The sequence below is a fragment of the Magnolia sinica genome, chromosome 4, assembly GCF_029962835.1.
Source record: "Magnolia sinica isolate HGM2019 chromosome 4, MsV1, whole genome shotgun sequence".
Lineage (NCBI taxonomy): Eukaryota > Viridiplantae > Streptophyta > Magnoliopsida > Magnoliales > Magnoliaceae > Magnolia > Magnolia sinica.
In genome coordinates, this window is record NC_080576.1 from 17,602,427 (window position 1) to 17,674,515 (window position 72,089).

General features: G+C 41.6%; 2 protein-coding genes and 1 non-coding gene across 5 annotated transcripts; 2 read left to right on the plus strand and 1 right to left on the minus strand.

The window, feature by feature from the left end:
• Window positions 1-2,920: 2,920 nt before the first annotated feature.
• LOC131242632 (SAL1 phosphatase-like) lies at window positions 2,921-27,760 on the plus strand. Its single transcript, XM_058241393.1, has 8 exons — window positions 2,921-3,287; window positions 6,740-6,815; window positions 21,151-21,218; window positions 21,353-21,558; window positions 22,499-22,712; window positions 22,802-22,900; window positions 22,974-23,127; window positions 27,309-27,760. The coding sequence occupies exons 1-8, from the start codon at window positions 2,979-2,981 to the stop codon at window positions 27,479-27,481; spliced, it is 1,299 nt and encodes a 432-aa protein (XP_058097376.1). The 5' UTR covers window positions 2,921-2,978; the 3' UTR covers window positions 27,482-27,760.
• A 1,907-nt stretch (window positions 27,761-29,667) lies between these two features.
• Window positions 29,668-41,521, minus strand: LOC131242633 (2-oxoisovalerate dehydrogenase subunit alpha 2, mitochondrial-like). Of its 3 annotated transcripts, XM_058241395.1 has the most exons (10): window positions 41,422-41,521; window positions 41,044-41,339; window positions 32,912-33,049; window positions 32,463-32,645; window positions 31,850-32,007; window positions 31,275-31,374; window positions 31,081-31,192; window positions 30,850-30,989; window positions 30,252-30,437; window positions 29,668-30,010 (listed from the first exon to the last, which is right to left on the minus strand). In XM_058241395.1, the coding sequence occupies exons 2-10, from the start codon at window positions 41,305-41,307 to the stop codon at window positions 29,843-29,845; spliced, it is 1,449 nt and encodes a 482-aa protein (XP_058097378.1). In that variant the 5' UTR covers window positions 41,308-41,339; window positions 41,422-41,521; the 3' UTR covers window positions 29,668-29,842. The 3 variants fall into 3 exon arrangements, with proteins under 3 accessions (XP_058097378.1, XP_058097377.1, XP_058097379.1); XM_058241394.1 differs by lacking the exon at window positions 41,422-41,521 and having other exon boundaries at window positions 41,044-41,405; XM_058241396.1 differs by lacking the exons at window positions 32,463-32,645; window positions 41,422-41,521 and having other exon boundaries at window positions 41,044-41,405.
• Window positions 41,522-67,191: 25,670 nt separating this feature from the next.
• On the plus strand, window positions 67,192-67,298 carry LOC131244692 (small nucleolar RNA R71). The gene has a single exon (XR_009170470.1). It is a non-coding gene; the product is annotated as a small nucleolar RNA R71 (small nucleolar RNA).
• The last annotated feature ends 4,791 nt before the right edge of the window (window positions 67,299-72,089 follow it).

Here is a 72,089-nt window from a genome sequence, read left to right on the forward strand (position 1 = left end):
GCCATCACATTACAACTATCAAATATTTTAATTCAAGTTTTAAATATCGATTCTATTCATGTAAAGATCTGATCAACTTTGAGTCAACCCAGCCTGAATAGACATTGAGTCGAGTTTTTGGGCTTTGTACTATGGCACAGTAGCCCCATCTTTTCTCTTTCCCCATGTTGCTAGCACCCTTTTATACTCTCTATCTCCTTTGTTGTGGGCAAATTGTTTTCCCTCCTGCTCTCTTTCTCCCAAATTGTACCATTCATTACATTCCCCTCTCGTGTATGTTGCATTCCATCAATTGGGCATCTAAGCGGAGCTCAAACCGAGCCTAAAGCAGGCCAATCCCGAAAGGTTTTCCGCAGCATGGTGCAGTTTAAGGTTTACAAAGTCAGTGCTCCACACCCCCTAGTATTAATTAACTGCTACATATCTATGTAGGAAGAGAACTTAAATGCACTTGACAAAAACATTAAGTTTTTATGAAAAAAAAACATGTTAGTCTATTCTCATTCTATTTGTGAGCCACTGAAATGTACAAAATGTGGGCACTGAACTGCTATTTTCAGTATATTACATTGTCCATTTGCAAAACATCAGACAATCAATTTTCAAACAATTAAATTGTTCATTTTTGTTCTATTTTCAGTGCAGAAAACTGTCTATTTTCAAGCTACTAACCTATTCGTTTCCATTCTGATTGTAGGTCATTGGAATAATCATGCATGTAGGGTAATGGACTATTCATTTGAATCCATTAAATGGTCTATTTGTAGGCAGATTCAGCTATGCATTTTCAAAACTATTGAATTGTCTACTAAAATCTGCATGTCATAGCTGCTCCAATATACATTTTCGGGCCAAAAGATTGTCTCCTTTTAAATTCATTAACCATTCATTTGCCACTTTCAGGCCACTGAAATGTTCGTCTAGAGTCTAGTGACCTATATATACATTTTCAAGCCATTAAACTCCCCAGGTGTGGACCACTTAATGATCTATTTTCAAACCACTAAACTGTCAATTTCTATTTCTAGTTGCAAGCCACTGAAATATATAACTTTAGGATCCTAATCTGTCCATATTCGAGGCAATGGACGGTTCATTCTATTCTTTGGATAGGTTATAGCTAGAGCCGTACACCATTTGAACCGAGTCGAGCTTGGCACGGCTCGGCTTGGCTCGGCTCAACCAGCAGCTAACCTTAGCTTAAACTTGGCTTGGTCCTTGAACCCGATTAGTCAGTTTAGCTCAGTTCGGCCAGCAACTCGGGCCAACTAAAGTTGAGTTTCTCAAATACATAAATTGTATCTTCAATCTTTCACACTTGGAATGAAAATCGATAAGGATACTTTGCATGCATTTTATCAAATACTTGACGAGCCTAATCAAGATCAAGATATGAGAATAGTTTTATAATGTAGAGCTCTTTTTTTTTTTTTTTTTTTTATAGGGATTTAGTTTTTTAATCTTCCCTTGAATACCTGATATCAGAGTAGTCCAAGAAACAACACCTCGTTGAGGCATTTCATCAAGCACTTGGCAAGCAACATCAAGGTCAAAATGACCAAGTCATCAAACCAAATCAAATCGAATTAAGCTTCAAGTCAAGTCGAGCTCGAGCAAGCTCAAACTAAGCTCTAAATTTTTTTCAAGCTTCAAAATTCAGTTCAAGCCGGTCCGAATCTAGTTTGAAGCCAAGCGAGTCAAGCTTTTCCAAATTGGGTCGAGCTACTGACCGAGCTAACTTGATTCACGTACAGCTCTACTCGTAGCCATTTGTAAATCATCTGTAGTCAGTAGTCAGGCTTTACAACTGGAACTTCTCCTTAGTTGATTCAAACGATTGAAATGGTAGCCCCAACATGAATGGGGAACGGTCATTACCTATTTACATTATTAGAACGTGGCACTTGATTAGCTAACATTTTCTCGAGGACATTGGTTTATTCGTTTTCTTTACTGATAATCCATGGTCCGTGGGAGATGATACCCATATCGCCAAAAAAAAAGAAAAAAGAGAGGGGTAAAAAAGTACCATTTTACATGAAAAATGTTAGTAATCACCAAACAAAAGAAATGGTTTTCGGTTCCTTTCCCGTCCAACCTGTTGATTAGATCAGACAGACCTAGACGAAGGGAAAACACAAATAACGGCTTGATGCAAAACTTTTGTGGGCCTCCAGAAGTTTTTAATGGTGTGGATTGAACCCCTACTGTGTGGTTCGCCTCATATTTGGATCTGACTCATTTTTGGGACCATGCCCTTAGATCAAATGATCTGGGAAAGCGGACGGTATGGATATACAGCACATACATTAAGTGGGCCCATGGTCAGGCCCTCACCTGCTAAGCCGTTTCCTTACCTCACCTAATCCCCGATTCGGTGGATCCCTGAATGTGGAGCCTACATTGATGTACATGCCTTACATCCACGCCGTGCATCCGTTTTTAAAGCTCATTTTAGAACATGACCTCGAAAATGAAGCAGATCCAAATATCTGGTGGACCACACCACAAGAAACAGTGATATGATCAACCAATTAAAACTCCTTGCGAGCCAAAAAGTTTTGGATAAGCTGATATTTGTGGTCCTTCATCCTGGGCCATGTGATCTCATCAACAGGTTATCCATAGGTTAGATAGCAAATAAACATTCCGGTGGGCCCAAAGAAATTTTTAATGATGGATATTCAATCACCACTGTTTCATGTGGTATGGCCCACCTAAGATTTGGAGCTGCTTCATTTTTGGGATCATGCCCTGAAATGAGCTGTGAAAACGGAGGGACGGCGTTGACGTACATATCACGGTGGACTCCACGTAATCCGCGCCCGTTCTTTTCAATGGCCCACCGGCCCAACAGATCAGATGCCCAATCACGTGTGCCACGCGTACGGTGTACACCGGGCTTCAAGAAAACGCGCAGCACGAGAGCAGCGCTCCGTTCCCGCGGGATAGAAGAAAGGCAAGGCCTTGGGACTGCTATGGCAACAGCAGGGGTTGCCTCGTCAGCCTCTATAAACGCTCTCAGAATCCGGCCCTGCTTCCAACCCTCCTCAAAACCCAAATCCCTCTTATCCTTTTCCATTTCTACCCCTTCCTTTCTTCTCCTCCGCTCTTCTTCCCAATCTACCTCTCTCTCCCACCCTCCATCTCTTCTTTTCCATCGCTCTTCCGATCTCAGAACAAAAGCAGCAGCAGCTGCAGCGCCCATGGCTTCTTCTTCATTGCCTTATGAAAGAGAGCTTGCCGTTGCCAAGAAAGCAGCTTCTCTTGCAGCTCGTCTCTGCCAGGCATCCGCTCCACCCTCTCTCCTGATTTCTCGGCATTCTGATTTTTGAACTGTTTGGCTTTGGTGATTTTCATTGTATTTGTTCATTCGACTTGGATACTGTCAGATGCCTTTTCAATAATCTCTGGCAGTCGACTGTGGTGACCAGACTCCTGGAGACCCCAAATTACGAGTGGGTTGAATCTTTCAGCAGAAATGATGACATTGTCATGGATATTGATTTGGGGCTGAAAATTGGGAAGATGGATTTCTCCTCTCTAGGTTCCGATTGCCATGCTACCCAAATGCGCAACGGGATGGGTAATCAACTCTCTCTTCTGCCTAAATGTTAAAGCCATTTGCAATTTGGGGTGCACCCAATTTAGGAGATTTGAATGCATATAAATGGATAGGTTTATTACAATTGTAGATTTCAGGCTTATTCATTTAGGTTTGGTAACTCTAAGACACTCGTTTAAGATATGATTCTTTTGGTCAAATCCTAATCCATTTAATTTTGATTTTGTAAGGCCCCAATTTTTTCCTTCCCTAAAGAAAATAAGGTGGTAGGTTTTTTCTTCTGTTTCTCAAGTTTTGTGCATCACATTGACATTGGAATATCTATAGCATTTGTTTTCATGAACGGATGGGGAATGCAAATGATTCTTGTATTATTGAGAGATAATGTGGGAAGGAGGAAGTGATGGGAGGGCCACTCATTTGTTGCTTCTGCTTTCCCCCCCTCACCTAAGTTATATCTTGTTCCTCTTTTCAATAAAGTTTAGTTCATTCAGCCAACCCATCAACCCCACACCCACATCCAACTATGCATGCGTGCACCACCTCACACGCACACACACATGATAATGATGTTAACAATAGGGATTTTACTAGAAAGAGAAGTAAAATCACAAAAAGAAGAAGATGACAAAGACTTTAAAAGACATGGCTATACAGTAGCCAACAAGATACTCAATCAGGTAGGAGATCCCAATTGACAGCAAATACCCAACAGCACCACTTTTTAGCTAAGTTGTCCTCTCCACCATCCGCTTCTCCATGAATATGGTTTAAAGAAACTCGAAGATACTTACAAAAGGTATCCATGACTTTGATAGAGGTTTATATCATGTTAGTGGAATGCTGTGGTTCAACCAAGGTGATATGCTGGTGAACATGACTAGGGTTGTGTAAGACGCTAGTCAATTTACCCTTTTGATGTGTTACTTGTAAAGGTTATGTTGGTCATTTGGCCTTTAGGCTTGTATATACAGCTGATTTATGCTGGTGTACATGACTAGGGTAGTGTAAGACCATTTTGATCCGCGACGTGTAAAGGGTTCATTGGTCATTTGGCCTTTAATATGACTTGCACATACAACACTTGTTAATTAGTCATTATTTATAAAGCCATGGTTGGCATTCCAAATCATATATTTGATGGTTTGTCTACTTATATTTGACTTTAACTTCTACTAATGACATTGATTTCTTGGGGGGTTTGGAAAGCAGTGGCGTCAGTAGAACAATTGTTCCAGAGGGGAATTGTTTTCACTCTGGGCAATGGGTGTCATATTCGCTTATGGTTAGATGTTTGGTGTGGGGACAGAGCGTTGCAAGAGATCTTCCCAACTTTGGTCATGTTGGCTCCCGATTGTTTTGTCCTAGTGGTTGGCTGCTTCTCGACTAGTGGGGGATCCTGGTTTCTTCAGTGCTAGAGGAATATGACGAAGGATGAGATTGTTGAGTTTATGAGACTTCTTCAGTTTCTTTAGAAATTTACGTTGCATGCTCGGGAGTGTGATTCGATGATTTGGGTGAGACGCCGATCTAGCAAGTTTTCCGTCAAATCGTTCTTCAGCTTGATTGTGGAATCGCCTTGCCCGGTCGGGTTGTCTCATCCTTTCCACTATTGGTTCTATGGAGCTCCCACATGTGGCTGGCTTTGTTTGACTCATGGCCTGAAAGAGGATTCTTACGGTCAATAACCTTCAGAGAAGGTCGCTAATCCTCCTCAACATCTGTTTGATGTGTATGGGGAATGAGGAATCAATTGATCACCTTTTCATTCATTGCCTTGTTGCTACTCAAATGTATGATCATATTATGGGTTTCCTTCAAATTGATTGAATGATGCCGAAGAAAGTGGAGATCTTCTCTAGGCTTGGCACAGGGGAGGGATAGGGAAGAGTGGAAAAGCCTATTGGAGATTGTTCATTATGGCTATGCTTTGGGCCATATGGGGGATTAGGAATGGGAGATGTTTTAGGAACGAATGTGCGGGAGTTAGTGTTGTCATGTGCGATTGCATATGCGCATATGCACATGTGAGCATGGCATATGCGATCATGACACATATGCGATTGCATATGCGGCATATGCGAAAATATGCGATGTATGCTGTTGCATACGGCATATGCGATCGCATATTGGCCGTGACACATTGAATTTTTTATTTTTTGCAAAAAAAAAAAACAACATTTTGCCTATAAAAAGACTTCCAAATCTCCTCCATTTGCAATATTCTCACTCCAAAACTCTCGTACTCTCTTCTTCTCTTACATTTCCTGATTAGAAGTGGTTTTAATCTCTCTCTCTCTCTCTCTCTTGTATTTCCTACTTCCAAATGATCTTAATCTCTCTCTCTCTCTCTCTCCCCTACATTCCCTCTCTCTGGGAAGTTGGAAGATCAAGATTCAAGCACTTTCAAGTTTCAAGGAAGATAGCTTGTTTATTTTCTACAATAATAAATAAATAGCTTGTTGATTTTGTTGTTACTTCTTGTTAACTATATTGTCGAATGTCGATGACTTGATGTTTAATTCATTGTTGAATTGATTTTATCTCTCTCAAATGTATTTTAAATATATAAAATTATGTATCTATTAACTTAGAAAAGTTCCCCTTAGTTTCTTATATATATTTTTTTACTTTTTAATTTTTTCCCCCTACTATATATATATATATATATATATATATATATATATATATATATATATATATATATATATATATATATATATATAAATTTTTGAGAAATATCTATAATTTTTTGAGAAATTAAAAAAAAAATGTGGTCGCATATGCCTATGCGCATATGCGATCGCACATGATCGTATATATGATTTGACAACATTGGTGGGAGTCTTTGAGGCCATTGGGAAAGTTAAAGGTCTTGTAAGGGATTGGGCGGTTTATTTCAAAGCCATATCGGCGGGCGCTAGCTGTTAAGGGGCCTTTGGGTTGCAGTTTTTCTGTTTTTTTTTTTTTTTCTTCTTCTTTTTGTTGTATTCTTTTCTCGCTTTGTTGCAAGTTTCTCAATAAATTTTGTTATCTTTTTTTTTTTTTTAAAGAAAGAAAAAGAGTTAGATATACTTTCCTACATTTATTTTATCACACACATCTATGTTTGTTTCAGCCATGTAATTGCTAACAATGGATAGAATCATGTTCTGGTTGCTTTGTATTTTTCAGACGGTCCAAAAGGCACTTCTGCAATCAGATGTCCAATCAAAGTCAGATAAAAGTCCTGTGACTGTAGCGGATTATGGTATGCATCCTCTCATTGTGTCCGATCTCATGAATGATACTAATGTTCTTGTTGATATTTCTGATCAGTCCAATGCGTATCCCGACTGAGAAAAAGGTAAGCACAACTTGTTTTCTTTTGAATACTGACAGCATTTCATTGAAAGCAAACAGATACAGGCAAACTAGCACATCAGTGGCCATCTCATGTGTTTTTTTTTTTTTGGGGGGGGGTACAAAATTACAGCAAGAAGCAAAATAGCCCCAAACTGACTTTGTTTTCAGAGATCCTTCTATTCCTAGCTTCAGAACACACATCTCAGTGGTAGAAAGAGTGTGTTTCAACATTGAGGCCTCATGTTCGAGCTCAGCTTATCCATTAAAAAAAAAAAATCCTACTCTTTTCCGCCACGAGCTCCACGAAAAAATATTGAAGGGGGCTTCTTCCACACAATCCTTCTCCCAGGTTGGAGCAATCCCATGTTCCAACTAGAAATCACCTCTAAGAGGGAGCTGCTGAGGGTCCAGGCAAAATAAAACGCTGAGGCAATGACTCTACAGGCCTCTCGCCACATTGCAATGGAGGAAACGATGGTCAACACTCTCTTCATAAAACGCATGTTCGGTAAACCCTGGCTATGCTTTTTCAAATTATCAACCGTGAGAATATTGTTTGCAGCAGCCAACCAAGCAAAGGTTGCACTCATGATGGAATAGAGGGGCGCCAAACTTTAGTGCAGTACAACTTCTAGTCATATCATGGTTTTAACTACCATCCAAAACTGAGTCAACTTGGTATCAGTGGAGAATGAAAAATGTCATTGAGCGATTTGCAACCTAAAATCAGAATGAATCAGTACGAGTCTGATCGAGTCAGAATGAGCCAGGGCTAGATGTACCGGTTTCGGTCTCCCAGCAAGTCACACTTCAAGTGTCTCTTTATGAAAACCATGAGTTGAATTTTTCAGAAAGTGTTTCATAATTCAGAATTTAGATTATTGCATAGAAATTGGTGCATCTTATGCATGTTGTTTATGTTGATTGTAATGTTTTAAAGGCTGTGCATTTCAATGATGATGATCATCTTTACCTTGTCAAAAGCTTGCATGAGGGTTATGATAAGTCTTTTTGTAGAAATTTTGTAAACACTGATAGTTTCATTACTCATAATGCTGGAAGACTAGAAAACAATACCTCAAAAAGGTCAAATGTTTGGGTGAAAATCCTAAAACTGAAGAACAAAATGCTATGGATGTTGTCAAATTGCATGCGACCCAAGGGGGTTGTGCACATATGCAATCGCAATATGATTGCACAACCTCCAAATTTATTTATTTTTTTGTTGAAAAAAATTGGAAAAATCAAGGAAAAATGGAAAAGATCATAAAAAGACTATTATGAAAAAACACTAGAAGTGTAGGGAATCTATAAAGAGACTAAGAGAATTAACTAGTTAAGAGAAAATGAGAATATTATAGTAGAGAGAGAGAGAGAGAGAGAGAGAGAGAGAGAGAGAGAGAGAGATGCCAAAAAATTATGCATTATAGAAATGAAATGGCCATTACAGAAAATAATGGCCCTATAATGGGTCTGAAATAGTTATTTATTCATTTTCCTTCAAGAAAATAAAGAAATAAAAAGGCCGTAGTGGGCCATATTATAATGGTAACGGTGGTGACACTTATGCTGCCGTTATTGTTATGGAATACTTTGGGGGGTTGGAGTGCCTATTTATAGGCAAAAAGGGAGAGAAAAGGAAGGGGAGATAAAGTAGTCCCAACTGTTAGAAATCTGACTGTTGGGACAATATGACATCGCATATGACGACATAGCCACATAATTGTGGCTTATGCATTCACATAAATTTTTTGTGAAGGCTTTATTCACTAACAGAGGATAAGGCCTTAGATAGTGATGATTGGCAAAACAAATATTCATGAAGCCAATCTTAAGTAGCTGGGATAATGATGCAGGACATGAAAATTAAATATGATATGCGAGATTTCAGGCTTAAGATCACGTTAGTTCAGAAACAATTACACAAATTCCATATCCCACATGAAAGTCCAAACATTCAATTAAGGGGAATCTATGCGGGTCCAGGCCTACACATGATAGGGCTGGATCAATAAAAATTATGAACCAAACGATACTCAAAGATAAGAAATAATCATTCACACATGCATACTAATCAGTTCCTAATCCAAGGGATTCACCAATTTCAAATCAAGGAACCCTAGGGTAAGAAAAGGGGCATAAAATTGGAGATTTGAGTAATTTAGGGTTAGGTTTAGGGATTTTGGGTGAAAGCGGAGTGAAAGAGAGGAGAGAGACGAACCAGAGAAGTACCGGACGCGTGGACAACAACAATGGCCCAGACGCACATTCGTGTGATTTCAGCCGCACGTGTGTGGGGCCCACTATTCAGAAAAAGGCCACCTTGGCCCTGGTCGGCCAGGGATGGACTCCAAAACTCCCAAATCTCAGCTCGATCCGATGTATGGTTTGTGCGTGGTGCTCCGCCAAAGTTTCAGCCCTCCTGTAGGGCCAGATTCTGAAATTCTGCTGTGGGGAGGAGAATTGCTGCAATAGATGATTGATTCGAAGTGTAGATGATGGGTGAGATGAGAAGAAGAGATGATAGAAGATGGGTAGTAGAGATGGCGATGGATGGGGGTGAATTGGGATAGATGTGGCTTCGCACCACGGTAGTTAACCCTTCAATGAAGGGAGGGCTTCGCACCCAATTAGGCTTCATAACTCAGAGAGTAGGAAACCGCAGAATTTTTATTAATCTTCAATCAATTTAAAAAAAGCTACAAGGGGTGCCTATTTATAAGAAAACCCTATACCCCACCACTCGCGCCATGTGCGCAACCTATTACTTGGTGATGAAGTAAACCAAAATAAAAACTAATCAAAGAAATCTAAAGCGTCTATGACGTTCTAAATAACATTAATAAGTAAAATCTAAAATATGAAATCAATCTGACCAGTGGGCCACGATCATGAGATCTCATGATGGGCTTTTCTTGACTAACGGGCCCACTCTTTTGAATCAAAACTTCGTCTTCTAGGTAGGAGGCCCTCCCTGGACGTCGTCATCGATCCAGATCGACGGTGGGGCCCTCCTTCTGGCGTACGTGCATAGGGGGGCGGCGTGAGTGCGCGTGATGTCCCCATCAGATAAACTATGGTGATGATGATAGTGATGAGAATAGAAAACATTATTTGAGTATCCAAGCATTTGCTTTCTATCCTCTAGTTTTTTTTTTTTTTTTTTGAAGGGTTTGGGTATAATAGGTTTTCCGTTTCTTTTCTTTTTAAGGTATGTCTAGATATTGTATGTTAACAGTGTAGAATGGAAATGATTGCAGACTCACGGGATTTTTAGTATTTCTTTTTAAAGATAATGCGAACAAAAAGAAAGCAACAAGAAAATGGAAAGCAAAGGCGCCGAGAGGGTGACCCAATTACATCTTAAGAAAGAAACGATTACATCCCTTAAGCATAGGCACGCAAGAAGCCCATTCAATCACAAGAGATCTGGCCTTTTGAGATGTTCCCAGCGACGATTTCCTTTCATTTTTTGAAGCACCTTGTGTTTCTTTCCTCTCAGATAGCACACCAAATTTCCAGTAAAGTCATTCTCGACTTTCGCATCTTTCCAATGCCTGCACCGTGCTAAGCTAGCAAGAGCACAACCATCCACAATGGGAAGGACCGAAGGACCAAGACACCTGAAAGCTCCCCAAAATATCCGCCTAGGTCTTCCCCACAGAGGGATAATGGATGAAGAGATGGTCGACCATATCCTCGTTGCCCATATAGAGAAGGCATACATTCGGGAAAACCATTGGCCTTTTGCTGAGATTGTTAATAGTTAAGACTTTTTTTTCTTACAAACCAGCTATCCAAAGGTGCCTATTCTTGGGATGGACATTAGATGATGTAGGACATGGAAATTAAATATGATATGCAAAATTTCAGGCTTTAGATCATACTAATTTAGAAGCAATCACAAAAATTCCACATCCCACATAATGTTAAGCATTCAACAGGGGGGATCTACAAGGGTCCAAGCCTACACATGCTAGGGCTGGATCAATTAAATTTATAGGCTAAACAATGATTAAAGGAGAGTAGATTCATCCACACATGCAAAAGATTATTTCCCCAATCTAAGGGATTAACATGTTTCAATTCGGGAAACCCTAGGGTTGTAAAAAGGGAATAGAACTTGGGATTTAGGGTAATTTAGGGTTAGGGTTAGGGAAATAAGGTGAGAAAGGAGTGAAATAGATGAAATAGACGAACCTGAGGTGATCCACACGTGTGGACAATGTCTGAGGCCTGATGCACGTGCGTGGGATCCTGCCCGCACATGTGTGGGGCCCATGAATTTGAAATCAGCTAGTTAGGTGCTGGTTGGCCAGAGGAGGTTCACCTTCATGCTAAGTTTCACGCCAATCGGATGTCTGGTTTGTGCACAGTGCTCCGTCGAAGTTTCAGCCCTCCTGCAGGGAATGATTCTGCAAATCTGCTGTAGAAGGAAGAATGACTGCAAAAAGGGATGAATTTGGAGATGGGATGGCTGTGAGAGATGATGAATATTGAGGGTAGGAGGTGAGGGCGATTTGAGATAGATGTGGCTTCGCACTACGGTAGTTAGCCCTTCGAAGAAGGGAGGGTTTCGTACCTAATTGAATTTTCACAACTTAGAAAATTAGAAAAGCAGGAAAACGCATAATTTTATTCATAATCTTCAATGAGAAAAAACCTACAAGGGGTTACCTATTTATAAGAAAACCCTATACCCTAAAAGCCGTGCCATGTGCGCATACTATTACTTAGAGATGAAGTAACAAAAATAACAACTAATCAAAGCAATCTAAATCGTTCATGATGTTCCTAATAACGATAATAAGCAAAAATCAAAGTCCCCAGATCATCTAAGGTAGTGGGCCACGATCATGAGATCTAATGGTGGGATCCACATGATGATCGGGTCCACTCCAAGGAACCAAAACACAATCCTCTAACTAGGAGCCCCTCCCTGTACGTCGTCATCGATCCAGATCGATGGTGGGGCCCTCCTCCTACTTGCGTACGTGGGGGGAGGGGGTGCGCGTGCGTGAGATGTCCCCATCATTAGAACACCAAAGGAATTTGGTATGCCTCCACCTCTTTTTGGTGATTGATGGCTCAGATGAGGGAGTAAAATGAGCAGACCGTGAAAGATATGGATTTGTCTGCCTCCAAAACATCTTATCCAAATAAAAGGAAGCCGAGGAGCAAAGGTGAATGTGGTCCAAAAGCGCCACGTATTCAGCACTTCATCGTGAAAGAATCTCCTATAAGGGGGATCCCAAACGACCATATCCCAATGTGAGAGAGGCAACCAACCACTTATTGTAATGGGATCCGGTGCTAAGCGATAGATTCTAGGGAAGTCAACTTTGAGGGTAGAGGATCCTACTCAAATATCGTCCCAAAACTGGATCCTCTCTCTGTTGCCCAAAGAGACGCCGACCCCTTCCATAAAGGCTTGCTTCATGGAGGAGACCCCTTTCCACATGGCCGTTGATCTATATTGAGATGAATCCCTCGTCCACCAACCTCCAATCGAGCACTTATACTTGTTCTTAATGACTTTCTTTCATAAAGCTCTATCTTCCTCTCCAAATCTCCAAAGCCATTTGCTGAGCAACGCCTCGTTCATGGATTTGAGGTCTTTCATGCCTGCGCCTCCTACATAGGCTTTGCAAACTTGATTCCACCCCATTAAGTGGAATTTCTTTTTGTCTTCAACCCAATGCCATAAGAAGTCACAACTACTTTTCTCTAGTACTAAAAGCACTGAGACTAGACATTTGAAGATAGACATGAAGTAAAGAGGAACGTTTGATAGAGCTGCTTTGATAAGAGTGATGCCAAGAGAGAGGTAGCAACATTTTCATCTTGCCAGTTTCTTCTTAAATCTCTCCACCACCTTGTCCAAAAGGTGCTTTGCCGATTTTCCCACGTAAATAGGGATGCCCACAAATGTAGCAAGGAGTGCTCCGGCTATACAACTGAGGGATTTAGCTAAAAGTTCCACCTCCCTCGCTTCTATCTGCACACCTAACAACTTGCTTTTTGAAGTATTAACCTTTAAGCTAGAGACTGCTTCAAAGGAACGAATGATAGTTTGTAGCTTGTCCACCATATCCATAGAAGCATCGCAAAAAAGAAGCACGTCGTTTGTGAATTGGAGATGAGAGATGGGAGATGACATCCCCTCCACCTTGAATCCGCAAATGAAGCCCTCATCTTGCCCCTTAGCGAGCTTTCTCCCCAAGGCCTTAACCATAATAATAAAGAGGAAGGTTGATATGGGATCACCTTGCTGAAGACCTCTTGAGCTTTTGAAGAATCCTTTGGGGGATCCATTAGGAAGCACCAAGACATGGGTAAATCTAACGCATTCATGGATCCAAGGGCGCCATTTGTCACCACACCCAATCTGGTACAACATGTAGTCAAGGAAGTCCCAATCAACGTGATCAAAGGCCTTCTCCAAGTCCCACTTGCAAACGACGCTTTTAGTCTCCTCCCCCTTTGCGTCTAGAATCAACGCACTTGTGTGTGATTAAGGCACTATCGAGGATCTGTTGGCTTGGGACGAAAGCATTTTAGTTTTCTAAAATGACACTTCCAATCACACCTCGTAGGTGAGTTGCCAGAACATTTGCTAGAATTTTGTAGGGCCCACCAATCGGACTTATTGGTCTAAAGTCCTTAAACGATTCCACACCCAAAGTTTTTGGGATAATGGCTATAAAGGAAGCACCTATATTGCTCAACAACGATACCCTGGCAAAGAATTTTGACATTAAACCTATAACATCATCCTTGATGACCTCACAAAAGACTATAAAAAGCCATGGGGAAGCCATCTGGCATTGAGGCTTTATTGCTCCCCAAGGAGTCCACTTTTTTCACCTCATCCTCTGAGAACAAGGTTTTAAGAGGAGTTTGCCTCCTTGGCCAAGAAGCGATCGAAGGTCAAATTGTCTAATTTTGGATATCTCTAGCCCTCCCCCTTAAGCAAATGCTTGTAGAATTGAATTACCTCTTCAGTAGGTGGCCCATTTCTTCTACGCGGTTGCCATTTATAACAAGGCCACTGATTTTATTGATCCTTGCTCGCAAGTTAGTGATATTGTGGAAGAAGTTTGTGTTCTTGTCACCTTCTTTGATCCATCGGTATCTGGAGCATTGCCTCCATTTAATTTCTTCTTTTACCTTGGCTGTGTAATCTTAGTTGAGCTTTATCCTCTTAGATTGATTATCTTAAGACAACTCCCCCTCTTTAGCACTAACATCAAGCGATTAGAGCTCAGAAAGGATGGTAGCCGTTTCAGCCTCTTGATACCCAAAACAACCTTTTTTGAAATTTGATTTGTCTTTTAGAGGCTTGAGTTTCTAGCATAGCTTGAAGCCCACACAACCCATGGCATCGAAGGATCGCCACCAGTCATGAACCAAATGAGAGAATCCTTCAATCTCGAGCTAGGCGAGCTCGAATATGAAAGTTTTTGGGCCTCAGTTTGCATTGTTAGTGGAAAGTAGCAGTGGGCGGAGATTGGCTTTGACAGAGGAGACAAGGGGTAATTTGACAGAGGAGACGGGGGGTAATTGATCAATCCATCTCGAGGAGACAAGAAAGCTGTCTAATCTGGACATCGATGGCCATGACTACTCGTTTGACCACGTGAACGTGCCTCCTTCCAAAGGTAGATCATAAAGCTTATAATGATCTACACAGTCGGAGAAGGCACGCATGTTGGTTGTAATTATGCCCCCGCTTGATCTCTCAACAGGGTAACAGGTAGTGTTTGAAGTATCGGTATTATTGCTACAAGTTTCGCTAATCGGAGATACGAAAACAATATTGATATCGCCGATAATATCATTGATAACTAGAAATGCAGGGAAACATGGGGAAAACGATGGATTTTTTCAATGAAACTTCAGGAATTGCTAAAATACACATTTGCATATTTTGGAATAGAAAAATTACAAAAGGAATCCTAAGTTTTCATTTAATGGAAGCCTAAAAGCATGAATTAGCACGTTATTGATTGCATTACTTTACCATATGTAAAGTGGTATGCATGCCATTGTTCAAATAAGATGATAAAATATATTTAGTCTTAAATTGCATGATAAGCACTAAAAACTTAACATTAGTTAGAAAATAGAAAATAAAAACAAATAACTATTTTTTAAAAAACAAATACTATCAAGCAAATAAAAATAAAATAATAGTAAATAAAATTTATAAAATAAATAAATAGCTCGATATTTGATTAAAATATGATTAATTTATCTAATAACTTGTCTCTTTTATATGGGATGGAACTCCCATGTAAAAGAGAAACTAATCCAACCACCCCTTCCATCCTTTCTATCCATCCAATCATCCACCCAACCTTCTAACCAAATATCAATTGATATTTCACAATATCAACAACACTTGATATTTCACTAAGAAATTGTTGATAACTAGAAAGGAAACAAAAGATTATGGTCTCAATATCGCCCATGTTATGATAATGATAATATTGTGATATGATCGATATTATCGTCGATAATTTGAACACCACATATAACCATGTGCCCGTAAAAAAAATTGAAATGGGAAGTTTTTTAATAAACAAATTTTAGGCGATATCAATACATTGGCGATATTATTGAAATATTGCCGATACACTGGCGATACAAGTGACACTTGGAATTTACAAAGTCGAAAATATTGGCAATACATTAGCGATATTGATACATTGGTGATACTTAGCAATACATCGTTGATACCTGGAATTTCTCAGACCACCGATGTTATCAGTGTCGCTACCAGTGTTATTGGTATCACCGAGCTGGAGATAGGGATAATATCTGGGATATTTCAATAATATTGAGGATACTTCGAACAATGGTTACATGTGACATTGAAGTCTCTTACTGTAGCATCCCGATTTCATGTAGCCAATTATACACGCACCTGGACACATATATCTACCTTGCGAGGAATACATTGAAAACTTAAGCATAATGAATCGGTGAAAATGATAGAAGTAATTAAATTTCGGAGACGAAATTTTGTTTAAGTGGGGTAGATTGTAACACCTCGAGCTTTTCAATACCCAAGTATTGAAAGTTCTCGAGTGGTACCATAAAATTTAACTTATTATGTACATATGTACGATACCAATCTAGCTATCCTAACCTTACATCTATTTTCTAACCCGAATCTGACCGTTGGGAATAATCTCCATTCATAGATCAAACAATTTGACCGTTGATTTTAAGATAGGATCATCATATACCCAAATATTCTCACTTGCCTATCATAACCAATCGCTCAGTCAAATATGCACTGCTAGATAGAGGCATCTAACCGTCCACTTTGATTTTGGACCACCCAATCGTAGTAAATTAGCTACTTGATCTCTACATTCGCTGTACACACATCAAGTTGAGATTCTGATCTGTTCATCTTGTTCATCAGTTATGAATATGCTTAACTCATCATCAGAACTACAATCTGAGAAACTTACATATGTGAACAAGATACTCGAATCTAACGATACACATGTTCTACCCCCTAATCACTCCAGAAACCCACCTTGTGTTCTTCAATTTACAAAACTGATCGTACATATATCTATATACATTGTTAGAATACCAACCATCAAGTCTTTATATTTTTAGCATGTCGTTTGACTGTCCATTGTATTTGGATCCCCCAAATGGGCCATTAGAATATTAGAATAATTCATTCATAATGAAGATCTTAGGTCATATGTTCAAACCACTGGGTAATGTTTCAAGTAGATATGTACAACCACGGTTCTGAAGCACGAAGTGTGTTAGCCATTTAAAAGAACACATTGGACATCTTTGGGTGATCAGAGCCCAAACTCGACCCCATGGGAAGAGCACGAAAAACGAGGAATGCCTGCCTAATTTCAAAGCAATCGGACGGTGCATTCCGGCAAAACGAATGTTGGAAGTTGATTGAGAACTTGATGACAATTTTGTAAATAAAGTTAACACCATGCATGACACTGTTCAACCAAACATATAATAAAGGTTTAATGGTAAGTGTTGATTTCTACTTAGTTAGACCATACGGTCCACCTGATTAATGAAATTACTTCATTTTCAACATCATGTCTTAAAATGGCCTAACGAACCGGATGGAAGGAGCGAATCCTCAAAGGAAACACTTATGTGGGCCCCACCCAATGCCACAATTAATCATTAATAGAGTTACGTGGTTTCAATAAGGTTTAAGCGTTGGGAAGCCTCGGATGATCAAATGTGTTATGGCCAACCAAAGGCTTGGATTTAGTCCATCTTTTGGCCCATGGCCCAACACGACCTTCTCATGCTAATGGAGGGAGTGGATCTCCCTAAAACATAATCACAAGTGGACCCCACTTAAACTAGCTAACGAATCAAGGTCGGCACCTCCCCGTATGCAATGACAGAGTCCGAGAATCTCGTGGATTTCATCCCACCGAACTCCCTACCTTGGCTCCTCCATTAAATCTGAACCATCTAAACTCCAGCAAGGAGAATTTCGATCCCACTCTAATGTTGCTAGATCTGCAATATCGTACCCAACTCTAGCATGATTAGCATGTTTCTTAGGTTGTAAAATAGGTCATATGACCGGCTTAAGTGAAAGTTAGTCCAAGATTTAAACCAAACTTTTACTACAATCATAAGAGAGGAGATTTAGATGTAATCTTGGAAGGAATAAGTAAAACATGGAACATGGATTCTAGTTCTTGTGGAAGATTTCAAAAGGTGGCTACTTCACCTCTCGTTTTTGTATCAGGACCGGCTGGATCGATGGGAAGCACTTCAATAGTCAGTCTCCTCTCTCTCTCTCTCTCTCTCTCTCTCTTCTCTCTCCCTCTCTCTTTCTCTCTCGTTTCTTCTCTCTTTCTCCCGTTTTTGGGAGTGTATGTCTTTTGGTGATAGGGGTGGGGTCTTATAGGGTTTCCACGTGTCTAGTTGGTTCTTGCGTAATGTATACGGTGTGTGGAAGCGAACAGCGCCAGCGCTATTTTGGATTTCGCTGGTTTCAGTTCTTAGGATCCTTTCTTTCTTGGTTTCGGAAGTCGGTCGGTTTCGGATGGCCCATGATCTGGTCGTCTCATATCTCTTCATGGCGCAGGAGCATGCATGTTAGAGTTCTTGTTTGGATGAGGAAGATGGTCCTGGTTCTAATGGTGGATCATCAGCCATCGCATTTTCCTTTGATTTGATGATTGAAGGTGCTTCGGATGGCCCACAGAGATCTTGTGATCATGGCACATCGAAGGTTGAAGGGCCCTATGGCCGATGGTTGTGTGAAAAGGCTTCCGCATAGTGCGGCTCAGTTCCGGAAGTGGCGAAAGAGGTGCCGTGTTTATCACCTCTTTCGTAGCTTCAATGTTGTTTAGTGGGATCGAAATTCTCTTTGCTGGAGTTTAGACAGTTTAGATTTGATGGAGGAGCCAAGGTAGGGAGTTTGGTGGGAGGAAATCCACGAGATTTTTAGACTCTGTCATCGCGTGCGGGGAGGTGTCGACTTTGATTCGTTAGTTGGTTCAGGTGGGGTCCACTTGTGATGATGTTTAGGGAGATCCACTCCCTCTATTAGCATGAGGAGGTCGTGTTAGGCCATGGGCCAAAAGATGGAGTAAATCCAAGCCTTTGGTGGGCCACAACACATCTTGATCATCCAAGGCTTCCCAACGCTTAAACCTTACTAAAACCACGTAACTCTGTTACATGATTAACTATGGCATTGGGTGGGGCCCACATAAGTGTTTCCTTCGAGGATCCGTTCCGTCTATCTGGTTTGTTAGGCCATTTTAGGACACGATATTAAAAATGAAGTAATTTCGTTAATCAGGTGGACCGTATGGTCTAACTAAGTGGAAATCAACACTCACCGTTAAACCTTTATTATACGTTTGATTGAACAGTGCCATGCATGGTATTAACTTTATTTACAAAATTGCCATCTTGTTTTCAATCAACTTCCGACATTCGTTTTGTCGGAATGCATCGTCCGATTGCTTTGAAATTGGGCAGGCATTCTTGTTTTTTGTGCTCTTCCCATGGGTCGAGCTTGGGCTCCGATCACCTAACGATGTCCAATGTGTTCTTTTAAATAGCTAACACACTTCGTGCTTCAGAACCGTGGTTGTACATATCTACTTGAAGCATTACCCGGTGGTTCGGACATATAACCTAAGATCTTCATTATGAATGAATTATCTTAATATTCCGATGGCCCGTTTGGGGGATCCAAATACGATGGACGGTCAGATGACATGCTAAAAATTTGAAGACTTGATGGTTGGTATTCTAACAATGTATATAGATATATGTACGATCAGTTTTGTAAACGGAAGAACATAAGGTGGGTTTATGGAGTGATTAGGGGTTAGAACATGTGTATCGTTATATTCGAGTGTCTTGCTCACATGTGTAAGTTTCTCAGATTGTAGTTTTGATGGTGGGTTAAGCATATTATTAAGTGATGAACAAGATGAACGGATCAGAATCTCAACTTGATGTGTGTACGAGTGGACGGTTAGATGTCTCTATCTACCAGTGTATATTTGACTGAGCGGTTGGTTTTAACGGACAAGTGAGAATATTTGGGTATATGATGATCCTATCTTAAAATCAACGGTCAGATTGCTTGATATCTGAATGAAGATTATTCCCAACGGTCAGATTCGGGTTGGAGAATAGATGTAAGGTTAGGATAGCTAGATTGGTATCGTACACATGTACATAATAAGTTCAATTTTATGGTAACACTCGAGAACTTTCAATACTTGGGTATTAAAAAGTTCGGGGCGTTACACGTACAATGCACCAAGGTCCACTAAATTTGTTATGAGCAGTCGAGAGCTCATCCCTGAAAGCCTCCCTTTTGTCGTCTTGATTTGGCCTGTAGATAGAGGTGAACTTCCAACACAATTGAGCCAGAACAAGAACCACCCCACCAGTCTTCCTTGGTCCACAGAGCCAGATCCCATGCCACCACCACACCCCCAGACCTGCCAGAGGTGTTTATAGCTACCCATTTGACATTGCTAACATCCCAAAGGGTCCCCAGGAGCTTTCTATTGAAGTTTTAAACCTTCATTTCTTGAAATGTTTTCAGTTGGGCGCTATATCTTTTGCAAACATTTTTTATTTGCCTCCTTTTGTGCTTGCACCCTACTCCCCTCACGTTTCATGAAATGATCCTCATTTTCGAACAAACTTGCCCTTTCATCCCCTTCTAGAGCCCCCAGCCGAACTCCTAGCGGCAATGTTAAGGTCTAAGGATAGACTAACTAACTTCCCATTGCTTCTGGAGGTTCTTATCGATTTTTTGAGTATCTTGAGTAGCTCCTTGCATGACCCCTTTCTTCAATAAATTGGAAGAGTTCATAATTATCCTCCATGCGATCGCCGAAAGAGAGCCTGGTCAGCCTCCCCATGTGGGCTAAGGCTTCCCTAATCCACCTCTTCTCTTTGACCGCTTCCACTAGCTTTGATTAGGTAGGCATGGCTCCTCCCTCGATCTTCTGTGGGGATCCCTCGACAACATGCACTGCTTCCATCGAGGCGGCTACCATCTGGAGGGGGGCTACTTATTGGCATGTCACGGTTCCTCTCATTGATGAAGGGGCTAAATCGTCAGTGAAACAAGCGCGTGATCTGCGAGCCCCACTTGCTTACTTCTAGATGACATCAAAGTCCAGCCTGACGAGCCCTCTTCCTTGATGGAGGAGAGGCAGTGATCCCGAGAGGAGGTGTCCAACATATGCTTACGAAATAGGAGGGAGTCATGGCTTTGGTGAAGGGAGTCATGAGAATTTAAGTATGAGTATGTGTAGGGTGGATGAGTTGAAACTATATTCCATGGAGATGTATCAATGAAAATTTATCTGGTTGTTAGAATGTTAATATAATAACCTTCTTCAACACTTCTGATGATATTGATTGTGGTTAACACAACATGATTGATGCTTTTGTACAAGTCCTATGATAAGTGTGTTGTGCAATTCCAAACCTTCATCTGCTGTTTACCTTCTTTCTAAAAGCTTCAGAGAAACTTATACTGAAGCAAGTGTACATATATATATATATATATATATATATATATATATATATATATATAAATTTAAATTTAAATTTTGGACATCTGCTCAGTTTTAAGGTTGATATGTATGCATGCATGTATGTATGTTTGACAAAACAACCACCAGTTTACATTTCCCTTTCAATTTTATCTCTTGATTTCTCAGGTTCACAGGCATTAGTTAGCTTTGTGCTGGAGAAGGAACTTCAATCCTTCTCATTGGTGGCTGAGGAGGTAATTTTGAACATCTATTTCAGAGGCTAAATTCACATCTAAGTGAATTGGCTAACTGAGTTGCCTGAGTGATAATGCAGACACAATTTCTCTCCTGAAAGTATACTGTTATTATGATTTTGATTACTTTCTAGGATTCTGGAGACCTACGCAAGGATGAATCCCAAGAAACATTAAAACGCATCACAAAGCTTGTAAATGAGACCATCTCTAGTGATGGTGGCTACAATATCTCTCCTTTATCAGTAGAAGATGTGCTTACTGCAATTGATCGTGGCCAATCTGAAGGGGGTCCTCATGGCCGACATTGGGTATTAGATCCCATTGATGGCACTAAAGGGTGAGAATGGTAATTTAAATGTCAGTATTCTAAAATGATTGTGAGCTATGCTTCTATGGATCAATCTGGATCTGCTCATTGCTGTTTATTGGCTTAAGGGTGGTCCCTACTTCCTTCAGGGCTTCTATGAGTAGGGCTGTCAATGGGCCCAGCTTGGGCTGGGGGATGTCTGTCCAAGCCCAGCTTGCAAAGTAAAACTGGGGCCCAAAGTCCAGCTTTGGCTTGTCATGGGTCAAAAACAAACAGGCATGAGCCCAGCCACTCTCTTTTTTGAAAGATTTAGGCTGTTCACTAGGCGTGCCCAATCATGCATGATATTGACAAAAATGCCCTTGAAGCCTTAAACGGGCTGGGTAGGGTCCAGTTTGAGCCCATCTGATGGTCTTGTAGACGTAGCCCAAGCCCATCTTGATTAATAAACAGGCTTAACTTTTAGGCCCAGGTCCGGCCCTTCGGCCTAGTATTTCAGCCCCCGAAAGCCTGAAGCAAGCAAAGCCCAAAAGCCTGACAGGCCAGCCCTAACTGCAAGAGAATGAGCTAAACCTGTCCCTGCCATGAAATAGCATTTATTGTAAATCGTAGGGAAGGGAATTTAAAAACTGATAAATTGTTTACTTGCACTATGAAATCTACTTCCTAATAGAAAATAACTACTTGCCAAATCTCTCATCTCTTCTTTGTTTTTTGTCTGAATGTGTGCTTTGTATCTTGTCTTACCGGTAAAAGTTTCTTTCCATTGATTGAAAATGAAATTGACGAATGGTAAATACTCCTTATATTTTCATTAGCGACCTATTTGCCTTTCAACTTAATCGACTTGTCTTGACGAGTTCACGCTGTATGCATGATTGTCGGATTGGATGCTTGTTTTTGTTTCTCTAGTATTTCTACATCAGGCTGCTACTTCCATTTATCTCACCCACACAATGCTGGATTGTAGGTTTCTAAGAGGTGATCAATATGCAATAGCATTAGCATTGCTACATGAAGGAAGAGTTGTGTTGGGTGTCCTGGCCTGTCCAAATCTTCCTCTGGCCTCCATTGGTTGTCCTCATCAACCTTCTTTGCAAAATGAAGTCGGATGTCTTTTCTCTGCTAGAATTGGTGCCGGAACTGATATGCAGCTTTTGGATGGTTCTTCTGCTCCTACAAAGGTCGATACTTCTACACGATTCTCTTGTTATTTAATTTATACTGAATTTATGCCTGGCTATTTTATTTGATTTGTACTGATTGTCCTCAGGTATATGTCACTGCGATTGAAAATCCGTCAGAAGCATCATTCTTCGAATCATTTGAAGCAGCACATTCCATGCATGATTTGTCTAGCTCTATTGCAAAGGTACCACATATGATCTTTTCAATTACTACGATTTGTCAACTACTAATAATTCCCGATGTGATTCTTTATATAGAAACTTGGCGTCCAGGCACCTCCTGTTCGAATAGATAGCCAGGCTAAATATGGGGCACTTTCCAGAGGAGATGGGGCCATATATTTACGTTTCCCTCATAAAGGATACCGTGAGAAGATATGGGACCATGCGGCTGGTTGCATTGTGGTCACAGGTACAGAATCAAAATTTTCTGTTGTCAGTTCTTTTACCTTATATTAGGGTTAGATATGCTTTGAGCTTTTTATTGTTAGATAGTAAGACATAGAATCCAAAAGTAAATTAACTTGCAAATTGGTGCACCCCCCCCCCCCTAATCATGGATGAGTTGCCCCAGAAATCCTTCTAAGATTGGATGGTCCTAGGCTCCTAGCTGTCCAATCTTTGGCCTTTTGAGACCAAACGTTTGCGGTACACCTTTCTTAACTCTCTGTCTGCCACCAATTGAAGGTTTAGGATCCTCTAGTCTGGGAGATTATCAGCCATTCTCTATCCAAAGTGGTGACCATCAGATCAAAGACGCCTTAGCTCACCAAACCATGGGCCTCATATGAACAGAACTTGGAGCATCAGTAAACTGTATCTTTTCTAGGCTCAGGGACAGAACTCCTTTGTTGATAGTTGAAACACGATCATTTATAAACATAATGGTTTATGTGTTAATTTTGGAGAGGTTTGTTTTGCTTTTAGTGTTGTTATGTTAAGCACGCACAAAATGCAGAAAAAAAAAAGCACGCACAAAATGCTTGTATAGTAGGCATTTATTGAAACCCCGTAATTCTGAACTATGGAATCACAAAGCCTGTGATGTTAAGTCAAAATTTCTGATAAGCTTAGAGGTGGGAGCAGCCATGACTCGACAACTTGCCGTACTGTACTTCATCTGAAGAGGAAGCTAGTTTGCTGGAGAAGCTGATCTCCAAGGAAGAGGTAAGCGACAGTGGATGCTTTGGGCAGAGATAAGGCCCCTAGGTGAACGGCTTCCCTATGGCCTTCTTTCAGTTTTTTTGGGAGATGGCAAAGAATGATGTGGTTTACTTTCTTGCAGAGTTCTTTGAAAGGGGTCGCTTGTTGGCAGAGTTGGACACTTCTTTCATAGCAGTCATTCTGAAAAAGTAGGGGGCCAAAGGTCTTGGAGATTTTAGACCAATAAGCCTGATTGGGAGTGCGTATAAGATCTTGGCAAAGATCTGCGTCTCCAGATTTCGCGTACTCTTAGCGACTATCATTTTCAAGGTTCAAAGTGCTTTTGTTTCTGGAAGACATTCTAGATGGTACGTTGATTGCGCATGCATGCATTGATTCGTTGCATAGAGAAGGCAAGGAGGGAGTTGTATGCTATGATCACGTAGAGGGGGACTTCCTTAAATATATGCTGGGTAGAGTGGGTTGCAAACAGAAAGGGAGGAAATGGGTTCAAGAGTGTATTCGTTTAGCTAGGTCCTCTGTTTTAGTCAATGGGACTCCTAAAGGCTTCTTTAAGTCTTCAGGGGGAAGGGAGGGGCTCTCCATTTGGGGGACTCGCTCTCTCCCTTCTTGTTTGTGGTGGTAGTGGAGGTTCTAAGTAAGATGATGGATAGATGTGTAGTTGTGGTTCTTATTAATTGTTTTAGGATGGAGAACGCCGAGCTTTAGATTTCACACCTTCAGTTTACAGATGATACCATGCAGAATAAGAGAGTGGATAATTTGAGAAAAAAAGTCAGATGTTTTGAAGTGGTGTCAGGATTGAGGGCTTAACATTCAGAAGAGTGAGATGTTGGGGTTGCATATGTCCAAGGAGGAGGTGGCGAGGCTAGCTGATGTGTTCGGGCATAGCATTGGATCCCTCCCTTTACATCTCGGCAAACCCAATTCACCTCTGGACATGGTTACTGAGAAGGTCGAAAGAAAGTAATCGAGGCGGAAAAGTTGGCATCTCTTATTGGTGGAAGATCAGCTTTGGTCAAAGCAGCTTTGTCAAACTTGCCTCTTTATTTTTTTATCTTTGTTAGGTGCCCTAAGGTGGTCTTGGATAGATTGGAGAGGCTGGGGAGGGGCTTTTTATGAAAGGGAGCGGAAGAGAAAAAGATGTTTCATCTGCTGAAGTGGAAGTTTGCCTCATACGGAAGAGGGAGTGGGCATTTGGAAGTTGGAGCTTATGAACTTAATGCTGCTTGGCAAGTGGCTTTGGTGCTTCAGCTCAGAAGACAACAATTTGTGGAGGCAAGTGATTGCGTGCAAGTTTGATCTCCAGGAAGGAGAATGGGGGACAAAGATTCTTCATTATATAGGGCCATTGCGATCCAGAAGGCAGTTGGAAGGATGGGATCTAGGTTTAAGGAGGGCGTTAGATTCGTTTTGGGAGATGGGAAAAGGATTCGTTTCTAGAAGGACGTGTGGGCTGGGGAGAAGACCCCCAAAGAATAGTTTTCAAGGTTGGTTAGGCTAGCTTTGGTTGGAACATCCCATAGCTTGGTGCTTTTTCATGTCCAGCGATGTAGCAGTTTGGAACCCCCCTCTCCCACCTATGTAGGAGGAAGTTGTCTGACAAGGAGCTCGACGACTTCGTTCGGCTTTTGGAGCGTTTGCATGGCTATCTCCTGTTTGTTGAGGAGATATTGTTTGGTGGGGAACACGAATAGTTCAGGCTGGTTTTTGGTCTGTTTGTTCTATGGTATGATGTTTGGGTCCTCATCCAGGGTGCATGGTGAGCATACATTCTTCGTGTGGCATTGCGGAGCTCCCCATAAGGTTGTGGCTTTTACTTGGTTGGTGGGAAGGAGGGTATTAACGATCGGCAACCTTCAGAAAAAGGAGGCTGGTCCTCGACATCTGTGTTATGTGTGAGGCCCTCAACACAGCAAAGCCCAGCAGCTCCATGCAAAAATGAAATGTAGCTGGCAGCAAATGGGGGTCATGGTTATGATCATAGAACCAACCATGCCCATACCAAATCCATAGTTGCATGCTTGTACATTTGCTCGATCTACTAAGATTGATTATTGCACTGATATTTGGCCCCACTTCATCTAGGTGCTATTATGGACTCCTTCGAGTGCCAATTGCGCAAGATGGTCTCTAGAATGGGTAGAGGAGGTTTGAGGTCAGGTGAGCAGCCGGTTGTTGAACTTTGTTGAGGAACTCAAATAGCAATGACAAGGCTATTACGACATTGATGACTTCATGGAGATAGATTGATGAGGAGGTCCAGTGAAGGTCTTGAAGACTTTATTTGGGCAGATTGTTAGACTTGCTAACTCCCTAGTTTGCTTAGTCCGTGCGACACTTATACAATGCCCTAATGCTAATCAAGTTATCCCACCACCCATGTGCACAAACCAAATGAAATGCACCATACTTGCCAGGAATGCTAGAGAACATGGGAGTGAATGGGAATGTTCTTTGTCTGGCACTATGAACAGAAGATTAAATAAGTCCCCAAACGAGGGGCTTAATTGTATACAGACCTTGGAACTTTCTAGCAACGTTACATTAATGGGGTGAATTGTCTCACGTGGCATTCATCTAATGGTCTAGAACCATCTAGAACTTCTAGACTATTCCACACTTCTCCTAGCTGCCAAAACTCACTGGGGATCTCTAAAACATTCTAAAGATCTTTACACAGTTTACCAATGATCTATAATCTACTCTAGAATTCTCAACTCTTCTACTATGCACAGGCCTCTCCATTTAAGGAAAAGTAGAGCCAAGAATGACTAAGCATATGGAATAACCTCCATGCCTGCGAAATGATACTCCATAGGATTGCAGAGCTGAACAACACAGCTCAAATACAAATATCTTTTTTGAGTAAAATTTGAACCAACCTGTAAGGACCAGAGAATCATCTATTACCTTAATGGATTATCGACGACTCCACCATGCAGTAATTTAAAGGGTAGCCAATGATATTGTGGAAGCTCTGACCAAGGAGAGGGGTGCTTGGGATTTGCCTTGAAATTATTTTTATTTTCTTTGTTAGAATCACTATCTTCACATTGTAATTTTACCCTTTTTCTGAATAATGTCTCTGCCATTTTTTTAAAAGGAGAAAATTGGGACAACACTCGTAAAGTTCTGCTGTTTACTCAAATGATTTTTGTTACTTGGCTGTAGTAATGACTCATATGGTTTTCTGTCGATGTTCTTCCATTAATATTCTGGTTATGTCCCCTCTACGTGCAGTATTCTGTTCATTTGTTTTGAACTGAAACTGTTGAATTGATGACGGAAGTACCCTGAACTGTTGAATTCCATTGTTTACCACCAACACCACATCATTGTCGTGGTCATCATCATCATTATTTTTGCATTGTTCTTGAATACTTAAATTTACTTACCCTCTTGCTGCGGGCTGTGGATGGATTTCAGAAGCTGGTGGGGTGGTGACGGATGCTGCAGGGAATCCGTTGGATTTCTCAAAGGGAAAGTACTTGGATCTTGAAAAGGGCATCATCGTCACCAATCAAAAGCTGATGCCAGTGCTCTTGAATGCAGTGCAAGACGCAGTGAGAGAGCAATCTCAAGCTGCCTCAACCTTGTAAGCCAATTCGTGGGGGGTTGCTGGGAAAGAAGAAACATTTTTCTAGGCTCTCTAATATTCTACAGTATTTCAACCCTTTTTTACATTCTGTAAAAACAACCAATTTTGGTTTTTAGCTCTCAGTTTAGTTGGTTGAAAGCGACCATTTTCAGTTTTCAGCTCTCAGTTTGATATTGTTGGCTTTTGAATAAAAATCTTCAAGCACAATGTCACCTTTGTTGGAAGGCATGTAAACAAACGATAACATGCACCTGATATTCTGTAGGCGTCTTTTTGCCTCTGCCTTCCTTTCAAGTGGTCTCTAGATGTTAGTCTCTTCAGCCGTAGGTTTGGCCCATTTTATGGCATCCCTTTGACAGCAATCTCAGTTGTGGTCTCTGCAAGCAGGAGAAAAATGCTTGCAGCTGTACACATCTTGCAAGCACCAACATATGCTGCACCAGCAGCTGTTCATAAGGTAGACCCTATGGTTTAAGTACCCCTAGACCCAAATATCTGGCTATTCATCAAGTGGGCCTCATGGAGGAAGCACCCTGGTCCAATAATCCGGACACAGGTAAACCTGAAACTCATTTCATGTCCTGGAGGTCTTTTAACCTTGGCTTAGGATCGGATCCCGGCTCCATGTCCCATAAGGTCATTTTACGGTTGGGCTCGACCAATGCAGAGATTGGATCTCGTACAAGTTCCAGATTAACACGTGGTATAGACAGGCTCTCTACACTCGTGTGGGTGTAGCAAACCTCGTTTGATTACTAGAGTAATTAATATATAATTATATAATATTCCTATTAAATTAATTTGACCTTTAAAATAAAATAAAATAAAATAAATTTAACGGGGTCCATCATACTGGACTCAAAACTCGAGCCTTTCTTTTAAAGGGGCCGTCTGTGTTCGTAGAGATTCAGGTGCGTGCTACAGCCGTAATTGGATATACTAGGGGCCTGTTTGGTCAACCTTAATTTCAGCACTTAATAGATGAAAAAAAAGGAGCTCATTTTCAGTGATTTTTTCAAATTCAGACCGCTTGATAAATTCAAAATTTTAAGTGCTCAATTTTGGATTTTCACCGAAAACATAGGTTTAATTTTACGCTTACTTCTTTTCAATTAACACTTAAAATAAGTGATTTTGAGTTATATATATATATATATATATATATATATATATATATATATATATATATATGGGAAAAGGTTCTATACGGTCGAGCTCATGGGAACTCTCTGTGAGGTTGAGCTGTGTGGGCCCCACCATGATGTATGTCGAACATCTACCCCATCAGTCAGATGCACCATTCCATATTGGGTCACACCACATACAAAAATCAAGTCAATCCGTGACTTGTGTGGGTCACACCATATACAAAAGTTGAGAGGGGTTACCCTCCATTAAAACATTCATAATCATTTTTTGGGCCCACCGAGAAGTGGTTCAAAAATCCAGCCCATCCATTATGTGTGTCCCACTTGGATGAGGGGTCAGACCAAGTTTTAGACGCATCCAAATTTCGGGTGGGCCCCACCAAGTGCTTTTATATATTTTAGGCCAGTCTTCACATGATTTTAGATGGTATGGCCCACCTGAGTTCCGTATACGGCTGATTTTTTGGACCCATCATGATGTATGTGTTATATCCATCCATCTTGCTACATCATTTTAGGGCATGAGCTAAAAAAATGTGGCAGATCCAAAGCACACCAAAGAGCTGTGGGGACAATAACGCTCACCCCTTGATACCTTAAACCTTCCTAGTGCTCGTAAGGTCACACAGACCTGGATGAAGTGAAAATACAAATATCAGCTTATATCCGAAACTTCAATTGTAGGCCTACAATCTCCACTCGTTTTTGTTGCGGTCCTTCGGATCTGCCTCATTTTTTTTGGCTCATGAAAAAATGGATGTTGCAAATGTTTCCATGCACCCGGTTGCATTTGGAGTCGTGACATCCAGACCTGGACCTGTACCTCATTTGGTCGAGTCCACTTCTCTTCAGCAATCCGTGGTCAGTGAACATCTGGGACTGGACGTACCCTTCTGCAATTGATCTTGCCCATCCATTTTTTGCATGTCATTGACTTTATGGTTTTGAATCATGAGATCAGTAAGTTCTTTTCACAGATAAGATATTTGATCAGAGCATTTTTGTCTACTGATGGCGAGAATTATGAGAATCGAATGCAATTCATGGGCCCTTTTTATTTTTATTTTTATTAATTATTATTTTAATACACTTACTGGGAATTAGTATGGTTACATGAACTGCGTTTACAGTTATCTTCCCTAGTAAATAAAGGACTCTTGAGCTTTGCATAGAAAAGGCCTTTCCTTCATCCTTCCATGTATAAAGAGCTTGATCTATATAGGTACCTCAGGAGGGTAGTCCTCTGGATGTTTCTCAACCGTCTGCCGGAGCAATCTCTCTTGCTCACGAAGGTTGGTTGGAAGATCGTTATACACGTCTGTGAACATGTCTGCAAGTGGAGGTTTCTCTGCTCTCTCCGCATATTGAATTGCATGCAATAACTGTGAAAATTGGTTGAACTAACAGTATGAAGGATGTGATGGAAGCATAGTTCTAAAACTCTCATGACTCGATTTGACCAGATATCAAGCCAAGTCAACATGACCCAGCTAGCTAGCAATTGGAATCGAGTTTTCAAGGTTTTAAACTAGGGATGAACATCAAAGAAGTATAATAAAGGTACAGATGCAAATAATGGAAAGAAGAGAAGAAGTAATGTGAATTTGAGTCATGGAGTATCACCTTATTTCTCACATTGCTTCGCAACTCTGATTCAGCTGCATCGTTCCACCAACCGTTGCTTTCCACCCATTTTCTAAATCTAGTCACAGGATCCCGGTTCGTTCTCCAGTATTCGATTTCATCGATTGAGCGGTACTTGGTGGAGTCATCTGATGTGGAATGATGACTGACCCGATAAGTCAGCGCCTGGCATTTCAGGAGGAAATAGGAGGGTAAGAAGTTGTACACACAAAACTTCATTTCACAGATGTTCGATATGTTAATTACAAAGAGGTGTTATACTATGATGCTCCATAGAAAGAAACAGTTCTTTTTGCTCAATCCAGAAATAGGGGCCAGGCCTACCTTCCGTTAATCTAATCCATTGATTTCATTAGTCACATCATAGGAAGGGTCATGCCCAAATATCTCCCCACCAGTATGATCTTAGCCATCCAACAAAAATTAGAATATGACCAATGGTCCATGCTTAATGGGACCATTTGGGGGTTAGGAAAAGGTGGATCCCACGTGCACAATTTATTAGCCCGAGCTAATGCTTGATCAAATATTGTATATTTCCTCGAAATTATTAGTACCATAAGGGTATCGAATGCACCTCAATGAAGATTGGTTTTGATCCACTTATGGCCATTTCACGGGCAGCTCGGACTGCATTGTAGACGGCAAGGGCATCATTTCCATCTACACGGATACTCTGAATTCCATAAGCTGGACCTTTAACAACTGTACCATCACCTATCAATTTCAAGATTAAAAATGATGAGCTTCTTCATTCAAGTTGGTCTTACAAGCAACGATTTTACGTGAATATGCAATGGCCCAGTACTTCGAAACTGTTCTGATATAGGGGTACTAATCGCCCATCCATTGTTGCGACAGAAAAAAATAACAGGGACTTCCATAACAGCTGCAAAATTCATGGCGGCATGGAAATCTCCCTAACATAACACAAACATATCAGGAAAGAATCGATAAATCAAAATTCTATTGATTTCAGTTTAGTGTTGGTTATATATCTACCTCACTTGTGCCACCGTCTCCAAAATAAGTGACTGTGCAGGCATTCTTCTGGTCCATTTTCAGCGAATAAGCAGCTCCGACAGCATGGGGAATCTGTGTGCTGATAAACACGAACCATGAGAAACGTTCGTGATTCTAATCTCTTCACTGTAGTTGGGAAACAGTAAGATCTTTATAGACAGAGCCTCTCTATAGCTACTTGTGAATGTAGGATTTCGAATCATACTCTCCATATGGAGACCAGTCTGCTCATCAAGTGGGCCCCACCGCAAATGTGCCATGGCTGGAAAATTAGGCTGGTCCAGTCATCAGGTTGGACCCACGTGTACGTTGCCTGCAAACCACTGGTCGATTCCTTTTAAATTCATTTGATACGTACAAGTCTGGACCACTGGATGACTGGACTGGCCCGATTTCCAGGCCACCACATTACAGTGGGGCCTCTTGATGAACAACCCAGATGGTGCACACGCATGCCAGATCGGCGCACGTGGAAGAGAGTGACTCAAAATCCTATGCTTGTGTGTAGCCACCTCTCTCTTATATGAATTGTGGTGAAGGCCATGGCAGCTTACGCAATTGGTGACGATATTGTGAAGTAATTTAGCCTTTTAGACCCGTAATGTATCGGCATCTGCCGTCCTTTCCCATAATCAGCCTTATTACCGAAACACTGGTTTGCGAATTCTTGCAGAGTGAAACCGCGCCATAAGAGAATACCAGGTTCCCTGTACTGCATTCACATCAAAGTTGTCCGCATAAAATCCGCATGGCACAGTTTAAGATGGGTCAGTTCCAGATATCACGGAATGATGGAATGAAAGAAATAGAAAAGAGGAAATATACAATGTTCAATCCTGCATTTGCTCGGTGCAATAAACTGGTTGCAGCCCACCTTTCGTCTATCTACATAATCCATACAGTGGGCCCATGGTGGACAGGAAATCCAAGGTATCTTCCACAACAGATGATCTTAACCATCAGAATGGGACCCCGTTAAATGCGAACCATGGGTTGTAAGGATGGCTAGGACATCATGGGTCCACAAGGTCAGCATCCTAGCTTCCCAAAAGGCAGACCAAACCAGAATCATTGCTGGTTTGAACAAGAGAATACTGTTTCTTTCAGTCGAGCATCATCCAAGACCTGATAAGAAGATGGTTATTCAATTTTATATTTCCTGGTGACCTGTGGAAAAATGACGTCATCGATGGTGAGCGCGGCTGCAGATGCAATGTTAATAGCCTCTTCTCCAATCGTGGTGAGATAAAATGAAATTCTTCCTTGCCGCTGTGCTTCGTAGAAGATGGTGTCCATAATTTGAAGAGTAACCATATCACCATACATTTTCAAAGCAACTTCCTTGCTTACCTGATGAATGCAGCAGCATAGAATTTTATTGGAAAAAGGGGTCTAGAATGTCAAAACTCAATATTACAGGCCTTAGTATAATCAGACGAGACTTCATTTCTCTTGATTTTATTTCTTCTACAAAAACATTTCCTTACATCAAACAAAAAGTGAAATGCAAATACTTCATATTTTCGTAATGATTCTACACTATGCCTTGAGAGAGAAATTGAGTGTCGTTTGGGTGTGTGATTGTTACTGAGTGCATTGATTCTAAAGGAGGATACCTGCTGGAAGCTGCTGCCTGCGATTGGCTGCCCATTGTTGTCAAGAACCCGATAACAGTGAGTTCGTGTCTCCGGAGACTCGGATATAAAATTCATTTCAGCAGTCAATGTAACCCCCCCTCCTGGGAAATCCAAGACCTGCCATGTTGAAAGAATCCTATAAGAAGATAACTCCAGAAAGCTGCATAAGAAGAAAATTCACTACACGACCAAAGCATGTAATTTCTATGGCCACAAACATGTAACACAAAGTGTACTGGATGATTGCAATGATGTATGATATTCAACAAAAGACTTGAAGTTTGAGGAACGTTTGACAAATTAATGGTGATTATGGAGAAGAGATTCAATGGTTACTTGGCATCACATTGACATAGATCTGAGCCTTTCATTTGGTTGGTCCCACATTTTTACATCCCATGATGAGAAAGATCAGGCTCACTGGTCATCAGGTGGGCCACATTTGAATAAAAGAAATAGACCCTTGAAAATACAGATTAATGTTCCAAATCCGATGTACATACGTGGCTGACATGATGATCATGAAGTGCAAGCATACAGTACTTTCTAAATGTTATAAAGATGTTTACAGGTAGCTGACAACACATTATTGTCTTGAAAGCATGATAATAGACACACCATGATAGATGAATCCCTCCCCCACATTTTGAGCACAAGGTTCAGGTCTAGATATAGGAGTTTTTCTTTTGATGAGCTTCTGATAACAGAGGGCCAAAATTCAGCTGAAAAATAAGTCATTCCTTGTGCCATTGATCAGAGCCACATATTGTTCTGTTTTTTGTTTTTTTGTTTTTTTGATGACGACAGGGTGCCCCCGCCACATATTGTTCATAGTTTACTGATTTCCTTAATGACGCTTCAACATCAAATTTAGGGTGTGTTTGGATGCGCTTTTGAATCATATCGCAATTTTACTCCAATAAAGTGTAAATGACCAAATTCCAGTTAGCTTAGCAATAATATCAAGTGATAAGTCTCAAAATTGCAATGTGTTTTGCTCTCAGGTTGGACTTCAAAGGAATGAATTCTAGGAATGTCTTTACAATCAGGTCATATCTGCTTGTTTAAACCCTGTTCGCAATTCAATTCAACATTGCATCCAAACACAGCCTAAGTAATCCCAATGCAGCTTTGACAGAGTAATAAAGCAGCATCGAATCTTACAATGCAGACCACATTGTAATGTTAATTCAACTGTCAGAGCAATATGCAATTTTGGTTCTTACAATTCAGGCCCCGATATAAACATTACAAGGTGGATATCTGTTTTGTTGAAAGAGGTAGGTTTTCATGGAATGCAGCATTTTCACCGACGGACTGATAATTCAGTATCAGTCAAATTACTTGATTGGCTAGAATACAATGTAGGTTTTTTACCATTTCATAAATGGAAACTCATCCACCATCCACATGGCAATGTGATGGGTATGTCGGTCAATCCAGACCATCCAAAACATGGCCCGCTGTAGAGGGAGCCTATCCAGAAAATTACACTAGTCAGGCAATCTTAAGGAAAAGATCCATCAAAACCTCTATTCAGGTACGCACATGGAATTAGATAAAATATCTATAGTTATCTAGGTAAAGAAGTGGCATTGTGGATGCATAGTGGAAGGGTGAAGAAGAGATCACTATCTTCTTCCTCTAAGATAAACTTCGAATCCACGAGAAAACATTGAATCCACAAGGCAAAAATCTCTTCTAGAGAAAATATTATTGATAATAATGAATAATTGCTGAATAAAGTCTATTTACAAGACATTTCATAAGACTTATATAAGCCCTAAGTCCTAAATTTGTAACTCTTCCAAAATAGTATTTTTTTTTTTAAAATTTTTTTTAAATAGTAAACTTTTTTAAAATAGTAAATAAATAGTAAACGACTTCTAAAATGACTCGAAGGAAAAAAGTTTTAAGCATAATTGAACTTCTTCAAACCCTATAATACCCTAAAAATAGCAAATTATTATTCACTAAAAATAGTAAATTTTAACTTTAAACTCAAAACCAACTCCTAAAATGATCTCATTTTAGAAAACCATTTAGTGCCAATTGCCTACTGGCATTGGCTTGCATGTAGGGCTTGTCAATATCTTTGCAATGATATATTATATGCGCGAAATGAATAACAAGTCGCAAAGTTATAGCCGTCAAAAACTATAGTGAACGCTAGATCCTTGGATCAAACTTTCTAGACCGATCGATCTTGACCATCCATGAGATTGACCTTGACTTTGTCCTACATCAAAATGCCCCCACTTGAAAAATTAAACTCGTCCTTGAGTTTAGAATGATAGTAGCCCATTGCAATGACATGCCTTTTTAGCAAGTCTTCTTGGGCTCCAACAACAACTGATGGTGAAGGGCTACACATCAGATTGGAGTTTTATTCATAAAATTAAACTTAATAAAAAGTCGTCTCATCCTTTGTTTTCTTGTATTACTCCTCATAGGTTGTATTGATTTCCACTTCCTTTGTAACAATAGATTCGCGATCATAGATTGCATGAGTGTTGATTGTAACTTCATTAGCCATTCAATGTTCATTAACCAGATCGTTTTCATCTTCACTATTGGCCTTTGATCCATGCACTTTGTTTATCATTGAGAAGGTATGAGGGTACTAATCTTCGTCAAGCTTTATGGGATGATCATGAAAGTGTTCATCACTTTGACTATTAAGTCATCCTTATTCATCGATCCATTGATTCCTTTTTGATTCATCCATCACCTGATGTTCCCATTCAATTGGAACCTTTTTTAGTCCTATCATGAATCCATCAGTTGATCCATCCCAGGATCCATCAAGCAATTCAATGGTGGATTCATCAAGAGCTCCACTCTTCATCTTCACCAGTAGATTCCTCAAGAAGCACTTCTTGAACTACGTAAGTCTACTCTTCTTCTTCAACATTTGATTAGCTGAAAAACATCTAGTTCCCAAAATTAGCCTCGCCTGTGTAGGGTTGTGGCCTATGATTTGGTATGAATGTTGTACCTGTTAGTCTTTAAACTAGTTGACCGTGAACCCGTTTGAAAATCGTGGGCCATTCATTGCCAAGAATATGTTTGTGATCCATGGCCTCGATTACCCGATCAAACCTCGCTTGCATCCCTGCCAATGGGGCATGTTTGTTTTGTGTGTGTGTGTGTGTGTGTGTGTGTTATGCACTGGCATCAATCCCTTTAATATATCAATCCAAACCTTGAAAAATCTTGATAGTTTCATATGAGATTAAGTAAAGCATTGCCATGTTATTTATTGACAGATTTCTTACCATACATGCACAAAATCAAGACTTGCACAAAATCTGCAATTAGATTATTTTTAGAACTCAATCAAATATATTTTTCCATACATAGCTCATTGTACATCTATTTATTTGTAAAGCTCAATACGAAATATGCAACAATTCAATCAAATATTTCTTTCTCTCTTTCATCTTTACATGGTATCAGAGTCTAAAAAGATCAACCCATTCTACCATGGCCGACAACAACACCCCATCCATCCCCTCCTCTTATCTTCTTCACCCCTTAGATTCTCCTAGTTTAATTCTCATCAATAGCCTTCTCACAGGCGACAACTACCCCAAATGGCAAAAAGCCATGACAAGAGCCCTTAATGCCAAGAACAAACTTGGTTTTGTCAATGGCACCCTCACACCCCCTGAATCGACCAAACCAGAATACACTCAGTGGAACCAAACGAAGGATATGGTCCTTACATGGATCCTCAACTCCATCAATCCTTCTTTCGCCAATTCCCTCGAATATCATACAGATCCCCGCGATGTTTGGCTCGACCTCTCTTCCCATTTCTGTCATGGAAACAATGCCCGCATCTATCACCTAAAATGAGCCCTCTCCTCCCTGCAACAAACCACAAATTCCGTCCATGATTATTACAACCAAATCAAACAGATTAGGGATGAACTTGGCCATCTCCAAACCACAACTAACATCAAAGACCTGCAAAAACAGGTTGATGAGGAACGTGTTTTCCAATTTCTTCTTGGGCTCAATGATTCCTTTACTCCTCTTCGCACCCAAATCCTGGCCATGGATCCACTTCCCTCCATAAGCAAAGTCTTCTCAATCTTGTTTCAAGAAGAACAACAGAGACTCCTCAACCTTCAACCATCATCCTCTGAAACGATGGCAATGGCTACTCGCACCACTGCTCGCCCACGACCCCCTCTAAAATGCACAGCATGTGGCAAAGATGGCCACACTCGTGAACGTTGCTGGACCATCATCGGGTGCCTTCCAGGCTGAGCGCCTTGCACCAACAAATCGCGGCCATCCATCTTAGGGCAACCTTCGTCGACTGCAAATCTGGTCTCTCTCACTCCATCCACTTCAAGTCCGGTCCCTGGATTGTCACCGGAGCTGTATCAAAAGTTGCTCAGCCTCCTCGCACCGTCGCAACCTCCAAATGATCCATCACCTACAAATTTCGCTGGTAACCTCTTCTCCCCATCTGATTTCTCCTTCAATCGGCGCCTCCATTGGGTGGTGGACAGTGGTGCGAGCCACCACATCTACCACCAACGCGATGCTTTTGCCGATTTGAAGCCTCTTGCCTCCCTTCACTACATTTGGCTTCCAACAGGACAAGATATCCCAGCCGAAGGGCTGGGTTCTTGCATTCTCTCCCCTTCTCTCAAATTAAAACACGTTTTCTATGTTCCACTTCTGTCCTTCAATTTACTCTCAGTTTCTCAAATTGCCCTTCATAATTCTTGTGTTATCTCTTTTTCCTCTAACACTTGTTTATATCAGGACCCTCAATTGATGAAGCTGATTGGAGCGGGTGATCTATGCAACGGGCTCTACGTGTACCGCCCCGACCCTCTTGTCATTTTTGCTGCTCAATCTACTGCTAATAAGACCCTATGGCATCAACGTCTAGGACATCCCTCTAGTTTTACTATTCCCAGTATTTTTAATTCTCCTTGTACTCTTTCTGAATGTGATGCTTGTGCTCGTTCTAAGCATACAAGATTACCGTTTTCCAATTATGTCAATAAAAGTGATTCTCGTTTTAATCGTATCTTTTGTGATATTTGGGGTTGTTATCACACCGCATCTTTATGTGGTGCTCATTATTTTCTCACAATTGTTGATGATTTTTCTCGCACCACATGGGTGTATCTTATGCGTTTTAAATCTGAGGCTTACATCCATTTAATGCACTTCTTCGCTCTTGTCCACAATCAGTTTAACACCACTGTCAAAATTATTAGAACTGATAATGGACAAGAATTTCTTTCCCATCAATTTCAAACATACCTACACAATCACGGCATCATTCATGAACGTACCTATGTCGAAACTCCTCAATAAAATGGCGTTGCGGAGCGTAAACACTCGCACCTTCTAAATGTTGCCCACAGCCTTCGTTTTCAAGCATACTTACCTCTACCTTTTTGGGGTGATTGTGTCCTCACCGCAGCCTACCTCATCAATCGCACCCCTAGTCGCACTTTCTAAAATAAATCACCTTTTGAAATTCTGCTCAATAAACCTCCAAACCATGATCATCTTCGGGTATTCGGATGTCTTTGTTATGCACAAACCCTCAGCGCTCACCGCGACAAATTTTCTCCCCGTGCCACTAAATGTGTCTTTCTTGGCTACCAAAGCACACATAAAGCTTATAGGCTCTACAACTTCAATACTCAATCCGTCTTCTACTCTCGAGATGTCACCTTTCACAAATAAACATTCCCTTTCTAAGATCTTCCTGACACTCATTCCCTTCCCGCTCCTATCATTCCTCTTCCCGTCACTGAATCTATTATGTCTCCTTCTCCTGATTCCTTGACTTCTCCTAACTCTCCTGACTCCCCTGACTCTCCTGATTCCTCGACCCCCACGACCTTATCAAACACATCTCCACCAGCTCCTCGCCCTCGCCCTCGCCGCACCATTATTCGACCTGCCTACCTTCACGACTATATCTGTCCCACTTTACATGCGGAGCCCACGACATCTACACCTGCTTCACCGGCTTCAGGTACTGCTCACCCTTTATCTGCTTTTCTTTCATATTCCTGTTTTCCTCCCTCACATATTACTTATTTGACTGCTCTTACCTCATGTACTGACCCCCCATGCTATTCTGATGCTATCCACCACTCTCACTGGCGCAAGGCTATGTCTGCTGAGCTTCGTGCTTTAGAGGATAATTCCACCTGGACTCTTGAGCCTCTTCCTCTTGGTAAGAAACCCATTGGGTGCAAATGGGTTTTCAAAACCAAACTCAAAGCTAACGGATCCATCGAGAGGTACAAAGCTCGGCTCGTTGCCAAAGGATACACTCAGGTTGAAGGACTTGATTACCATGAGACTTTTGCTCTGGTAGCCAAAATGACCACGGTTCGCTGCTTACTGGCAGTTGCAGCTACCAAAAATTGGATTATTCATCAGCTTCACGTCAACAATGCCTTCTTACACGGCGATCTTGATGAAGAAGTTTACATGACACCACCACCTGGATATTGTCCTCCAGGGGAGACTCGTGTCTGTCGCCTTAGAAAATCCCTCTATGGCCTCAAACAAGCCTCCCGAAACTGGTTTTTTAAACTAACCTCTATGCTTCTTGATGCTGGTTTTCATCAGTCTCAGGCGGATCATTCTTTGTTCACTCTCATCACTTCCACCAGCATCACTCTTGTTTTTGTTTACATTGATGACATCCTGGTTACTGGTAACGACATCTCTCAAATCGAGCTTTTTAAGAAAATTCTCTCCACTCACTTCAAGACAAAGGACCTTGGTTCCTTAAAGTACTTTCTTGGACTCGAAGTTGCTCGCTCTCCCAAAGGCATCTTTCTTAATCAACGTAAATATCCTCTCAACATTCTCTCTGACAGTGGACAACTTGGTGCACGGAGTACTCTTTTTCCTATGCAGCAACATTTGAAGCTTAATACTCAAGATGGTGACCTTCTCCCTGATCCTGGCCTTTATCGTCGCCTTGTTGGCCGTCTCATCTATCTGACCATCACCAGACCAGACATTGTTTATGCAATCAACACACTTAGTCAATTCATGCATGCTTCTCGGGTCCCCCACATGACTGCAGCTACCAGAGTTCTCCGCTACATCAAAGGCTGCCCCGGCCAAGGCATCTTCTTTCCTTCATCCAACAGTACACATGTTACAACTTATACAGATTCTGATTGGGCCAGCTGTCCCACTACCCGCCTCTCCACCACCGGCTACTTTATTCAGTTAGGCACCAGTCCAATCTCATGGCGCACCAAGAAGCAGAATACAGTTGCTCGCTCTTCCGCTGAAGCTGAATATCGAGCCATGGCCGTCACAACCTGTGAACTCACTTGGTTGAAACAACTTCTCACTGATCTTGGTGTCTCTCATCCCGAGCCATTCACTCTACATTGTAACAATCAAACCTGCACTATATATTGCACACAATCCTGTGTTTCATGAGCGTACCAAACACATTGAGATTGATTGTCATATTATTCGCGACAAAATTCGCTCGGGCCAAAGCTGTCCACACTTCTTCCAGTGAGCAAGTTGCCGATATCTTCACCAAAGCTTTGAGACATGAACTTTTTCATCATTTTTCGCGCAAGTTGGGCATTACGGACCTCCATGCGCCAACTTGAGGGGGAGTATTGACAGATTTCTTACCATACATGCACAAAATCAAGACTTGCACAAAATCTGCAATTAGATTATTTTTAGAACTCAATCAAATATATTTTTCCATACATAGCTCATTGTACATCTATTTATTTGTAAAGCTCAATACGAAATATACAACAATTCAATCAAATATTTCTCTCTCTTTCATCTTTACATTATTCATGTAGGATAAGTAGCTTTTCATTCTTTTTTTTTTTTTTAAAATGTGGGGTAAATTTCAAAATCAATTCCATGAAGAGCAACTACAACATGGCAAACAATTCAAATCCAATGGAATAAATGAAAACTGATTTAATCCCCATCCTACATTACCGAAAACAAACAGCCCCAAAACCAGAGTTATGAAAATTTCTCATAACCAAAGGCTCTTATATGCAAATTGAAATTAATCAAAAGGAAAGAAACTGAAAAGGACACCCAAGAACTACCCGATTTTCATCATTATCGTGCTGCGTGGCGTGCTCTTCTCCCGCTCTGATTGATGCAAACCGCCGAACAGAGAAAAGGGTCATCGGATTATCTGAAACTGCATCTGGGTTTTTACCAGTTCCATGGATTGGTCCTTTGGGTGAAGTAATTTGAAGGTGGGGGAGAGACGAATACCCAAAAACCTGTTTGAGATTTTCCAACAGCCCAATCTTTCTTATGAGAAGATGGGTGGTAGGCCTTGATCTTGTAAACAGGCCAGCCATTGATTTGAGATGAAGAAGGAAATTGATCAACACTTGCAATATGAGAAAACAAAATCAAATTAAAAAATAATAATAATAAATGAAAGGAAAGGAAGATGAAAGAAATCTACTTACATGGAAGAGCTATTTATGAAGAGGAAGGAGGGAGGGCTGATACACGTGGATGATAAAATCGTAATTAAAATCTTTAAGCAAGGCTATTTACATGATAGATTTCTTCTTGTTTGTTTTTTTGGGCAGCAGATACAATAATATTGTTTGAACAGAGTTCTTGGATAGGTGCTGTCATGGTACGAACACTCGTACATACGCACAGTGGCATATATGTTATGAGAATCAGAACCGTCCAATTCATGGTGTCCACTCTATATGAGGCATATACCAAAGATCATAACCTTTTATTGATGGGTATTCTTAGGTTGGCCAGTGGGAATTTATGTTTCAACTCTTCATTTGTTTGTCAATGACCGGATAGATATGATAATATTTAATATTTTTTGGTTTCTGAAATATCCATAGTAGCTCCCACCATTTGAACGGTTTCAACTTAGGTTGAACTATGAAATACATGCATTAGATGAGTGCCTGCTTATGGATGATCATAGTCCGCTAGCGTACCGAACTTTTTCCTGTTTCAACATGGTAGACGTTCCAGGTCACACGTTTTAATGGAGGAATTTAAAGTCATGGCGCACTTATCTTATATTATCTGGTGAGAATTAATACTGTGGCTGGGTATGACGCTTGATAAGCAGGGACTGAGAAAAGGTAGACGTGGCATATATCAACTTGAATTACACCGACTAAACTGTGGAAGCCACTGTAGATAAATTTAAAATTCTAAAATTAGATTGTTGGAAAGAACATGAGCTGTGATTTGTGGACACTTGAGACCGTTGAAGATTTTCATTGTTAACTGTAGAATAAATGGCCACCAATCTGATGGTCAGATGTTCACATAAGAGGAATTCCAGTTCATAAGACATCTAAGGGGGTATCCATAATTTGGATAGTTTAACATGAATTATTTACAGGTTAGATATGCAATTTCTAAGTGCCTGCACATCAACTACCACACTCTGTCAGAGCATCAAAATTTTCCTCCAGCTCGCGCTGTCTCCCTTCTCCAGCGCCTTGTACGGTTGGACAACTCTCGCCTCTATCGCTTCACCGGAACAGGGTGATCTACACTCTGGACGAGGATTTCATCCTGAGGCCTCTGTGGGGCAACCGTGATGTAATTTTATTTTTATTTTATTATATCCGTGCCGTCCATTCATTTTGACAGGTCATTCTAAGGAATAAGTCCCAAAAGGACAGATATCCAAGACTCCAGTGGACCACACCACAGTAAGCAGTGATGATAATGATGCTCACCGTTGAAACCTTCTTAGGGGCCATCGTTATTTTTGTTTGCCATGCAGTCCGGATGATGGAAAAAACACAAATATCAGTTGATCAAAACTTCCGCGGCGAAGTTTTAATGGTGGGCGTTTAATCGCTCGTGCAGTCCGGTCGAATCTTCAATCTAACATTTTTTGGTGGGTCATTACTCCTGTGCGGGTGGTAGACTCTCAAGAGTTTCAACCCCCGGTCAAGGGTTCCAGTACCCGTAAGTGATGAAATTTTAGTAAGTCGTGAGTGTGTAAAATTTTTTTTAAAAAAATGAAAAATCAGTGGGTTGTATGGTAGATAAACATTACTCTGGCCTGTGAAGTTTTTAATGATGGGGAATCAATTATGACTGTTTCTTATGGTGTGGTCCATGTAGATCTACTTTATATTTGGGATCATGTCCTAAAATGATCTGTCAAAATAGATGAATGGTGTGGACGTACGTCACTTATGTCACACTGGCCGCACAGCTGGGGAACCATCCAAACCGTGCCCTACATGAATAGCTTTCTAACCCAATGAGCGGGGATTGGGTACTACCACCACCCAGAGTAGGTAAAGAAAGACGATCCTGTCGGTAGCTACGTGGGGCCACCGTGAGGTACATGTTTTATCCAGGCATATCATTCATTTTGAAAAATCATTTTAAGGTAGGACTTTAAAAATTATGTAGATTAAATCCTCAAGTAATCCACACTATAAGAAATACTGGGGATTGAATGCCTGCTAAAATACATATATCTAGGTGGGGATTGAATGCCTACTAAAATACATATATCTAGGTGGGCCCGACAGAGGCCCTGTCTGGACCGTCCGTCTCTAGCCAGGTCGGTGGGGTAGATAGGAAGTGGATTGCGTCCTACCCCCGCCCGGGAGATAATCCGTCCGGGCAGAGCTCTGTGGGGTCCACCGTGACGTAAGGGTTTTATCCACGCCGTTAATCCCTATTATCAGATCATTTTACGGCTTGCTGAAGAAAAAGAAGCAGGTTCAGAGGGAACGGATTGGCTACTCCCCCTGACACCAGCCATTGGCTGGTGGTCGGTGCTCTGTGGGGCCCACCATGATGTATGTGTGTCATCCATGCTGTCCATCTATTTTTATATATCATTTTATGATGTGATTAAAAAAACGAATTATATCTCAATCTCAAGTGGACCACATTACAGGAAACAGTGTTGAATGAATTTTGACCATTAAAAACGTTTTGGGGGCATAAAAGTTTTGGATCAAGCTGATATTTATTTTTTAACCTTCATCTGGAACTTTATGACCAAATCAACAGATTGGATGTCAAATAAACAGTACAGTGGGCCTTAGAAGGATTTTAATTGTGAATATCCATTCATTATTGTTGTCCTATGGTGTGGCCCACCTAAGATTTATATCCCTATAATTTTTTGTATCAAGCCTTAAAATGATCTGTAAAAATGAATTAACGGAATGGATGAAACACGTACATCATGGTGGGGCCCACAGAGCACCGACCATCAGCCACGGGGCTGGTGTCAGGGGGAGTAGCCAATCCGCTCCCAGGTTCAGAGCTCCAGTAAACCACACCAAAGGAATCAGCGGTGACAATGACACTCACCATTGAAACCTTTCTAAGGGGCACTGGGATGTTTTTTTACCGTCCAGCCAATTCATAAGGTCATCTAGACATTGATGACATGCATGAAGTAAAAACACAAATATCAGCTTGATCTGAAACTTCTACAGTTCTTAAGAAGTTTTTAATGGTGGAAGTTCAATCCCCACTTTGTGGTCCACTCAAGCCTTGGTTCTAGCTAATTTTTGGGTTCAGATCTTAAAAAGATTATTAAATATGGATGGATGGCATGAATAAAACCCTTACATCAAAGTGGAGCCCACAGAGCTCTGCCCGGACGGATTATCGTCCGGGCGGGGGTAGGACGCCAACCACTTCCAGGTAGATACCCAATCAGTGCCCGAAAACAACGTGCCAGGTTGAAAGGGATGGGTCGTCTCGGTAAGCGGATTAGCTGGCGTACCAAACTGCCTTTAATAGTGTGTTGACGTCACCAAGTCCCGTGTATCCTATCACGGGGTATGCGTTATATTCAAAATGTCCGGGATTGTTGTAACGCTGTCGCAAAAAAAAAGAAAAAAAGAAAAAAAAACAGAGGAAGATAGATCAAGGGTCTGTTTGGGCGGTGGGATGAGAAGGAATTAGGTGGGATGGGATTAAAAAATATATTATTATCCATGACAGGGATTGTCCCTGTTGCAATGGGATAAGATTAATTCCCTGCTTTGTTGATAATACGGTGGTACATTGAATGGATATACCCACAATCTTTTAAAATTATTGAGAATAACAAACGTGTTATATTTAAGCTGTTTATTTGTTTTGTAACCTCATTTTATAGCATGGGCCTAAAAATGAGGTAGATCCAAAACTTATGTGGCCTTAAAGAAGTTTTCAATATTCAATCCTTGTTGCTTTCTATGGTGGGGTCCACTTGAGCATTAGATTTATCTGATTTTTTAGCCCATGCTCTGAAATAATCTCGATAAATGGGTAGACGGTGTGGATATATCCCACACATCATGGTGGGACCTACAACAACTTACTAACATTAGGTGAAATTGGCACGGACCCAATGCAATTCTATTTAATGTAATTCCAAGCTTTACCATTCTTTCCAAACATGGAGTGGAATTGTCACAGGACCAGATGAATCCCATCCCACCTAATCCCTTCTAATCCCACCGCCCAAACTGACCCTAAGGATCAGGTGGACCCCACTGCATAGTGGTATTGAACTTCTACCATTAAAACCCTTGTGAGGATCACATAAGTTTTGGATCAACATCATATTTGTTTTTCCTTTTCATTGGATATTGTTAACCCTGCAAATAAATTAGGTGGAAAATAAATATTATGATAAGCCTTATAAATATTTTAAAAATAAGAATCATTGTCTATTTGTAATATAGTTCATTTGACCTTTGTATATAATTTATTTTTGAATTCATGCTTTAAATTAATTTTGTCAAATGGATGAACGGCATGGATATAATAAATACATCATTATAGGCCTACATGGAAGCCGATTGCGTGGTGAGTAACTCGCTACGCTTAGCGTGCTGAGTAAACTCTGTGAGGTCCACAATGATTTATATATTTTATCCGCTCCGTTCATCCATTTTAACAGATAATCTTAGGGCTTGAGACCAAAACTGAAGCATATATAATGTTCAAATGGACCACACCACAGGAAATAGTTGAATTGAAAGTTTACCCTTGAAAATTTCTTGGGAGCCACAAAAGTTTTGGATCAAGCTTATATTTGTTTTTTTACCTTCATCCATGTTTGTATGATCTTATGAATAATTTGGATAACAAATAAACATCACTGTAGGGCCTAGCAAGGTTTCAGCCGTGTAGATCATTACCCCCCCTCTTTCCTGTGGTATGATCTACTTAATCTCTGGATATGCTTCAATTCTGAGCTCAATCCCTTAAATTAGATGGAAAAAAGAATGGACACCTGGATAGACTACATGCATTCAAGGTGGGCATAACTGAGTTTACTCAGTACGTATGAGAGCGTACTGAGTTCCTCAGCACGCAATCCGATTTCCTAATATTGTTAGCACTGTAGTATTAAATGCAGTGTGTGATTATCTGGTCCAAGTAGATTGCAAAAAAGCAAATAGCAACCAGATCCACACCTTTCATAGCCCTCACTAAGTTTTTAACGGTCACACAGCTGTTTCCTATGTATGATACAATTAAGAATTAGTACGCGCTTCCACATGGTTCACTGACCACGCTTAGTACGCCTCCACATGGTTCACTCATTTGGAGGCTGATTGCATGGTATGCCGCACACAACTTACCTCAGTAGTGTGTTGACGTCACTAAGTTGCATGGGCTCGACATGATGTATGTGTTAATTGTTATATCCAAATCATCCATCCATTTCGCAGGGCTTCAACTAAAAGAAAGTAAGATACATCCCATTTTCATGTAAGCCACGCCAAAAATAAAATAAAATACAATAGGCATTCAATGTATACCTTTGAAAATTTTGTAGAGGTGAAAGAAGTTTTGAATCCGTCTGGTATATGTTTTTATTAGGGATGGCAATGGACTGAGCTCAGGCCTGAGAAATTAGAATTTTGAAAAGAGATGGTCGGACCGCACAGCGCAAAATAGTCCAAAATCTGGGTTGAAATATACTCAGGCTCAGCACTTGACAGCCCTAGTTCTTTCGGGCCTGTGCACCTTTGGTAAATAAGCATTATAGTAAGCCTTAATAAGGTTTTAACAGGAAACATTGTCTTCTGCCTTTTGTGTGGGGTTCACTTTAGCTTTAAATTTACCTAAATTTAGAGCCGATGTCATAAATTATCTTGAGAAAAATAAACGAACAGGTAGTGATAGTAGTTGGATTGGCATGTGTACCACACACCACCAACCTAGCTGGTGTGGTTAAGTACCATGCGAACTCGACCACTGATGCTCCTCGAGCTTTGTGTTGTATGAACAGTTCAAAGGAGATCAAAGTTACATGAGCTATACAATGATGTATTTATCATATCTACACGGGTCATCCATTTGAAGAGATTATTTTAGATATTGATCCCAAAAATGAGTAATTTCCAAGGTTCAAGTGGACCACACCACAAATAGCCATGGGTAGGGTTGTATATGAACCGAGTTAGCTCGGTTAGCTCACTCGATTTGACTCGGTTCGAAAAAGTTCAATTCGACTCAATTCAAAATTGAGTTTGACCGAGTCGAGTTAATTTTTTGAGCTTGAAAAAAATTTCGAACCGAGTTCGAGCTTGCCCGAGCTCAACTAGACTCAGATCAAACCCCAACTCGAATCAAACTCGGATTGAACCAGTTCGGTAACTCGGTTACTTTGATATTGATGTTGCTCATCAAGCGTTTGGTGAAATGACTCAACGAAGTGTCAACTGGTGGTAAGGAAGGTATGTATATGAAACAAATACCATTTTTTCTTGATTTTAATATTGCCTACAAGGTGTTTGATGAAATAACCATAAACAACTACTGTTATTTTACATACATTAAGAAATTGAAAGTGCATTCCATGTGTTTGCGAAAATGTCGCATAGGCTCAATCTTGGCTTGAACTTGACTCGAATTGACCGAGCTTCTAACCGAATTGAGCTGAGTTGGCTAGTCAGGCTTGAGGACCGAGCCGAGCCAAGTTTAGGCTAGGGTCAACTAGTGGCCAAGCTGAGTCGAGCCGTGCCGATTCGACTGGTGCACACCTCTAGTAGTGGGATAATGATTCTTACCCTTAAAACATTCATAGGGCCCACTGTAACGTTTACTTTCAATCCAATCTATTCACCCGGTCACACATAGCTGGATGAAGAGAAAAAACAAATATTATATTGATTTAAAATTTCAGTGACTCCAGAAAAGGGTTTTAATGGCTAGCGTTCAATCTCCCACAGCTTTTTACGGTATGGACCACTTGATTTTTGGATGTCTAACTTAGCATTACTACAAGCTCACCAAGTGGACTGAAGGTTTGAATATAACTCATACCTCATGATGGGACCCACAGAACTTTGTGACGTAAACACACCAGCCAATCCGCTTCCATAGAGAAAACACATACATCATGGTGGGCCCACAAAACTTGGTGACATCAACACACCACCGAGCTAAGTGATGTGGCACACCACGCAATCCGCTTCCGGTTCACTCAGTCAGTACGCTCTCTATGCAATCAGCGGCCGTGTGGTCGTCCTCAGTTCGCATTTGGAATTCGATCCAATGGGCCCACCATTATCAGACGCAAACGGACGTGGAGTCCTACGCAAGGATTCTGGGTGAGGCTTGTTACGATGTTTGTGAGAAATCCACTCTGTCCATCCATTTTTTTAAGCTTATTTTAGTACATGCCATAAAAAATAAGGTGTATCTAAAACTTAAATGGGCCACACAAGAGGAAATGGTGGGGATTTAGTGACTACCATTGAAACATTTATATGGCCAAAAAAGTTTCGTATCGATTTAAGTTCTTAGTGTTTGCATTTCATCTCAGTGAAAATGACCTTATAAACGATTTGGATGGAAAATAAACATCAACGTGGAGCCTAGGAACACTTCAACGGTAGGCATTCCTTTTCCCACTGTTTCATCTCGTATGCCCAAATTAAGTTTTCGATCCTCCTAATTTTTGTTTGCATGTACTAAAATGAAATCGAAAAATGGATGGACAAGTTGAATTTCTCGCAAACATCACAGTGGGTCCCACCTAGAATCCTTGCGCAGGAACTTCCTGAGAAAGCATTTTGCGGGAAATCCACGTCCGATGCGAACCATGCTCCCATAGAAGCGGTTTGCCCGTGACCCTGGACGCGGATCTCCCGCGAAAGGAAGTTCCTGAGGGGTGGGGCCCACCGTGAAGTTTCTAAGAAATCTATCATGTTCATCCATTTTTCGAGCTTCTTTTAAGACATGTGACCCAAAATAAAATGGATCCAAAACTCAAGTGAGTCACACAAGAAGGATAATTTGGGAAAGAAATTCCTACTGTTGAAACCTTCATGGGCTCTACCTTGATGTTTATATGCCATCCAAATCCTTTATAAGGTCAATCCCACTGGGATGCAGTGAAAACACAAAAAAAAAAAATATATCCTGATACAAAACTTTTGTAGTCATAAGATTCTTTCAACGGTGTTCACTGAATCCCAACTGTTTTCTTTTGTGTGGACCACTTGAGCTTTGGATCCACCTCATTTTTGGTCTAATGTACTAAAATGAGTTCAAAAAATGGATTTACGTATAGATTTCTCACAAACATCTCAGTGCCCCCCACCTCGCATCCTTGCGCAGGAACTTCCTGCCAAAAGCTTTCGCGGGAAATCTGCGTCCGTATATTTGTGCTTGGGCCGTGGGGCCCACAGAGATTTTTATGACAAATCCACTTTGTCCATTCTGATTTGAAAGATTACAATAGCACGTGATTTTAAAAATCAGGCAGATAAAAAACTCACGTGGGCCACACCAACCAAACACTAGGAACCAAACGTCTACCGGTGAAACCTCCCTGGAACTAACCATGATGCTTACATGCCATCCAAACCGTTCATACGGTTATTACGATAAACTGCAAGGAACAAATATCATCTTGATACAAAACTTCTATCACTCTGACCATACAATCCTAACGGTTTCGTGTGATATGGCCCACATAAGTTTTGAATCTGCCTGATTTTTAAAATCCGATCCTGCTGTGGTCTTTCAAAATAGATGAACGAAGTGGATTTATCAGGAATGTCTCTGTGGCCCCACACTACCCTGTATTATTCTTCTGTACTCCTAGTCACATGCAATCTGCTTCCTGCTTTGGTCGTCCTAGACTGCCATCCTTTTCCCAGCAGCGCAGTTAAAAAAGAGAACAGCTTTGATGCTCTAGCAGAGCGTGATGGATGATACATAGGCACTTGGAAGTTTCTTAGTGCATAGTGAATTTAAGTAATGAAAACTGTCCAAATTATGGGCTTCAATTTAGATGAATCATGTGTTGGAGATTTAAGTTGCGGAATCACACAGATCTAGATCTAGGATAACAATCCAATAACGTCAAGCAATCACAAGAGAATACAAATATTTAACGTGGAAAACCCTTGCGTGAAAAAACCATGACACAAAGCGACAGAAATCCACCATGAAATAGAAATTACAAGAGAGAGGACTTACCCGATTCGAACAACCTCGAATCTCACCCTTGCTACACCCTTTGATAAACCTAGAACCCTTGGAAAACTTTTAGAAAGCTTTAGAATACCTTAGAATAGTCCTAAGGACCCCTATTTATAGTTTAGGAAACTCCACTTACGCACCTAGTCCGGAAAAGTTTGGAAACCACCTCAAATTTACGTAGTCCGCGCAGGAACTGAGTAACCTCGACTAGCCGAAGGGGGGGCTCGACTGGTCGAGCCTGATCCTCAACTGGTCGAGCCTGACGGACACCCAAAAACCCAGCTCGCTGGACTTTGAGTCGAGCGGGCCTCGACCGGTCGAGCAATGGGACTTGAAGACTTTCTGACAACAATCTCCACCAAGTCTTCAATCATCAACTGTGTAGTTGCTTGACCTCTTCTTTTATCTTTGCATTGCATCATAGCTTCAATCAACGCTTCTTGTGGACACTCCGTCCTTCTTTTACATTATCGCCAAGCCCAAAGAAGTTGCACAGAACTTGAACTTTTCTATATAAACGACCTTAGTGAGCATGTTTGCTTGATTCACGTTGGTATGAATCTTCTCCAGTGTTACGCCTCCTTCCTCAAACACCTGTCGGATAAAGTGGTGACGAACATCAATGTGTTTAGTAAGTAAGTGATTAACAGAATTTTTAGCCAAATTGATAGTGCTCTCGCTATCATAGTTAACTGGCACGACCTCCTGCTGAAGTCCCAACTGATTTATTATGCCTCTGAGCCAAACACCTTCTTTAAATGCTTCCTTCACTGCCATATATTCTGTCTCGATCGTGGAAAGAGCCACCGCAGACTGAAGCTTCGACATCCAACTAATTACTCCACCCACTAGTAAAATGAGTATTCTGAAGCAGACTTCCTGGAATCTATACAGCCTGCGTAGTTAGAATCCACATACCCTACCAACTTTGTCCCTGTTTTCTCAAAAGTTAAGACGTAGGCTTTCGTACCTCGAATGTATCGAAGTAGCTACATCACCGCTTCCCAATGTTGCTTATTGGGGTTTGACATGTATATGCTTAAAACACCGACTGCCTGTGAAATATCTGGTCTCGTACAGACCATGACATACATTAAACTGCCAACCGCATTTGAATAGGGCACATGAGATATAATCTGCTTTTCCTCATTGGAATTAAGACACTGTTCTGAGGAAAGCTTGAAGTGAGCCGCGTGGGGAACGCTCACTGGCTTTGCATGATTCATCCCATACTTGATCAATACCTTTTCAAGGTATTCTTCCTGTGATAACCAAAGTTTGCTTCTCTTCCTATCTCTGTGAATATCTATGCCGAGAACCCTCTTTGCAGCCTCCAGATCTTTCATCTCGAATGTCTCTGATAACTAAGTCTTCAGTACGTTGATTTTAGACATAGCATGATAGACGATCAATATATCATCAACATACAGTATTAGGATGATGAATTTTTCATCACTCAGTGTCTTGTAATAAACACAGTGATCGTATTCACTCTGAGTAAATTTCTGACTCACCATGAAAGAATCAAATTTTTTATACCACTGCCTAGGCGACTGTTTCAGGCCGTACAACGACCTCATTAACCTGCAAACCTTTTTCTTTGCTCCTTTAACTTCGTAGCCCTCTGGTTGCTTCATATAGATCTTCTCTTTCAATTCCCAGTGTAGGAATGCAGTCTTCACATCCATCTGTTCCAGCTCGAGATCGTATTGGACAACCAACGCCAACACGAATCTGATAGATACCTGCTTAATCACCGGCGCGAATATTTTTGTGAAGTTGATTCCTTCTATCTGAGTATAATCCTTCGCTACCAACCTTACTTTGTATTTATCCTATTTTTTTTGAATAACCACTTGCATCCGATCGCTTTTCGGCCCACAGGAAGCTCCGCCAGCTCCCATGTGTGATTTTTATGCAACGAGTCAATCTCATTGTCCATAGCTGCCTTCCACTTTTCTGCATCAGGCTCATCAAAAGCCTCCTGAATAGTAGACGAGTCCCCCTCATTTGTAATGAGGGCATATGCAATATTAGAGTCGTCCCTATATTTTGTCGGTAACCTGCGATCACAAGGTGGATTCCTTCTCACAGGTGGCCGCTCTACCTAATCCTGTACCTCTGTCTTTGCATCTGTCTCTACTTGAGTATTATCTGTGTCAATCTGGACGTCTACTATCACCCTTTCTGGTTCCTCTTGCTTATTTTGATCATTCTTGCGAAATAGGGAGCTTTCATCGAATCTTACGTCACGGCTAGTGATGACCTTGTGTGTGACCTTGTCGAATAACTTGTAACCTTTCACACTAATGCTATAGTCAACAAAGATATAATTTTTTACTCTATGATGTAGCTTATGTCTCTCAACTGACGGTACATGAGAGTAAGCCTCACAACCAAATATGCGTAGTGTTCACTCCCTAAGTATAGGGTTGTGATGTAGTAATAAACTCGATAAGACCGAGGTCGAATCCACAGGGACTGATACCTGTACGTTATCTGAAACCAAGTAGAACTAGAACTAGACTAAGGTGTGATCTAAACCAAATAGAATTTAAGAAATAATTATGGAATAATTATCTAAAACTTTAAGGAATTCAGAGGAAGGAAACTAGGGATTCAGAGGATCCACTTGTAGAGATCAGGGAGAAATTATGCCTGCTTCAGAAATCATGGAATTTAACTAGACTTCCTTTGATATAGTTTTCAAGAGGTGAAAGGTATATGAATTAGAATGGATTCCATCACCAAGCCATGCCCAAGAGACAAAGTAAACAACAGAATTAAACTAATTACCAACCAACCAACAATGTATGAGGATCAGGAAGGGTACTGTCATCCTACCATGCCCATTGGACAATGATGAACAACAGAGGTTCCTGACTTCATAAACATAAAAAAGGGAAAGAAATACTCAAAGCCATTGCAAACCCATTGTAATTTCAGTCACAACAGACCATAAAAGACTAAGAAAAATATTCCTTCAATAATCAACTATATCAAATTCAGTTTATGAATTAAAGGCACACAGTAAAATCTCCCATCTCGCTACAGGCTTCACCTCTTAGCCCTAGCTAAGAGGTTTAGCCACACATGAATGGGCTAACTTCAAATATCAAAAACAGAAGAAGGAGAAAAGAAAGAGACAAGAAAAAAAACCAGGTCCAGGTCCAACCCAAGCGACGTTACCAGCACCTTCACGTTTCTTCCTTTTCTTCCTTCCTTCAAAGCCAACCCCTGCCGATTTCAATCCTCCCACCGAGCATAAACCAAAACCGAGCTCCCTCCTGACGTGCAGCCAACCAAAACCGAGCACCTTTGCTCCCTGTCTTTTTCCTCTCACGTTCCAGCCGTCCTCCCGTCCCTCCACAATTTTTCTTTTTTCCCACTGGTTTCCACTCTCCCCTTATAGCCAGGTGCGTAGGGCCGTGGAGAGGCTGAGTCCGAGAAGGAATAGGTTGCGGAAGATGTATTTACGCAAGGCTGGAGCGTAGGGGCGTTTTGCAGCCAAGAAAACGGAAGGGAAAGCTTCCACTTCCATCACATTCTTTCCAAATAGATGACGTCCCTTGGGAAATCTCTGGACGAGATACACGATGGATGGTTTGGATCAAGTCTCTGATCAACTATGGTGGGTCAGAACCGCACGGAAAACCTGGGTTTTTCGGACGCAAAAACAGAGTAGCGTCCTTTGGCGCTGTGACAATGGTGGAGCCCACTTCACTGTTTTTCTGGAAAATCCAAGCCGTCCATTAGATTCAGGACGAAAAACTGTTAAGGGATGGTTTTGGTTAGATTTCAGTGTGGCCCACAAGCTGGTTCAGCCCACCGTCCATCTTCCATTTTAACGCTAGAAAATTGATTTCCGATGTATCTCGAATTTTCTCCACCTAGGCCATGGTAACATGGACCCTGGGAATAGGATGAATGGTCCAGATTTTCCATCTGGAGAGCGAGTGGGCCCTATTGTTGAAAAATGGACGGACGCTGTCCGTCCGCTGTCGTGCGTGATCGAGAAGGAGAGGGAGACGAGTCTCCTTTGCTGACCGGGCGACTTTCGGTCTGGTGCACAGCGGGTGTACACCTGTTGTGTGCACGAGCCGTGTAAAATGGGCCCCACCCTGATGTCTTATGCGGAATCTAATCCATCCATCCGTTTTGCCATCTCATTTTAATCGTTGAACCCAAGATTGAAGCACTTTCAGACACCAGGCGGGCCCCAGTTCACTGATTTATAGGCTGATCTGTCCGTTGGGCCACTTCCAGGGGGATCCAATGGCTGAAATTTGACATGTACGGTTAGTTTTTGGTTTTTAGGCCATATGTGAAGTTTCGAACCGAACGGATGGTAGGAACCCTGTGATCTTTCATTCTGGCTGACTTTCAGGCCGTTTGAGCTTCGGTTTCTCGATTTTTCCGGGTCCCTGATGTGTAATCTTGTTGATCTTGGATCTCTGGAGTCCGTCCCATGCTTTGGTGTCATTAGAGCGTTAAGTCCATGCTTTAAGCACCCTTTTCGGTCCAGGCTCGTACATACACTCTGCATTACAAACACGATTAATCAGGCCATTAAGCGGTATCATGCGTATAAATCTATGCAACAACTGGGTCTGATATGCAATATTTGACCCTCAACACAACCCCCAACCAGCATTTTGCTAGTCCCGAGCAAAGTATGCGAAAAATAAGTTGAGAATTACAGAACAATTTATAAACTCGAGTGATTTTTGCAGAGTAATCCAGATATGAGAATTTTTAGATTCATGACTGTTGGATATTATTTTCTCCTAGACTCCAGCACACGGTAAACTTCATAAGCAAGTTCAAAGTATTATTCCATTAATTAGAAAAATTCTAACCATTGAGATCTATAAATGTATAGTCTAATCTCGACTTGTCAACATTAAGATTCACCTCGATATTCAAAGATATCATTGGTAACAACTAAGAGAATTCGTGATAACTCAACTTGGCTTACACATTATCTTTTTATTCTTTTAATTTTTTGATTTTTTCATTAGAAGTAACGCCAAGAAGAGGGATCAGATCCTCACCTATAGGGAGCAAACCTAAGGTAAAGACTGTACACCCAACTTTTTCACATATCATTCATGGGGAATTAAATTTACACCTATAGGGAGCAAACCTATGGTGTAGACCATTCGCCCAATCCTTTCAATTTTCCAAGTTGGTTCCTTTCATGTTTAGTGATTACCAAGTTAATCCTTCAATATCGAACTGAAACCTTAATATGCACGCGAGATGTGTCTTGCGAATTCATGTCTCAATCAATGTTTACAAATTCTAATAATGGATTAACAATTCAAACTTAGCTGTGAAATTTGATAGATAACTGAATCCAAGAGTCATAAAGTACCAACATCACGCATCTTGAAATTCTAAGTGCCCTAGATGGCCGTCAAAATCACTTCGAATTCATCAGAAAGCCTGAAAAAAATTAAAAAATTTCACAACTTTTGCTCAAGACCTAGGAAACACTGATTAGGAAACCTAATCTCCCACCCCCAACCAAAAATCTATATTGTCCTCAATGTAAAAGAAGTAAGCATGCAATGCACATGGGACAAAATAAGTAAATGAGAAGTGATGGGAAGACAATACCTGAAAGAATCAAGAGGCTTTCCATAGCTATTTACGTAAAAGGGGGTCAGTACAAGAGAGAAACCAACAAAAGTAAAGACAAAATCCTACCTATACCACTTTCGTAGGTGCTCTCGATTGCATTTAGCGTATGCAACAAGCCTTTAAACCCCAAGGTTACCCCTAGTGGACGAGTTGTAGTCTCGTGAGGGTTTGCAGTAATGTTACCCACAAATATTAGACTAACTAATGATATAAACGAAATGAAATGAAGAGCTGGGTTGCCTCTCAGGAGCACTAAGTTTACCGTCTTCAGCCAGACAAATAAAGCAACTACTCTAGTCCTAAGAAAACAGGAAACCTACCTATACCTCCATCAGACTAGGAGATCAATCCTGGTAAACAGGATCAGTCAGAGGCATGGACATGTCCTCTGAATCAAATTTCTCGACAAATGGTTTCAATCGATGTCCATTGACTTTAAACTCCTTGCCATTGTCGGGATCTCTTATCTCAACGGCCCCATGCGGAAAAACAGTGACAACAATGTAAGGGCCGGTCCAACGAGATCGAAGCTTACCCGGAAAGAGATGTAATCGAGAATTGTACAAAAGGACCTTCTGACCAGGCGTGAATGATTTTCACAAAATGTGTTGGTCATGAAATGCTTTCATCTTATCCTTGTAAATTCTCGAATTATCATACGCATCATTCCGGATTTCCTCAAGTTCATTCAATTGAAGTTTGCGTAGCAAGTCAGCGTTGTCTAGATTGAAATTAAGATTTTTGATCGCCCAGTACGCTTTATGTTCCAACTCCACAGGCAAGTGACAAGCTTTCCCATAGACAAGTCTAAAGGGAGACATTCCAATAGGAGTTTTAAAGGCAGTACGGTATGCCCATAAGGCATCGATCAATCGAATTGACCAATCCTTACGATCTGGGTTAACCGTTTTCTCCAAAATGTGTTTGATCTCCCTATTGGAAATCTCAGCTTGTCCACTTGTCTGTGGATGGTATGGGGTGCTCACCTTATGAGAGATACCGTATTTCTTCATTAAGCTCTCGAATGGTCTATTACAAAAGTGTGAGCCCCCATCACTAATGATGGCTCGAGGCGTTCCGAATCGAAAAAGGATGTTTTCTTTTAGGAATTTAATGACCGTGCGATGATCATTCTTTCGACACGGAATCGCTTCGACCCATTTAGTGACATAATCCACGGCGAGCAAAATATACAGATTCCCAAACGATTGGGGGAATGGTCCCATGAAATCAATGCCCCAGCAATCAAATGCTTCAATGATAAGGATGGGATTCAAAGGCATCATATTTCAACGGGACAATGCTCCCAATTTTTGACAACGCTCACAAGCTTTACAAAACTCATGAGTGTCCCTAAACATAGTGGGCCAGTAAAAGCCACACTGCAGAATCTTGGCCGTGGTCTTTTTAGCAGAAAAGTGACCACCACAGGCCTCTGAGTGACAGAAGGAGATGACGCTCTGATGCTCATCGTCTGGTACACATCTCCTTAAGATTTGGTCTGGGCAATATTTAAATAAGGATCATCCCAGAAAAAGTTGCGCACCTCGATGAAAAATTTCTTCTTATCTTGCGCAGTCCACTGTGTTGGTATGGCACCTGTAGCAAGATAATTAGCAATATCAGCAAACCAAGGTGAATGGGAGACTCTGAACAGTTGTTCATCAGGGAAAATGTCATTGATATGAGTTGTCTCAAGGGACTCAGAGGTATTAAGGCGATAAGGTGATCGGCCACTACGTTCTCTACTCCTTTTTTATCTTTAATTTCCAAATCGAATTCTTGGAGTAGAAGGATCCATCGTATCAGGCGGGGCTTAGAATCATTCTTAGAAAGAAGATACTTAAGTGCCGCATGATCTGTGTAGATAATAATCTTGGATCCGATCAAGTAGGACCTAAATTTGTCTAAGGTGAACACTACAGCTAAGAGTTCCTTTTCCGTAGTCGAGTAGTTCACCTGGGCAGAATTTAAAGTTCTACTTGCGTAATGAATGACGTAGGGCCGCTTATCTTTTCTCTGGCCTAGGACCGCTTGTCACGCCCCAAACCCGGAAATCGGATTCGCAGGAATCCCGATCACCGAATCCGGTGCTGACAGCCTCCGTAGTACCCCATTCTCGGCTCCTAGCGTCCATACGCCAGATTCCGATCCTGGGATCCTACAAGAAGGATTTTTTTTTTATTTCTTTGTACATTTAACTCATAATAAGCATAACCACAAGATTACCCAATTCACAAAGGCAACATCATCATCACATATCCACTAATATAATCATTTGAGTACAATGCTGAAAGGGAAATACATATATCGAAATCAAAGCTCCAGAAGACAACTGCACGCTTCAAGCTCAACGCTGCTGCAACCTAATAACACCTGCACGCATCTATCGTGCATAAGCTTATAGAAAGCTTAGAGGGTGGTGAAAGTGTGTGCACAAGGTAAGTGCCAAGTATACAATACAATGCCATAAATCAGATAATGAAATAAATAGAAATACTGACAAGATACAATATCAGAGTACGTAATTCAGATCAGCCATATAAATGAGGAGTCAAAGAGAGCCAAATATCAGATACCGAGGGTACAATGCAATGTGTAAATCCTACTAAGTCCGCCTAGGCCATATAAATACAGAAACATAGTAACCCAAAATGCCAAGTACTGCGGATGTAATGTAATATATGGTGCGAATGTAATGACCATGCTAGAGTGTGAAGTCGGGATGATAGTACGTAGTATCGCAGACTACGGGGTCTACCACAAAGGACTTCTATCCAAACCAGTCCCATACCTAAATTTGGATAGTCAGACTCAATGTGGTAAACTCCTAATCTCAGGTTAGTCGCGCGCCCAACCGAAATCCTGGTCATGCGTAGGTACACGTAGCAAATCGTTACGCACCACCAGCCCGAGTGGATAGTGAAGGAATGAATGAATGAATATGCAATTCCTGCTCAATAAGTCCACATATCAGTACGGTTACTCTCTGGGGAATCACCGGGGTCTATTACACTCCAGACCAGATTGCCGCCCCATCGCGCGCAACAAGGTGAGTGGAAGAGACCTCACTATCCGCCTGCCAATATCGGGCCCGGCTCGTCGATAGCGGACCCATTCCTCGAGCTGGTCAAACTCAGCCTAGCATTGCCCCCTCCTCTCGGGCAGGTAAGGCCGCACCCCCTTCCAACCGACCACGACACAGTGAAAAGCGCAGCCTTCTGATAATGCCCTCATGCGCTCATGCATCCACTCGGTCTAGACGTTGGAGCAACCTCTGGAACCAAGAGGGTTTAGGGACTTTCACCCAGGGATATCTATAGCACCCCATGTATAACAGATTTCCGGTGTCCCATCTGGCCATCCACGAAATATCTGTGGAAGCTACGACCCTGATGTCACTAGGGCGTATAATAATCACAACACATAATGCAAGATGCATGAGTCATACATCCAGTCATGCATCAATCCTGCGCATACCATGCGCTCATGTGAATAACCTCCGCCTATCAGGGAGTCTCATAACAACCTGCCCAATGACGTATGCAATGGTCAACCACATCGCATAACAAACATGCAGATGATGCGTATGGGCATGTATCATGATGATATGCTGTCACATACTCATAATTGATATCTATAACTGGCACCGACAATCGGCCTCGACAATGTAGACATTTAACCAACATTATCCCCAAGGAGTGGCCTACATAAAGCCTAATATATAGTAGACTCATGGCCTCACACAAGGACCTAATATATAACACTATGGGCCTTACTCAAGGGCCACATATACACAACAGGTGGGCCCTGCTCATGGACTTCAAATTCATGAAATGTGAGCCCTACACACGGTCACGAATACATCAAATACGTCATATATCATGGGCCTAATACATATCACAATGGCCTTGCCCATAGGCCACGAATACACCACAATAGGCCTTGCCCATGGGCCATGAATACATCACAATAGGCCTCGACTACGGTTCGCATATACATCATATAGGTCTCGACAATCGGAATTGACACTCGGAATCGGCAAATCGGTCACGACAATCGAGATCGATCGATAATAAGAATCGGTAAATCGGTCACGATAATCAGCCTCAATTGCTAATCAGAATCGGCAAATCGGTCACGACAACCAGGATCGATCGATAAATCAGAGTCGACAAATCGGTCACGATAATCGGGATCGATCGATAATCAGAATCGGCAAATCGGTCATGACAATCAGATCAGTCGATAATCAGAATTGGCAAATTGGTCACGACAACCGGATCAATCGATAATAGAATCGGCAAATCAGTCACGATAACCGGATCAATCGATAATAGAATCGGCAAATCAGTCACGATAACCGGATCAATCGATCGATAATCCAAATCAGCAAATCGGTCACGACAATCGGGATCGATCGATAACAAGAATCGGTAAATCGGTCACGAAAAATCAGCCTCGATTGATAATCAGAATCGGCAAATCGGTCACAACAATCGGATAGATCGATAATCAGAATCTGTAAATCGGTCACGATAACCGGGATCGATCGATAATTAAAGTCGGCAAATCGGTCACGACAATCGGATAGATCGATAATCAGAATCTGTAAATCGGTCACGATAACCGGGATCGATCGATAATAAGAATCGGTAAATCGGTCACGATAATCAGCCTCGATTGCTAATCAGAATCGGTGAATCGGTCAAATTAGGCCTAACAAGGTTTAAGGGAAGGTCACAATGAGGACATCCAACTGTCATTGCCCAATAATGTGGACATCTAACCAACATCGCTTCCAACGAGTGACCCACATAAGGCCAAACATATAGTGGGTCCATGGCCTCACACAATGGTCTCATAAATCAAGCGGGTCGCATCACATGGGCCTAATGCACATTGCTATGGACCGCCTCACATGGGCCAAAAATACATCTCAATGGTCCTCATCATATGAGCAGGAATATATCACAATGGCCTCACTAAATGGGTCGGAAACACATCTCAATGGGCCACAACGTATGGGCCGAGTATACATCTCAATGGGTCATGACCCATGGACCCCATTACATCATAATGGGCCCCAACCCGTGGGCCTCAAATACAATAAGTGGGCCACATCAATGGGCCTCATACACATCAAGTGGGTTGCATCATATGTGCTGCATTAATGGGCCTCGCCCATTGGCCTCGGATATACCACAGTGGGCCACGTCTCATGGACCTAACAAGACAAACAGATGGCCCGCACATGGGCCAAACACATCATAATGGGCCACATACGTCACAATGGGCCGCGCTAATACATCAAGGTGGGCCTCATTATATGGGCCGCACCAAAAATCATTTCAATAGTTGTAGGTATAACATGTGTATCACTATACAATCATTCCAAGGGGCACATGGCCCACTAATGATGATCAGCACTGTCCAAGCATCGTCCAGCACCGTCCAACACAATTTGGACGGTGTGGATGAAACATACGTCATGGTGGGTCCCGACAAAACAGATGGACAACATGGAGAACATATATATCACAACTGGCTCCACCATCCACGTGGACGGTGGGAATATGCAACACATCATCAAAGTAGGGCCCCACTAGCACCGTCCAAAGTTGGATGGGGCGAATATAAAATATGTACACCAAGGTGGACCCCATCATATGGGCCTAATCGGGCCACGGCATATGGGCTGGAAGTACATCACATTAAGGTGGGCCCTGCACGTCCCAAGTGAGCCCCATACACATCATCTAAGCCTCACGTGATAAACAAAACAGATAGACAGCATGGCGGTAAACACATACATCATGGTGTGCTACACCGGCACACCGTTTAGACGAATGGTGTGGAATACAACACATCAACAAGTGGGGTCTACCCTAAAGCTACTTTCCATCCAGTCTATTCATAAGGTCACAAAGACTTGGTTGAGATGAAAAACAAATATCAAATAAATCCAAAACTTTCGTGCACCCAAGAGGGTTTCAATGGTAGGCATTCAGTCTCCACTAATTTTGTAGTGTGGTTCACCTAATAGACGGTGTGGGTATACAACATATTCATCAAAGGTGGACCCCATCGTCTAGCCTATAACATAAGGACAGTATAGATATAAACATACATCATGGTGGCACACATAGCAGTGGACCGTGTGGATCTCACACACTGTGAGAGGTGGGTCCCACAAACTGCTGATGTCAGCAGCAACTGCTGCTACAGCAGCTAAACAGATGCACCGCGTGGATGAAATCCACATCACTGTGGGTCATGTCCAAAGGGACGGTTAGGATATAACACATATCATGGTGGGCCACGTTGGACGGTAGGCATAAAGCACAAGTAAAGGAGGCCCTTCTGGACGGTACCAAGAAAGCACTTACGTCACCGTGGTTTCCACCAAATGGATGACGGTGTGGGTATTCATGCATACATCAGTGGGTCCCATGTGGGGCCCACCATAATGTTTACCTCCATCTAATCTGTTTAATAAGGCCACAGGGACCTGAATGAAAGGAAAAACAACATTCATAATGACCCAAAACTTCTGTTATACCCACAAGGGTTTCAATGGCAGACGTTCAATTTACCACTGTTTCCAATGACGTGGGCCACCCGAGTTCCTGCATACCTCTGATTTTTTTGGGACGCCCCTTTGCTGAAGGGTCCATCAAATGTACGGTCGTGATGTTGGGTCCACTTCACGGTGGGGCATGGGTCCCAGCCCCTTTACCGTCCTAGGCGCAGCAGGACGCTGCTTCACGACCTGAACGTCAGCAGTAGGTGCTGCATCTTATGTTTTTTTTTTAAAAAAAATTTATTTTTAAAGGTTTTTCCATGGTTTTTCATACATGGGGCCTACATCAGATAGATCCAGCCCAGCCGTTGCATTCCACGGCTCAAGACAGACCCATCAAGACTAATATTCGATGTGTTTTGGCAAATAGAAATGTCAAAGGAAATTTCAATGGTAAAGACCCTATTTGCTTACACTATAGCCCGCCAGATAGTCGGATTGGATTCATTTTTCGGCTCAATGCCTAAAATGATCTGGGGAACGGGATGGACGGCGTGGATTGAATTCATACATCAAGGTGGGGTCTACCTAAGTAGCCCTCTCCAAAGCTTTGAATCAATTTAATATTTATAAATAAATATATATATATACACATATATTTTTTTTCATTCCAGTGCTGCCAGCACACCCCGCTGTCTACCCAAGCTCCCTGAACACGTCCAAGTCCAGGGACGCTCGACAGATGGTGCTTATAGACATTTCATCACGGTGGGTCCCACATGGACGTGGCCCACGTGATTTGGGTCAATCTGATATTCATATTTTCCCATCACCATGGGGTAGGGTCCACATGACTTGGACGGTTAGATAAAACATACATCAAGGTGGGGTCCATCCAAGTGGGCCACACATCACACAAAAATGAGAAAGAGAGAGAGAGAGAGAGAGAGAGAGAGAGAGAGAGAGAGAGAGAGAGAGAAACACCCACCTTGATCTTGATCTCCCCCTTTCGCTAATATGATCTAGAGCTCCAAGGAGACGATTTCAACGGTCAAGATGTTCTTAGGATGGTGGAGATAAGGGGTGGGAAGTGGGCCACACATGGCTTCTCATGGGGAGGCTTGGACGATTCTTGCTTAGAGAATGAGAGAGAGAGAGAGAGAGGGAATGAGAGGGAAGTAATGGGAGAGGGATGGGTGAAAGGTGATGGGTGTACTTGTGGTAAGGGAAAGTTGACTTTGGAGAGGGGTGGTTGTACTTGGGGATAGTTGCTTGTACTTGACTTGATTTGATTGATTGATGTGACGTTTCATAGAGATTCTCTCAAAATTGCAACGCGCGGTATTTTTCTCGAACTGAATGCGGGCCCACGTCTCCTAGCCTGGGATTCGCCTCGGCGCGCGAGACACGGCATCGGAATCGCGGCGACGGCGCGGTCGCACTGCTACAGGCCTTGGGTCGAACCGACTTATGAATACGAGATACGACTCAGAGTCACGCGCAACTGTCGATTATAGGTCGCGAGCTGCCGAAATTCGACCGAGAGGACCGCGGAAGCGTATAGAACGGTACGAGATAGGATACGGGTCTTACACCGCTCCAAGAGCATAATCAGAAGTGTCGCACATAAGCTCAAAAGGAAGGCTCCAGTCGGGTGGCTACATGATAGGTGCAGTGGTTAACGTGCCCTTAAGCTTGGTGAAAGCTTCCTGACATTGCTCAGTCCACTCGTACGGAGCATCCTTTTGAAGAAGAGTGCATAAAGGACGAGAGAGGAGACTAAAGTCCTTTATGAATCGCCTGTAAAATCCTGCGTGTCGTAAGAAGGATCGCACGTCTCTGATGTTCTTGGGTGGGGGTAGGTTAGAGATAAGATCGATTTTTGCCTTATCTACCTCGATTCCCTTGGACGAGATGATATGCCCAAGGACAATTCCCTTCTGAACCATGAAATGGCACTTCTCCCAATTAAGTACCAAGTTCTTTTCTTCACATCTTTTCAGCACACATTTAAGACTTTCCAAGCACTTGCTGAAAGATGGACCGTAAACAGAGAAGTCGTCCAAGAAGACCTCTAAGTATTGCCCCACTATATCAGAAAAGATACTAAGCATACATCGCTGAAAGGTAGCAGGGGCATTACATAGTCCGAATGGCATCCTTCGGTAAGCAAAGGTGCCGTAGGGACATGTAAATGTGGTCTTTTTCTGGTCTTTAGGGGCTATCTCTATCTGGTTGTAGCCCGAATACCCGTCAAGAAAACTGTAATAGGAATGACCAGCTAACCTTTCCAGGATCTGATCAATGAATGGTAAAGGAAAGTGGTCTTTCCTCGTGACGGTATTCAACTTCCTGTAGTCAATGCACATTCTCCAACAAGTAGTGACTCTAGTTGGCACGAGTTCATTATTAGCATTGGCTACGATGGTGATTCCGGACTTCTTAGGGACCACTTGAGTTGGACTCACCCATTGACTATCAGATATAGGGTATATGATACCCACGTCCAATAGTTTAAGAACCTCGGCCTTAACCACTTCCTTCATATTTGGATTTAGTCTACGTTGTGGTTGCCGAGCGATTTTTGCATTATCCTCAAGATATATGCGGTGAGTACATATTGAGGGATCGATTCCCTTGAGGTCCGCTATCGTCCATCCCAGGGCTCCTTTATGCTCAATGAGAGTAGATATGAGCATACTCTCCTGTTCTTTCTCCAGGTGGGCAGAGATCACCACCGGGTATGTCTCATCTTGACCTAAATAGGCATATTTCAAATCAGAGGGCAAAGGTTTTAGGTCAAGCTTCGGCGGCTTGAGGTTAGACGGTAGAGGCACTACATCGGTTTGTGGCAATTCTTCAAATTGTGGCCTCCACCGGTTAACTTCAAGTACCGGTGCAGTATCAAGCAGGGCACACAAACTCATGGGAGTGGGCCAGGCACGTCTCTAGAGAGTCAGAGGATAAGGTTAGAGGTGTCGTATCTTCCACGAAAGAGTCAATCATGTTAATGTCGTGGAAATCGTCATCATCCTCTGAGTTGCTGCCGTTATTGAAAAAAATGTTTGACTCGAATGTCAAATTTTCAAAAGACATAGTCATGACACCATTCCTGTAATTGATAATTACATTTGACGTGGCAAGGAATGGGCGACCAAGAATGACGGAAATCTGAGTGCTCATGTTATTGATGGGTTCGGTGTCCAGGATGATAAAATCTACGGGGTAGTAAAATCTATCGACCTGGACTAACACATCCTCAATTATCCCTCTTGGTACACGAACAGAGCGATCAGCAAGTTGTAGTGTGGTTAGGGTAGGTTTTAATTCACCCAAACCTAACTGTTTGTATACCGAGTAGGGAATCAGATTGACGCTCGCTCCTAAGTCAAGAAGTGCGTGATCAATTCGATGGTTCCCGATCACACATGATATGGTTGGGCTACCGGGATCCTTGAATTTCTGTGGCACGTCTTGCTTCAGGATGGCACTCACTTTCTCAGTCAAGAAGATTTTCTTTTGAATAATTTTCCATCTTTTGGTCGTGCATAAGTCTTTCAGGAATTTGGCATATGAAGGTATCTGTTTAACGACATCAAGTAGAGGAATGTTGACTTTCACCTGTTTCAACACCTCTAGGATATCCTGAGAGTTAGAGAGAGGTTTTGGTGAAACCAACCGTTGGGGGAATGGAGCAACTGGCTTCTCTAGAAGTTCCGGTTCTATTTTTTGTGGGGCATCATTGGATCCATCATTGTTGTCCTCTTCTGGTTCTTGAGGCTTTTCGGGCCTAACTGGAAGAGTTTTATCAATGATCTTCCCACTCCTAAGATTGGTGATGGATTTAGCATGCCCCATTTGATTTGAAGAGCTGGGATCATTACTCTCGTACTGCGGTTTAGGATTGGGGAGAGGTTGTGCACGAAGCATCCCCTTTTCTATAACCGTCATACGAGAGTCTATCTTTTGCATAAAATCTGTAATTTTCCGCATTGCCTGAACCAGCTCTTGTATGGGATTTTGAACCGGTTCCTCTTGAGGTTTCACTTGATTTGGATTTTGATTGAAGAAACCTGGAGGAGTCGCCGTTTGTCCATTCCTCCAACTAAAGTTTGGATGATTTTTCCAGCCAGGATTGTATGTGTTGGAGTTAGGTCCAGTAAAAGGTCTTTGATAATTATTTACGGCATTGGCTTGTTCATTGAACACTCCTCGAAAGGCGGGTATTGTAGGACAGTTTTCAGTTGTGTGAATGTTGCAATCACAGATGCCGCAAACAATTTCATTGACCTTATCCTTCTTTCCTTCCATGGCCTCAACTTTCCTTATGAGCGTAGTCACTTTACACTTGAGATCATCCTCTTCTTTCAAGAGATATAATCCACCTTTTTCCTTTAATTGAGTCGGCCTAGACGTGGTGTTCGCCATTGGGTAATAGTCCCATGATTATTTTTTTTCAGCGAGACTATCGAGGTAATCCCATACCTCGTCAACATCTTTGTTGATGAACTCTCCATTACACATTGTCTCGACCATTTGGCGCATGGAAGATGTCAGTCCATCGTAGAAAAAATTTGTAATGCGCCACGTTTCAAATCCGTGTTGTGGGCATGAACTGACCAAATCTTTGAACCTTTCCCAACATTGGAAGAATGTTTCATCTTCCTTTTGGGCAAAGTTCATGATTGCTTTTCTGAGGGTAATCGTTTTATGATGTGGGAAGAATTTTTTTATGAATTCCCTCTGCATGTCGTTCCATGTGCCAATGGATCTAGGACGCAGTGAATGTAACCACGTCTTAGCTTTCTCTTTTAAGGAAAAAGGAAAGAGTTTCAGCCTAATTGTATCCTCAGATACATTAGGAAAACATAATGTAGCTATAATCTCATCGAACTCTTTCAAATGTAAATATGGACTTTCTGATTCAAGTCCATGGAATTTGGGAAGGAGTTGGATAACTCCTAGCTTGATGTCCATTTGTCCTGTGTTTTCAGGAAAAATCATGCATGAGGGCGTACTCACTCCCGCTGGTTGTAGATAATCTCGTAGAGTACGAGGCGGGGGTACCTGTTGCACCTCATTTTCATCTTGGGTATCCTCCACCCTGGGTGGATGTAGAGGAGGTTGGTCTTCAGCCATAACCTCAGTTAACTCAGGGGATTTCGAGCGGTGTCTAATCATGCGATGGATAGTCAACCCCTCAACCAATCCTCCTTCAGTCAAGAGACGTCGAGTGTTGTCACGGGCCCACTTGGGCATGAAACACTCGCAGCCCTCAATCAAATTCAAAGTCTAATCCTAAGAAAGGAAAAGAAAATCTAAAAAGAAAGAAAGAGAGAGTTGGAAAGAAATTACTAAATTGATGCCCCTAAGTTAAGGACCTGTAAAAATAAAAACAAAATAAGTTAGATTTTAAAAGAAGAGGAACAATCCTTTAAAATAAAGGTAGAAGTAAACTAATTTTTAAAAGAAAGTGGAAACTTCTAAAATGAATTAGGAAAGTCCTAAACTAGAAAGTAAATTACTAGAAGAGAACTGAAAAATAGGAAGTAGAGAAAGAGCTTACCGAATTAGAAATTTCTATTTTAAAAGCCTACAAAATAGGAAGGTTAGTTTCTAAACAAAAATTCTAAAAATAAATGAGGAAACAAATTAGATTTAAAAAGAGTTAAAAATAGAAAGTGAAAAACAAAAGAGAAAAGTTTCTAAAATTAGAGGATTTTTCTAGAAAGAGAAATAACTAACTTAGTTTCTAAAAATAAACTGCTTCCTAAAAATAGAAAAAATACTAGAATTAAAATTTTCAAAATTTAAACCCTAATTCTAAAAGGTAGAAAAAGTAAAGAGATTAAGAAGGAATTACCAATTTATGGACTTATGTCAGGATCCTACAAAATATGGAAACAAGTTAGTTTCTAAGAATAAAATAAAATAAAAACTTTTAGCCTAAAGTTAGTAAAATCCTAATCCTACCCTAATTCTAAAACTAATTAATTTCAGAGAATCGTAACCGTCAATCCCCGGCAACGGCGCCAAAAACTTGTTCACTCCCCAAGTATAGGGTTGTGATGTAGTAATAAACTCGGTAAGACCGAGGTCGAATCCACAGGGACTGATACCTGTACGTTATCTGAAACCAAGTAGAACTAGAACTAGACTAAGGTGTGATCTAAACTAAATAGAATTTAAGAAATAATTGTGGAATAATTATCTAAAACTTTAAGGAATTCAGAGGAAGGAAACTAGGGATTCAGATGATCCACTTGTAGAGATCAGGGAGAAATTATGCCTGCTTCAGAAATCATGGAATTTAACTAGACTTCCTTTGATATAGTTTTCAAGAGGTGAAAGGTATATGAATTAGAATGGATTCCATCACCAAGCCATGCCCAAGAGACAAAGTAAACAACAGAATTAAACTAATTACCAACCAACCAACAATGTATGAGGATCAGGAAGGGTACTGTCATCCTACCATGCCCATTGGACAATGATGAACAACAGAGGTTCCTGACTTCATAAACATAAAAAAGGGAAAGAAATACTCAAAGCCATTGCAAACCCATTGTAATTTCAGTCACAACAGACCATAAAAGACTAAGAAAAATATTCCTTCAATAATCAACTATATCAAATTCAGTTTATGAATTAAAGGCATACAGTAAAATCTCTCATCTCGCTACATGCTTCACCTCTTAGCCCTAGCTAAGAGGTTTAGCCACACATGAATGGGCTAACTTCAAATATCAAAAACAGAAGAAGGAGAAAAGAAAGAGACAAGAAAAAAACCAGGTCCAGGTCCAGCCCAAGCGACGTTACCAGCACCTTCACGTTTCTTCCTTTTCTTCCTTCCTTCAAAGCCAACCCCTGCCGATTCCAATCCTCCCACCGAGCATAAACCAAAATCGAGCTCCCTCCTGACGTGCAGCCAACCAAAACCGAGCACCCTTGCTCCCTGTCTTTTTCCTCTCACGTTCCAGCCGTACTCCAGTCCCTCCACAATTTTTCATTTTTCCCACTGGTTTCCACTCTCCCCTTATAGGCAGGTGCGTAGGGCCGTGGAGAGGCTGAGTCCGAGAAGGAATAGGCTGCGGAAGATGTATTTACGCAAGGCTGGAGCGTAGGGGCGTTTTGCAGCCAAGAAAACGGAAGGGAAAGCTTCCACTTCCATCACATTCTTTCCAAATAGATGACGTCCCTTGGGAAATCTCTGGACGAGATACACGATGGATGGTTTGGATTAAGCCTCTGATCAACTATGGTGGGCCAGAACCGCACGGAAAACCCGGGTTTTCCAAACGCAAAAACAGAGTAGCATCCTTTGGCGCTGTGACAATGGTGGAGCCCACTTCACTGTTTTTCTGAAAAATCCAAGCCGTCCATTAGATTCAGGACGAAAAACTGTTAAGGAAGGGATGGTTTTGGTTAGATTTCAGTGTGGCCCACAAGCTGGTTCAGTCCACCGTCCATCTTCCGTTTTAACGCTCGAAAATTGATTTCCGATGTATCTCGAATTTTCTCCACCTAGGCCATGGTAACATGGACCCTGGGAATAGGATGAATGGTCCAGATTTTCCATCTGGAGAGCGAGTGGGCCCTACTGTTGAAAAACGGACGGACGCTGTCCGTCCGCTGTCGTGCGTGATCGAGAAGGAGAGGGAGACGAGTCTCCGTTGCTGACCGGGCGACTTTCGGTCCGGTGCACAGCGGGTGTACACCTGCTGTGTGCACGGGCCGTGTAAAATGGGCCCCACCCTGATGTCTTATGCGGAATCCAATCCATCCATCCGTTTTGCCATCTCATTTTAATCGTTGAACCCAAGATTGAAGCACTTTCAGACACCAGGCGGGCCCTAGTTCACTGATTTATAGGCTGATCTGTCCGTTGGGCCACTTCCAGGGGGATCCAATGGCTGAAATTTGACATGTACGGTTAGTTTTTGGTTTTTATGCCATATGTGAAGTTTCGAACCGAACGGATGGTAGGAACCCTGTGATCTTTCATTCTGGCTGACTTTCAGGCCGTTTGAGCTTCGGTTTCTCGATTTTTCTGGGTCCCTGATGTGTAATCTTGTTGATCTTGGATCTCTGGAGTCCGTCCCATGCTTTGGTGTCATTAGAGCGTTAAGTCCATGCTTTAAGCACCCTTTTCGGTCCAGGCTCGTACATACACTCTGCATTACAAACACGATTAATCAGGCAATTAAGCGGTATCATGCGTGTAAATCTATGCAACAACTGGGTCTGATATGCAATATTTGACCCTCAACACGTAGATTTAAGTAGTCGATGTTCTGACCACTCCATACTTCCTCTGGAATTTTACATTCAGTTGCCGTTGAAGGAGACCGGTTCACCAAATAACAAGCCGTGTTAACGGCTTTAGTCCATAGGTCATTGCCCAACGCAACATTACTTAACATGCATCTAACCCTCTCCAAGAGAGTCCGATTCATTCGCTCAGCCACACCGTTTTGCTCGGGCGTGTGGCCCACTGTGTTGTTCCTGATGATCTTTTCATCCTTGCAATAATCATTAAACTCAGTGCAAGTAAATTCTCCACCATTGTCAGTCCTTAAAATCTTTATTTTTTGCCCTAACTATTTTTCAACCATTGCTTTCCATTACTTGAATATAGTAAAAACTTCAAATTTTACGTTTTATGAAGTAAACCCAAACTTTCTTGGAGTAGTCGTCAATGAATGAAACAAACCATGACGACCTCCCAATGGAAACTTCTGGCGATGACCCCTATACATCCGAGTGCATATAATCGAGCACTCCCTTATAAACATATTTTTCAAATTTAAAAGACAGTCTAGATTGTTTACCATATATACATTGCTCGCATATATCTAAATCTGAATTTTTAAAAGATAGAATCAAATATCAACCAGAAAGTACCTTCATGCCCTGCTCGCTCATGTGGCCCAGATGAGCATGCCACATACGTAGAGACGTGGAGTCTGCAATAGCTGCAGCCGCTCCACTTACTGAAGTGCTCCCAATCAACCTGTAAAGGTTTCCATGCTTCTGCGCTCTCATAACCACGAGTGTCCCTTTTGAAACTTTAAGGACACCATTAATACCGGTGAACTTGCACCCTATAGCTTTGAGTGCATCGAGAGAAATCAGACTTTTCTTTCTATTAGGAACGTGCTTGACGTCAGTCAAGGTACGTTCCATCCCATCAAACATCTTGATGCTTATCGTACCAATAGCCATAACATTACAGACATTGTCATTGCCCATAAAAACCTATCCACCATCGCATTCCTTATAATTGGTGAACTAACTCCGACGAGGAGTCATGTGATATGACGCTCTTGTGTCTAGGATCCATTCATTTGCATGATTGTCATGTACATGTCCGATCATGGACACAGACAGAACTTTACCACCACTTGTCTCTTCATCAGATGTGACAATATTGGCCTCCTTGGAAGAAGCCGCTGAATTTTCTTTCTTCGCTTTAGGATTTCTACAATCCTT

What these genes read in the sequence shown, in the direction of transcription:
- LOC131242632 (XM_058241393.1), top strand. Translation starts at nt 2,979, where the DNA reads ATGGCAACAGCAGGGGTTGCCTCGTCAGCCTCTATAAACGCTCTCAGA. An exon ending in TTGCAGCTCGTCTCTGCCAG is followed by an intron (nt 3,288 to 6,739) that starts GCATCCGCTCCA and finishes TGTATTTTTCAG; the next exon opens with ACGGTCCAAAAGGCACTTCT. An exon ending in CCCATTGATGGCACTAAAGG is followed by an intron (nt 21,559 to 22,498) that starts GTGAGAATGGTA and finishes GCTGGATTGTAG; the next exon opens with GTTTCTAAGAGGTGATCAAT.
- LOC131242633 (XM_058241395.1), bottom strand. Translation starts at nt 41,307, where the DNA reads ATGGCTGGCCTGTTTACAAGATCAAGGCCTACCACCCATCTTCTCATA. An exon ending in ATGACGTCATTTTTCCACAG is followed by an intron (nt 32,008 to 32,462) that starts GTCACCAGGAAA and finishes ATGTGAATGCAG; the next exon opens with TACAGGGAACCTGGTATTCT. An exon ending in CAAAACCAATCTTCATTGAG is followed by an intron (nt 30,438 to 30,849) that starts GTGCATTCGATA and finishes CTGAAATGCCAG; the next exon opens with GCGCTGACTTATCGGGTCAG.